The sequence below is a fragment of the Pezoporus occidentalis genome, unplaced genomic scaffold (genome assembly GCF_034315485.1).
Source record: "Pezoporus occidentalis ecotype Australia unplaced genomic scaffold, CSIRO_AGI_Poc_V1 ctg83, whole genome shotgun sequence".
Classification (NCBI taxonomy): Eukaryota; Metazoa; Chordata; class Aves; order Psittaciformes; family Psittacidae; genus Pezoporus; species Pezoporus occidentalis.
The window spans coordinates 2,327,040-2,399,128 of record NW_026916192.1 but is presented as its reverse complement, the minus strand read 5'-3'; the positions used below and the strand labels follow the sequence as shown (position 1 = coordinate 2,399,128).

Sequence of the window (72,089 nt, the reverse complement as noted above, 5' to 3'; positions counted from 1 at the left end):
TCCTGGTACTCAAAAGAAAGTACCCCCAGCATGAGAGGAAAACCAGGAAGTTAGGTGCATCAGTGGGTTGATTGCTGATCAGCAACTCTGAAAATCACGAGATTCCTCTGTGATTCTGGGTAGGTCATTTGCAGCCAGATTTTAACAAAGTATATCAGCACCTACCTCCACTGGAATTAATGAAAATTAGAGGTCATAAATGTGTCTGCTACTTCTCTCCATCTGTGAAATGGGGAAAGTCCTTCCTGTCTTAAAAAAATACTTCCAGAGATGATGAAGTGCTTTGACAGGACCATAATGGCAAATGTGTAAGTATCCTAAACAGAAATATGATTTTTTTCCTTAAACGATGATATGCAGATGTGCTGAACAAATATTGTCTTTAGCTTTTTCACAATATTCAGGTTTATGAGCCAAATGAAAGCCAGGCATGGATGATATTTTTAATGTGCTGAATAAATATTCATCAGGACATGCATTTTTTAAGCTAAAGATCCAATATTGCTTAGAGTCTGTGCTTTCATGTAGAGGAGCTAGTTAGATCAGGAATAAGGAGGAAAACACACCACTATGATGTTGCTGGATATTTGGTAACAATACCATGACCAGGGTGAAAAAAACATGTCCTTGACTTGAATTGAGTGTGGGGGAGTTCAACACCTCTGAAAAATTGAGATTTATTTCAGTATTTTGTTGAATGTCAATGGTTAACTTCAGGCATTCAAATAGTTCATGTAAGATACTTGGCAAACATCACAGTGATACGTTGACAGAAACAGGCAAACCCCAGACACGTCTACTGATTTAAAATCCCAAGATCTTTCAATGTAGGTGGTTTTAACATGGCAAAGAGACATCATTATAGGAAATCTTGTCTAACACTCAAAACGCAGACTACATTCTTCCTGGATTACTGCAGGAGGTGGAAGGTGTGTTTGAACAGGAGTTAGTTTTCTCTGTTTTAACAGAAGGCAATCCCTAAATCAGCAAGTGGCAATTCACAACAAACGGAACAGCAAAGTTCCCAGTTTTCCTTTTTGGCTCTCATTTGGGTCATGGAAAACTTTTAGAACCATATTCTAGGAATTAACTATACAGAATTTAATTTGGATACCTGGAAAGTCCTCAGAAAATGTACTTCCAGGTTTTGATTTCAGTTTATCAGGAAGGCTTATGTAAAGCCAATAGCAACAGTGTTTCTCCTTCCCCCATGACTGTTCAGTCTATGCTAGTGCAAACATTCCATCATTATATGCCTCTAAAAATGAAAAATAGGTCAAGAAATTGCAAGGTGAATGAGTTAATACATAAACCATTATCACATTGAAGTGCTATACAACTGAATATCTTCTATTTAATTATGAGGCGGTAGAGGCAGTACAGCGTGCTGACATTAATCACTACAATACTGAAATTCTGTTACTATGCTGTGGGGTTTTTTAAGAGGTAACTCTTTTAAGATGTAAATTAACTTTGTCTTAGAATTTCCTTCCTCACACCTTCAGTCAAGCAGTAATCACTGTTTATAGGCATCGTGTCAAAAGGATATGTTGAGTTTCTAGAGCAATTCAGAGACCTTATGCATTCCCATAATAGTTACCACTACCCTTATTTTGGCCCTGTTTTAAAGGCATGCAGTTTCCTTGCTGTCTCTTTGCACTTTCCAACAGACATTTTAATAGTCAAGGAATGTTATGCAATGACAGCTATAGAGCTTAATATCCTTTATCTAACACAAAGAATTGCAGAACAGGCATTTGTCCCTGCTGTTGGCCAGCCCAACTATCAGAACAGCAAAATGTGTCTCTAAGCTCTGTTTGCCCCTTTCTCCAGGTCACACGCCAAGTGTAGCTCTGCAGCAGAGGGAGAATCCCTTTTGTGCACATACAGATATTTATCAGAATTTGTTCTCACAAATCTACCTACAAAGACCACAGGACAAACTGGATCTTCACCCAACACTCCAGACATGTCTCCATCACAACTAACTATTGGTTTTATGTCCTAACACTTAGACTCTTAGAGCTGGACAGAGATGCTGGAGTGGGGTGTTTTCTGGAACCAGACCAGTTCCTGAGGAAAGGGAGCTGGGAATGAAGTCTGTGAGGCTTGGATCAGACCCAGGTTAGAGATGCTGAGGAAGCAATTCTGGGCTGGGCTGAAGGACTGCTGGATAAACGTGGTCAGGGAGTAGACAAGAGGGAAAAGCCGGAGCAGGCAATAACATCTTTTAGCTAGGAACTTGTTATTGTAAATTTATAGTAAAGCCAGCATTCCCACATAACACAAAGCTGAATTTCCCACTGAGGTAACCTGTATCAATTATCCTGATTTTGGGCACAAAATAGTCTCTGGGAGACAGACTAGATTATTCTTATGGTTAGAAAACAAATACTCTGTTGTTGTAAAGGTAATAATTTTGTGCTTTCTGACTGAAAGACTATTGTCAGTAAGTTACAGTTTTAACTCATTATAGAGCCTAAGGGAGTCAGACACTGAAATGCCACTGAACTTCATAAACAGCTGAGTGCTTACATCCTTCAGGCTCCTCTTGTAAATCCTTCATTAGATCACAAATCTGGCCTATAAACACAAAAATCTATTAAATTGAAAGAAAGGTTTGCAATAAAGTATGGATCCATCCTAAATCCTTTGTTCATGAGATGCTGATCAATATGTATTAAACATACATAGCACTGTTGTGTTAGCTCACCACTTGTAAAATCTTTTGACCTTGAACTGTTTTCATTGCTTAATTTCATTTTTTTTCATTTTTTATTGCCAACTATCTGAACCAAAGCTCTCTAAAATAAAAAAAAAAACCCCACATTATTAATTCTGTGGTCATTGGCTCAGACTCTAAGCAAGATACATAAATCAGTTTCTTTTTGCTTACAAATCCCTCTTGTAGAACAGTTGCAAAGTTTTCTGTGTAGTCATTTGAAGTACATTTTCCGCTTCAAATCTCCCACTGCAGTGAAATTCAAAGGACAAGGGGCTGCCTAGGATTCCTTTCTTGAATCTTGATTTTAGTCAAATTTCAGCATTTCTGCCTTTTGATTGGAATCACTTTGTCCTGACCTCATCAGAGAAGCCATGCCTACCTCCTTTTGGCACAGAGATACCATTTTGCCGTGAAAAAATGGGACTGCATGCAAAACACTATGAATTTGCATAACCTCTTTGGTAGCACTTTGTCAAGAAACCTTCCCAGTATTATTTTCTGTGGCAACAGAGCTTTTGCTAATGATAGCTCTGTCTGGTATACTACAATATCTTAAATACATTATTAAATCCAGCCTCTCCTAACAGTATTCTTCTAGTATTTGTCTTCACACAGTCACTTAAGGGCTTGTTGAACCCCCACAAAGCACATTTTCTGAGAATTACCCATGAAGTTTCTCTTGGTAAAGAATTTTTGACAGATGCCTTATCATCTCTTGTTCTTGCTTAGGTTCACTGAGATGACCATCAGAAAAATAGCTATGTTTTATTAAATATCAATACTGCCAACTGCTTCAGTACTCTCACTTTCTGATCTTAACCAAGGTTTGACCAGCGCATAACTATGGAGACTTTAGTGAAAAAATCCACCCCAGTGCCTCGGTACTGGGAAGTGTCACGGTCAAAGCTTTTAGATCCCTTGAAGCTCTCCACCTCCCGTTATTAAAACACTTGCATGGCCGTGTAGGATCACTGATGGAAGAACCATTACTTACCAAATTTCCATACCTCGCATGGAGATTTCAGTCTATTTTCTATCTATTCTATGAGATGATTTACATACTGTAGGTCAGAATTAAGACATTGGCTCTGATGAAGAAGTACTTTTTTGTATTACTGCATGGTATTCTCTTTGTTCGGATGTATTCACGTTACGAGTTCCTGGAGTTCCAAGGCAGTAAGTGTACAGTAGGTGGCACTCACTGTCTAGAGGAGGTAGACAGGATCAGCACCTCTTTAATTAGAAAAAAGAAGGCAGCTTATCTTCTCACTTGCAAAATTAACAGCTCAGAATAGGTAATCACTAACTGTGGATCAATTTAATTAGTGTCCTGTCAACATCTGCAGCCACCCTTCTGATCTATATCCATATGCATATACCTGACGCATCTCTCTTACGGTTTACAAACTGGGCATTAAGAAAAATCAGATTATCTGACAGAAGCCCTGACTGTGCTCGGAATAGGGGTCATCATTCATGTTAAGCTTATTAAACACATATATATGCTATCGATGTTGTATTATTGCTCAGACATTAAAGTCATTCTCTATTATGTCTCCTCTGTCTGAGATACTTGCAATAAATATAGACAACACTGGAATATAAAAGGATAAAAGCCCCTTGTTCAATATAAAGTGGGTGCCATTAGGCAATCATTACTTAACAACACACTGTTGGAAACCTGTAGACAACATTTAGCAGTGCATAAGTCACTTCCCAGTTTGAGCTGCTTTTGATTTAAGATACAACTGCTTCCGTATCTCAGTGATCTTTGCCTGACAACTCATAGAACTGTTGGCAAAACATATTAGAGACCAGTAATGAACTCCATTTGCTCACACTTAACTCGACTTTCCAGGAACCTAATGGAAAAACGAAACTGTATTATGTTTTATAGATTTTGTATTTTATTTGCTAGATTAACTGATAAGCCTGGTATGAAAATGAATGCACGCAGTTGTTCTGTTAAAAGTTGTGACATAAATTGGTTTTATAAATGTTGCATACAGGGTTAGTCAGAATGGGAGTTGACAGTGATATTGAAAAGGTAGTATCACTAAAGATTAAATCAGTAGGCATAGTTTGATTTGAGAGCAATGTACATGAAGATAATATGATCCCTCACACCCCGGAATTATTTAATGAAAATCTGGATTTTCAGAAGGGTTCAATCACTTTGTGTATCAAACTTAGTAAGAGCTGAATTCTATCCGCTCTAGCTGTGTTTAAGAATGCCACTAGAGCAGCTGGACATGCAGCATACTTGTCGTTGATGAGAATGTCTTTCGTGCACTGCAAACACCAAGCCTGGTAACAGTGCAACAAGCATTCTTTAAAATCCATACTAAAACCAGGAAACAATTACTTGCCATATTATTTGTCCACAGAACTTAATTCAACTTCCGTCTACTGAGGAGTAAACCAGCAGTGCAAAACGAGTTCTCAACAAACTCTTAAGGAATTTACCCTTGGGCTTCTGGGTACGCATGTGCAACCTATGACAGCTGAAGAAGAAGGAATATGGGTTCTCTAAGCTCTCTCTTCTCCTAAAGAAAGGCTTCTGTAGTATTGGAAGACCCATTCCTCTCGTTATTTATGATGTGGTTTTTGAAATGGAAAGGTGCACCAAAGGTACAGTATGGAAGATGGGATGAGATGAAGGAGCTGCAACCTGGCTATCATACAGCACATACATCTTCTCCACAGGCATTTGGGAGCATCTTTTTCTGACTGAACGAAGCACCCAGCTGAATTGTTAGGTGGGAGAGTAATCCCCTCTGGAGACTATCCAAGTTCTGATGTTTTACACAAACCTGATTATACTGTCTGACATTATTGATGTTGACACCAACTGTAAAGTGAATTTGGAGAGATTAAGTGTACAGAAGTATTGTCTGTAATTTTTAATAATCCTCTTCTCTTAGTTCTGAAGAAAAGGAACATGATTGTTGTGGATGTATTACTGGAATCTGCCTGTCAAAATAATGAAATTGATAAAGCTTTTATTGGGTATGTATATCATAGAAATGTTAGCATCATATATGTCCCTTGAGTGAAATGTTTTACCACAGCAATAAGTGGAGAAACATCAACAGGAATACAGTATATAACAATGCTTAAAAATCCCACATATATTGACACTGATATAAAAGTAACCAGGTGAATGAGCCACATTCCACCAAATAAATTTCAACGCTTTCTATTAGCATTTAACTTTTTTTTTCTTCATTTCAGTACTATTCTAATAGGAAATTATTAAGAAGTCTGGAATACAAATAAGTCTTTTATGTCAGGTGCAGCATTACAGAACCCATTTCCTCCCCTTAGCAAACTTGCTCATGTGAGATATTATATATCATACAGCTCTTCAGCCTGAGGCTGAAATTTTCCATGAATGAATGGCCAGTCAAAGACAAATATAAGATGAAATCTAATCAAATAATTTCAAAGTATTGTAGTCACAAAAGTATGTAACAGGCATCATAACGCAGAAGGTTTGTGTGAGTTAAAGTGGAGGTCAATAAGGCCATGTTACTACAAAAAAAATCAACAAATCCTGGTAGTAATAATTTATTTCCAACAAGCACTAATGCTTCAGGTCAAGTATATTACTTCTGGATCTGGAATCCATACTTTGGGAAAGCTGTTTATAAAATGCAGAGAAGCCAGAGGAGAGGGACAAAAATGGCAGTAGATGTGAACAAAACACCTGGACTGGTTTGCTGAAGCAAAGAGAAGACTGAAGGGTATGTTGCAGCGGAACTGCTCTCCCTGTCTATGGAGACTAGAACAAGAAGTGTATTATTTCACTTTCAGTAAGGGAAAATGAAAAGGGTCAGTTTTCCGGATTGCTCAAGGAAACAGTGGAATCATCATCTTCGAATAATTTAAAACACATCAGTAAGAACTGTCAAAATGCACCTGATTATCAGAAGAGAAGGATGGACTAGATAACAGGTACCCGAACTGCCAGTTGCCTGCAGTTTGCAAGGCTTAAAGGAAATCTGGAATCCCAGAGCAAAGATGACTTTTTCATGTCCTTTAGTGCAAAGATATTTTTCATTAATATGGACACAGATTAAATAGATGCTAGAAATCAGGAATTGTTGCTAGGACAGGGAACTGACAAGGGCATTCCTCTTTTTTTCATTAACTTCTTAAATGAATTTTTGTGAGCAGTGACTCAACTATTTTCTGTGGTTTTGGTGTGCATGCACATAAACCAGATCGTATATCTGCAGGAAATTTGCATGCCTGAAGATGAAGGATTTAATACCAGTGTTACACAGCATGCAATGTATGACATCGCCGCCCTACCTGCAGAACTTATGTTCCAGTTAAGGAGTCTATGATCAGGAAATTCTAAACAATGTAGGAAGAAATGAATGGGTCAGCCCTTAAATATTGGGTTAGTGACTCAAAGTCAGCCTTGGGGAGGTAGGAGACACTTTTTTCTTATCAGACACTCCTACGAAAATAAAATCAAAAGTTTGTGCTGCAGCTGTAAATTGACAAGTTAAACAGTGCAGTAGGGCTGCAGAAACGCAGGAATGGAGAGGTAACATCTCCTTCACGGCATATCATGTAGCTCAGAGGCCGCTTGGAAGAAGAATGGTGTGAAACACTTCATAGTGTTTGCAGGTGGGTTTGCTTAGAGGTTCATTTTTCTTTCCTTCCAAAAATGATTAATTTCTGTCTCTTAAATGTACAACATCTGTTGCTCTTCTTGTTTCATGATCTGGGCCTGCGGTCTCTGTGGGCCAGGCTGGCACTGTGATGACTCCTGGTACACACACCTCTTCTTCATGCTGAACCTGAAGAGCTGGGAAAATCAGTGCAATGCAATTGTGCTTGGCTGGCTTTGGCTACCAAGGAGGAGAGGATGCACAGGCAAATTCTGAAGCTTTCCATTCAATTAGTGAACATCCCTGCCACTGGCAACAGGAATGAACTACAGCTAGTACCAAAGAAATGCCTAAAATACTTGAAACAGTTATTCTGCCTCCGCCTCACTTCAGCAGCTGGCAACCATTAGACTGTTTGTCTCTTCTTTGTTGAACTGGCATTGCTGGGAGCAACACCAGTGGCATGACAGTGATTGACAGGAAATGCTGCTTTGGGAGGCACAAATTGGGTGAAATAGGAGCAGCTGACCACAGCTCACAGGGCACTCTTCACAAAAAGCGAAGGGACTTGTAAAGAGACCTGGACTCGCTGCTGATGGGAAAAGGGCAAGGCACGAAGGCTGAACAAGAGAGGAAGAAAATGCCTATGTGAATTTGTAACAAGCTCGCATGATCAAGTCAGCTCTTTGCCATGGCAGGAAATGATGTGACTGACTATTATGTTTGGATTAAAAAATGAGAATTACTGTGGTGCCTAAAAGTATGAGAGACTTATTTGCATGCCCTGTCATCTGGAACATGTTACCTTCCTTCCCATCCTGGGTGCTGTCACATTTTTTAAACCATGGCTCAGTTCTTTCTACCTTCTGATGGACCACTTATTTCATTATTTATCCCTGCATGGACTACATTTTCTCTTCCTCTTGGGAAAACACTATTCAGACCCCTCTGGCAATTAGAACAGCTTATTAAAAGCAGCCAAGAAAATACCTCTTAAAATCCAGTTGTTTCGATTAAAAAAGTGGACTCTCCATTGCCATGACAAATATGAATGCACAGAAACAATGTAAAATGATACCTTCATCAAGAACAAGGCTTTGAGAACACCTGTACCCCCTCATTTTGAACACAAATCTAAATGCTAGGCTTGTTATTCTTTCTCAGTTCATTGCAAAAACATGAGCAAGCAGTTCACCCTCACTGTGGGAAGAGAGATGTATGACACAGGAGAAACCCTGCTGTTCTCCAGTACTCAAACCCCATTTTCCTCCTGTGTGGACAAGCTTTCCTTCCACAGTACCACCATCATTTCTTTATTCACTTCAGATGGTAAATGTTTTTGCAGCACATAGTGCATCTTTGTATCTGCTAACAAGGTAGCAGGACAGATGGCACACCTAAAGCGCGCCGTGAGACATATGCTTTTATGCAAGTGCTTAAAGATTTCCAGTACACAGGAACGTATATTTAGTTTTTTTAGTGAGAACTTTGTATGAACGTTGGTCAGCTGGTGATCTGGCACAGCAGCTATAACAACTCACAAGACAAAATTTCTAAGGTGCACATTGATACCTAACTTTTTAAAGGCTTAAATTGAAACCAGCTATGCTGCTCAGTAACAGGAGGTTGACGAGATATTTGTGGTCTCGTGTTAATATTCAGAGCCCTGTGGTATGACTTGAAGAATGAAAGAATCCTGTAGATAACTGATGTACAGACAATGAAAGATGATATTTAGCCTTGCCAGATTTCAAGTACATCTTGGTAGCTGAAAAACATGAAGGGCAGAAATGCTGTAAAATGGATTTGTGGCTGAGGATGAGATAGAAAGAGAAGGGGGAAAAAAGGACAAAACAAAATAAAACCACAACAGGCTTTTGGTTGAGGAAAACATCAAAGGTAAAGGCAGTGCTATTGCTTTTGGAAATCTCTTCAGGAGCAGCATTTCATGCAGACACCTGCTGGGTGCCGTCTGCCGCTCTCTGCGTTTCTGTGGTCTCTGCCAAGGAGATTTTTGGGGAATGCTTACAGAAATGTGCAACTTGTTGATATACCACAAAGTGAAAAGTTTTGTTGCTTCATTTACATCAACCTTTTCTTTGCCTGGGTCATGTTTTCCTATGGATTCACAGCACCTCTGACATTGGATTCTGAGCACTAGCAGAACCTCAGAGTGTTGCTGCAGCACAAGGAATGACCAACTACAGGTTTTCTTCACTGATTGTTAAAACAAAACTAATGCCTTTCAAAATATCCTCAATGATCTCCAGACTCTTAATGGTTTACAAGTGGGAGATACTACAAACATCAGCTAGAGCTGTTGGGTTTTCACACAGCATGAATCTAGGCTGGGTTTAGGTACCTCTCTTCCAAGCAGAAAACAGAAGCTTCTGCAGAAAATGTTGAGAACTTCTGACATCATGTGAAATATTTGACCTGGATTGTGTACAATCAAAGTGGCAAAACTAATTTGTCTTAGATTTTCCATATGCCTAGTTTATCCTATTACTAAAACACCCCATTTCAAACTACAAATGGTTAATAAGAAATAACATATTTATAAATAAGTTCTTTATCAGTGTCTTGCTTGTGATTATTATGCAGTATTTTAAAGACAATGTGAGATCTGGGAGCCATAAATTTTTTCAGCTCCTGGATGAAATGGAGACCCTGTGCAACAGGGATGCAATCCATGAATACAAAAACTCTTTTAAATTATAAAACAAAAGCTGGCCAAGCAACCAAGCCTCCTTTTCACCTTCTTGTCAGTCCAGCTCAAGATGTAAATACCCTGAGTGAGTAATACATCCTCAGAGTGACAGCACTGGGCCATCACTCACTTGTAAAAGCCACACAAACTGTAGCTCTGATGGGCTGCAAGAGGAGAATGAAGCACTGCAGTTCTGCTGAAGGGACTGCAGCAAAATGTCATCTGAACTACAGAGGAATGGATTGTCAAAGCAGTGTAGGAGTTTTGAATTTTCATGCAGAATGGCAGCAGAATTTGTGAGAGATGTTCAAATGCTCCAAAAGGACAAGAGATGCTAATGGTCTCTTTGGCTGCTAGGCTGAGTAACAGCAGGAATACACTACTGCAAAATGGTACACAGAGGAAAAAAAAGGCCTTAAATATGAATGGCCTTCAGTGGAATGTATTAAGGTTCAGGAGGAGAAATTAAATTTATTTTCTTTTTTAATACAACTCATTGTAAAATTGCACTGAAAGGCCCAACGAACCTATCCACAGCCATAGAACCTATCTGATCACAGAACAGAACATTGGGCACCTCCCTGTCACTGAAGGAACCTCTCACAGCAGTGATGAAAGTTTCTTTAAGCTGGCTTCTGCTAGAAGGATGCATCTCAGCACAACTGGTATATCACGGTCCACTGTGTAGTTTATGCTAGCCCTTTCAAAGCAGCAGAATAGACTCATAATGTCAGAGAAGATTGTCCATTAATGACTTAGATGAGCAAAAGTTAGTCAGGGGCTAAAGGATCTTCAAAACAGATCAGAGCTGAGATTGTTCTTCTGCAGGATTTGGCTGCAGTTGCCCAACTACAAACAGTGATCAGGTTCAGATTAACCAGTTGATGCAGACATCAGAGATTGAAAGATATTTGCAGCTAGGCAGATTTCTTGTATACAGTTTTGGCATTTTAGATATCTTGCTATTTTTTTTCCTCTCTGAAAAGAGCATTATAGCTCTTCCAACAATCACAGAGCATTATCTAAACTGCCACTTACAAACCTGCTAGGCCTCTGACATTCCTTTGCACAGAACCAGCACGGCCCCTATGTCTCTTACATTTTTAGGCTCCTTTCTGCTTCACTGAATGCTCTCACCATGCTCCTTTGCCAGCCTTGTGCTCCCATTTGTCTTGCAGAGTTCGGACTTCTTACTAGAGCAGACAGCAGAACAGCTGCCTCTACAGAAATCAGATTGATGCACATGATTACATGGACTGTTAACTTTGGTTTAAAAAAATTATTTAGCTGCCAATACTCAGACACCTTCACAAACCACTTGGTGATGACACTTCTGTTCACCTTGGAAAGGACATGAAAGGAAGAACACAGTGTGACATTCTTAATAAATTGCCTAGACTTTGCTGCAGCGCTCATGCTGTATGACGAATGTCATGTCCAAGAAATACAATATTTCTACGAAACGGAAAAGATTTACTAAGGAAATAGTCTGTATGTCTGTATTATTAAAGAAATTCCACCACAAAACACAAAAATTTAACAGAAGGTGGCAAATCAGCTACTCTGCAGTGCAACACAGCTTATGATTCAAGTTTTCCACGCTTTGTACAATAGTTTTAAAGGGACAATTTTGGCAACTAGTAGGAAACGGTACATTATTATTTTATTAGGATCTGTCAGTGCACACTTGTGTAATTGGACAACAACTCTCAGAAAATTCATCAGAGAAAAGAGCCTAGCGGAAAGCAGAAAACTATGCTTTTGCACTGGGGAAAACATCCAGAAGTCTCCAAATCTGATGAATTACTCTTAATCAAATAGCATCCACTGGAAATTCTACCTGGCTTTGGTAGCGTTTCCTGACTGAGACCACATATCTGACAGCTTCCCTATGCTCTCAAACCTCCTGTCTAGTGTTAGGGGATTTCTGTGGGCTTCATTACTATTGCCTATCACACGTGGTAAAAATTCCACGAGGAAACAAAAAATAGTGAGCTTTAAGAAATGAACTTCAGCTTCTAATGTTTTGAGCATAGGGACCATAGGCTCAAGATTCTGAAACTTTGAAGACTAGAATTCTTTTCTTTTGGTGAAAGCTGATACCCCCCCATTGACTCACAGGATGAGGGAGAAACACCCTCCCCCCCAAAAAAGAAGAGATGAGTCTCAGTCATAGTGAGTGTTGATAACCCTGGCTATTCTTTTGAAGTGGAAGAATAATTACTCACATGGAACTAATTTTGCATAAAGAAATAAATGCATGTAAGTGAATAGATATTCTGTCAGCCAACAGAGGGGAACACATCAATGACAACCTCATAAACTTTGTTCTAGTAAGTGACTTAACAGAAGCTCGGGGATATTGCACCACAAACTCGGAGCGTCTGCAAAGAATAGCTTCTACAACGCTGGAGTCAAGCATCCTAAAAAGGTGGAATTGATGCTTTCCAAATGTGCTCCATTTTTAGCACTATCTTATTTCAAACTTGTAAGAAACAGTTCTATTTATGGAAACTTACTGATCTTCTGAAAATGGGATGCATTCATTCTCTAGCTCAGACAAAACATGCCATGTTGGAAGATAAACGTCTAGAATCTAAGAGAAAACAAACAATTGTTTTGCTGTTTGAGAACACTGTTTCTTTGTCACAGAGAGATTGAGCTCTGTGGATCTTCTTAATCCCCATGAAGAATTTTGCAAATATTTGCAAGATGTCAAAAATAATTAGGCAAAAGCAGTTTCCCCATCTCTGGTATAAATAGTACGTACATTGCAGAGATCAAAGGAATTCAGTTTCTCTCTTGTAAATCTAAAAAAAAGTTTCTTTGAGGAAAAAATAGGAATCAATAATGAAGAAAAAAGAATGCAATACATTCATCTATTAGAGTAACTGATTCTATTAAAACTGTGTCAGAAATATGTCTGCATTAAAGGCAGTTGATCTCATATATGAACATAATGAAATCCTGAGCTCCTGAGGTGTTATCGTGTGCAGTGAGGTTTGCTGATTCTTAGCAAATACCTAGAATCACTCAAGATTTGCCCACTGATTCATTTGTTCAGGGTTAATATCAGAAATGATATTTGAATGATCTTTGAAATGATGCTTGCTGCTGTGAAATATTTCAACACAAACAGAAATGATTAAAATTGCACTTCTTTCAAAACTATTTCTGTTATGGTTACAAACAGTATCTACCCAAAATGAAACTGAAAAGGGGGAATCTATCTATTGTGTCTGTCAGCTGACTCTGTACCTTTGGCAACACCCTGTGTCTAGCGTCATGTTTGTGCTGTACAGCCAGTCAGATCCCCTCTGTTTGTGTGGGAGCACTGCATACCCTCACATGATATGACCCCATTTTAACCAAATAGCATCCTACTGTTTATCATTGCTCAACTGGATACATACCAGTAAAAAAGACAAAAAAAGTCCAAGGGTCGGTAGAGCATCTAAAGTCCCTTTTACACTCTTGCTTTTACTCCTTCAGCTCACTGTCTCCTCCCTGGTCCGTCAGTTTGCCAAAACATGGTTTCTCCCCACCAAGACACGGCTGTTACAAAAGCTGACAGTACATCTGCAGTCCTCTTTTAATAAATCAAGAAACTGAGACCACACAAAGAAATGATTAAAAAATACATGCTTCACACAAATAAATACAAAGATAATTAATACGAGAGGGGAAAAAAATTAACATACTATCTGCCTGTTAGGGCATAGTGCCTACTCACAAGTGGTGTATTCAGGGCACATATGCAGGAAAAACATTTCTTTCTTTCCCTGATCCATGTTCATATTTGTGGAAATCAAACTAAAGTAGTCCTCTGCTTAAAGTTAAGCTGGGTACATACCTAAATGTTTGCAGGAACTAGTCCTCAAACTAGAAAGAATAAGCAGCTCTTCCTACAATACATTCAAGATCTCAGCCAGGCACCTCTAGTGTAACAACACTCACCATCAAAAAGATCTCGTTATAAAATATTGAATTGCAGTGTATTTCTAGCAACACTGCTACTAACACTCTGATGTTCATGGTCAGCATCATTGAGTATTTTCTTTGTCTCCCATGTATAGACAATCTATCAGTTTTTAATGGAACATAATCTCTCATGTTCAGAGCACTTAGATGATGCAGGGTGCCATTTAATTTCTAAGTATTCTTACAAAACATAGAAGCTTCCAAGTGCCTGCAGCACAGTATGCTAATTCAGATACTACCCATTTAAGCAACGTTAATCATACACACAATTCTCAACTCATCTTCAGTACAGGGGTGGAGATACGTCAAATCTGTCAGCATAGTAATTTATTACTACATCTGTTCTACTTATTTTCTATTAACTCACCTATCACAGCAACCTTATCAAGACAGAACAGAATCAAAATATCCACGAATTCACTTTTTCTTGTCAATATCAAGTGAAAGACCCTTCAAAAGCTGTAGTTATTTGAGTAACATGGGTCTAATGTTTCTGCTTTTAAAGTACAAGAAAAGATAGCAGAAGTGAAGGGCAGAAGAGCAATAGCAAACAAAATTTGCATAGAACTCTAAAGCTTTAATAAAAGACGACACTTCATTTTATAGAAGAAATAACAAGGTGGTCTGTTGGTGGAGCTACATGACAAACTAGTAGGTTCTCAAGGCTCTAACTCTTCTAAATGTTCACTTACCTGAAACCTTCAAATACATTTTATTGCACTTTGATCATCATGCTTGCATGCACAACTGGGATATGAGGCTGTGTTTTAACTCAAGCTAGAAAATACTCAGTTCATAGAATAAATCATAGAATGGATTGGTTGGAAGGGACCTTAAAGCTCATCCAGTTCCAACCCATCTGCCATGGGAAGAGATACCTTCCATTAGACCAGATTGTTCAAAGCCCCATCCATCCTGGCCTTGAACACTGCAGGGATGGGGCAGCCACAGCTTCTCTGGGCAACTTAATAATCCCTCATTCACAATGAAGAGATGGGCAAAAGTGGGTGAGTAAAAATTGCTGTAAGTATTCCAAAGCTCTGCAAACAACTGCTCCGCAGTCTGACAAGTCCAATTGCAAATGATTCTTCAGTACACTCTACCAGTCCAACCCAAAGCCTAGTTAGCTCTTCATTCTGTTTCTCACAGGGAACAAGAACAGGCAAATGAGGAAGAGGGTAAGACCAAGGCAAGACAAAGATGCTCCCCCAGTGCATTATCTCCACTTCCAACAAGTGATACTGTCAACTTTTATTCCTCTGTTGCAACCTGCTGAAATTGGACAGCACACGTAAATGTTACTAGGGGTCATCAATTGATACTACAGAGGTACAATGTACTTGCATGAGCTGCATTTCCTTCGGAATGCCCCACTGAACATGCAGCTTTAGTTAATGTGGAGAAATAATCACTACTTTGTGCTTGCTCTGTAAGAAGGGGAGAAAAAAGGGATGTTTGGGCAGAAACGGTTACAAAGTATCTGCCCAGATCTGCTGTAATCATACAAATCGAGTTCTACCTTTAATTCAAAGAAAAGAAATGTCAACTTAATGACATAACAGTAACTTAAGAACACATTGGGATTAAACAAAAGCTGGCATACTTGGCAACTCCATGCAACTACTTAGCAACATTTACAAACATTTATGGAAAAGTCTCACTAGGTGCAGGTATGCTCATTTCAAGTCTATTTATTTATCCACACCAGGTTGTACCTCATGCTGCTCCACTGATTATGAGCTTGGCTCAGGCACGACAGAGAAGTAGCACAATAATAGTAATAAGCATGATGCTCACTACTACCCTTAGCTCTGGCATCTTAATTTATCCTTACTTGGTGAATTTTTAAATAGTCTTGTAGACAACCTGGCGCACAATTAAAGCTATTATAGTTGGTATTCCCCGTCTCCATTTTCCTCTTGTTTTTCACTACTACTTCCCTTCTCCTCACATCCTACTCCCATTTAAGTGAAACCCCTTTTCCATTTATGAATGACATTTAAATTTGAACAGAAGATGCAACCCTGCACTTATGAAGTCACTGTCTACCTCCTGTGGCATAAATACAGAAAAGTCTGAAGCGCAGGTCAGCAACTAGCAGGTACTATCCAGAAGAACAGGGAGAATATTGTGATTGTGTCATAATTTGCCATGGCTTTTCTTCCTCCTGGGGAAAAGGTGAGCCCTCAGTTCTTCAGCTCATAAAGACTCCTGGTGTGTTCTACCCTTTGGACACAAAGCAGGATCAGAGAAGGTTTATTTACAGCCAGCCTCGCACTAATGGTGAGGAAAAGCTTCTGGAATTTCTTTCCCCTGTAATTTTCTTTAAACAATTACTAATTTGTTTTATTTGAAACTTTATATTTAAAAATGATATTAAAATTACCCATTTTCTCAGCGGAAAGTGAACAAGGGCAAGTGACATTTCCACTTCTGACCAAAAAAAAAGTAAAATATTTCTGCAAAATATATTTTTGTTACAAGCAGCATTTTTTCCCCTGAAATAAACTGACCAACTCTGTTTATGCTTCTTGTATTAATGAGACGTGTTTCTAGGTGCTCATCCTGCTGGCACTATTTTGCATATTAGGCAGAGACAGCCTGAGACTTGTGTCTCGCAGTGGAAGACCTAGATCCATTATTCCTTTTGCTTATTCACAGTACCCCAGGCCTATAACAATGAATCACTTATTAAAACAATCCAGTTGAAAACTATGCACATTTTCCCACTAGTTTCTGTGCAGTCAGGCATGGCTGTACAGAGCCATATGGCAGGACATTTGTCGTGGTTTAACCCAGCAGGCAGCTAAACACCACACAACACTTTCCTCACTCCCTGCCACAGTGGGGTGGAGGAAAGACAGTTTAATAGGATAGAAAGGGAAGGGATAATAATAATAATAATGATAAAAGAATTAGACTAAAGAATTAGACTATACAAAGCAAGTGATGCACAATGCAATTGCTCACCACCCACTGACCGATGCCTAGCCAGTCTTCGAGCAGTGGCCCCAGCCATCTTTCCCCCTAGTTTATATACTGGACATGACACTCTATGGTCTGCAATATCCTTCTGGACAGTTGGAATCAGCTATCCCGACTGTGACTCCTGCCAGCTTCTTATGCCCACCGGCCTCCTCACTGTTAGGGCACTATGAGAAGCTGAAGAGCTGACCCGCAACAATTAAAACATCAGTGTGTGATCAGCATTATTCTCATCCTAAATCCAAACCACAGCACTATACCAGCTACTGGAAAGAAAATTAACTCTGCCCCAGCTGAAACCAGGACAACATCTGAAAAAAATAAGTTGCTGGTTTTAAACTTTTGCAGTACATTTCTTTTAATTAAAACCATGAGAACATGAGTAGATGAACAGATGCTTTATCAAGCACTTACCAACTACCCATATCCTGGGTAGATATCAGCAAAAACCACTAGAGGTTTAGCAAGTGCTTTCTGGAGTCACTTTAAATTCATAAGTAACAGCTTGCTTTTTTTCCTTTTCTCTGCTTCACTGATTTCTAATCACTTGTCACCAAATTGTACATCTTTATTTTTTTCTGAATAGCTGAACTCCCTACTTCAACCAAAATATTTACAGGTACTTTGTGTGAGAATTCAGGGCAACAGCATAACCTTATCTGCTCTGAGTACTGGTGATGCGCAGTTGCGTTCCTGGGAACACATAAGATAAAAAGAGGTGCAGTTACACCATAAAGAAAACTGCTTGCTATTCATACAGATCAGTCTCAAATAACTTTCCTGTCTAAATGAATTTGCTATTGCTGGTCTAATTATACAGGTGTCCTGTCTAGAGTTTACCTCCAACGGTAAGTTAAATGAAATGATAACTCAGTTCTAGCTCCTTATTTGGTTCCCCTCAAAACAGAACATGCCTCAGCCTAAGTGTTTTCAACTTGCATTGGTTTACCTAAGACAGGTTACGAACTAAAGGGTCATTCAGAACAACTTCTCAATCTCTTACATAAGCATTGAGGAATCAAGCAGACTAGACTTGGCCTTGCTGCATTTCAGTGCGACTCATCTTCAGTACCTTTTATACAAACCTTATTTGAGGAAGAACAGGCACACTGCATCATGCAAGCAGACTAGAGAAATAAAAGAGCACAGCAGAAGTAACAGCCTTACCTATCCCTAACATATCTAAATAGAAGTAGAAATCAGAAATCTCTGAGCTTTATATTCCATAATATTTTATTGTACATTATCATTGTTTTATAAATTCAAAGATAATAATTTTTAAAAGTGGCTACATTTTAGTACGCTTTTTCACTGATGTTTTATTTCTGGAGCTTGTCCTGCTCTGTGTGGTTGTGAGTCCTGAATCCTGTATTTTTCACTGACACTGCAGAGAATTTCCAGCCAAGACTTGTAAATCCTGACTTCATGAGGCAAGATTGTGCTCTGTCAAAGTAGCAGTCTCTAGTCTCTAAAAGATTCTGTTTCCATAGTGACATTTCTGATGTACTCTTAAACCTTTTAAAGGTGTCCTTTGGCTACTTGGGTAAGCAAAGAGAAAACTGGAAGTGTGTCATGGTCACAATCTGTTCTGACTGGGGATATTCAGCTCTGCTGAATTATCTGTGATATGAGAGCTTTAATCAGAACTCCTAAAGAGGTGGCTATGTAAATATTATGCAGCGTCAAAACTAATCACAGAATCAGATACGAACTTACACCATGGTGTTTGATCCTCCAGGGCACACTGCCCTTGCAGTATGATTTCATAGACTATAAATGATCTTTGGTGTGAAAACAAGCTCCCTGGATTCTTTCCAGTCCTCCCTTACATATTACACTTGCTGTAGAACAACTGTAATTTAGCCAAGTCTTCATAGACTTTAAATGTCTTCAGAAACCATCTTGATTTTTGATAATGAAAGAAAAAAAAAGACCCCAACACCCTGAAATTGCTTAACCATCTACTGATTGCAGCATTTGGAGCTTGCTTTAGTTCTCACCCTTTATTCAGTCGATATCTTAGCTAAGGCAAACACAAAATATAATTGTGCTGTGTTAGAATTGCTAGCACAGGACTTGTCGCTGTGCAATGGTCTTTAGCAGCATGTGATTAACTCAGAACAGTTGTAAAGTTAATCTGTCACCATGGCACATTTAAACTGTACATCAACGCAAAGTGGGATGGTACAGAACTCGTCTGCATAAGAACACGGTGCCATGAAGTTTGCACTATAATTAATACAGTTCATTTAATTGTTAGGGCTTATCACTAAATTTCTAAGAGGGACAGCAATGACACAAATAATTCAGCTATGCTATCTGCAGTATCTTCTACCTACAAGTATCATTCACTGTAGAGTTAATTCATTAATTAAACCTCACATGAACATCAATGAGAGTGGGGAAATGTGTTCAAGACCATTACTGAAACCAGGGGAGCTTAAATGGTTGACGTGATTATCTGAGATCTTTGTGGCAGAAGTGAGAGCAGAAGGCAAAAGCCATAGTTCCCAGTCCAGGTTAGCACTCCAATGAGCAAAGGCCATTTTATTCTAAATAGAGCATTCAGTTTTCAAGAATCATCAGTATAACACTGCTGAATATCATCTAAGAGATGACATACCAAATCAGGTACATCTGTTTGCACTGTAGTTTAGTCCTGAGGTTGAAAGATCATTCTGTTAAGTAAGCCTTGCAGGTCTTCAGGGAAACGGAGGTCTTCCCATTTCCATCACAGATCATGGGAAAATATTCTAAGTAACCCCATGGCTCTGCAGCAGTAATCAAAATTTTACCACAGTTTATATAAACAATGTCCTCTGAATACTTCTAATGATACATAAAGTCTCAGGAGTAACTAATACACAGAAGTTTATATTAAAAAAATCACCAGCTTCCTAATTTGATTGTTTTAAAGGAACATTTAGTGATATCTCTATTTGCTGTTCTCCCATGAATAGTTACCATATGTTGGAGTTAATAGGAACATTGCATCATCTTTTATGAGTACATCAACTTATCTGCAATTAACTTTAGACTGTCTAATAAAATTCTGTGACATTGTAGCCTATAATTTATTTTCCAGTGAAAGGCTCCTCTGAATGTTATTGCCTTAAGAATTCCTGTAATGACTAAAGATAAACCATTTTATTTCAGGCTGGACAGACGAACATGTCAGCAGAAAACAAAACAGGTAATAAATGAATACACAGTCAGTGAGGCAACTGAGACAGGAAACTCTGAAGTTCAGCCAAAACTGCATGATCTAAGAAACTCCAGAAGAGTTTAACAATAAAGAAAAGAAATTGATGGAGTTAGCAGTTTTAGCTGTGTGTTCCTTCCAGTCTCTGTAGAAGAGCTTACTGTATATGAGAAAGACAATGAAGGGCAAAGAATTTGGTGAAGAAAGATTCAGATTCTCCTGGCAATTTAATTGTGCCCACACCTTTAGTTGCAAGAGAGGACAGACTGAGACACTTAATTTAGAGCTCAATTTGAATTCCTATGCATTTGGAAGTTTGTTGTTACCCAGTTGAGTTTCTCAGAAAGCCTTACCACAACCTATCAGGTTCAACCTACTTTGAATTGGAGATTCAGTGAGGACTGTAATATTTTTTGGTTCCTCCCCAGCTCAGTAGAAAGTATGCACATAGTGTTTTATTTCCCCAAACAGAACACTTATTGGGTATGGATAAATTCAGTGTTCCAGTCAGACCTTGGCCCTGCTGAAAGCATACCCGAAATCACTAATTAATGCTTGTGCAGACAAAACTGTATTTCTGGATATGGATATCAAACATGGCAAGACTCCTAATTTCCCTAAGGATATTTAGACTCTGAAAGCACAGACTGTTCTAACAGACCATTCCTCAGCACTGTTCACTGTCCAATTTAAAAATTCTCCCTTTTGCTGTAAAATTCACATTAGCCTGCCTTTTCCTGAATGTTACACATTATTTATTTAATTTAAAACTCTTGTCTTCAAAAAGAAAAGGATGAGAGAGGAGGAAAATGGAGTTCTGGAAAGGTTGATAGACAAGGATGGATTGCAGCCAAAACCTAACTGAAGAAAATCTGTCAATTCTCCATTTAAAACTAAAAGCAACTTTCCAGCTGAGGATTCATCTTCAAACAGGAGCCTAGTTCTTTAATGAAAAAGAGAGCAAAACACACTTTAAAGAACAGTCCTGAGAGACTTTTCAAACACTTTGAATTTGTCACACCAACTTGGATTAACAAATGTCATGGATGAACCTTTTGTTATAAGACAGAACATGTGCAAACTCCTCCATGATTTGGGGTTTTTGAAAATCATCTCTGCCACTGTTTATGAAGCAAGTTCATACATAAAATACCCTCCTGATCCTCACCCAGTAGCACTTTTATTTTTACTTTAGACACCAATGTCTAATTTGGAGGCAACAGAAAGAAAGGACAAAGAGAGATGAACGATGAATTCATCTAGCTCTCAAAGTGAAAACAAAATGTCAACATTATGCTGAAAGTCTGCATGTAAAAAACCCCTAAAGCAGATACATGTGTGAACCTTCCAACCATATCACTGCATGGCCATTACTACTTTGGTTCTAGAAATTGAAAAGGGATGATTCAGGCAAAAATGGCTGGCACTAAACTTTCCAAATCCCCTCTTTCTGCTTTGCCAGAGCATGACATGAAGAAAACTTCACTGGAAACTGCTCACTGATACCTTCATGGGTCTTCAAGAATGAAATTATCACCAAAATTTTGAGGAAAGTTACATCCCAAGCAGTCTTTAAATGGAAAGTAAATGTAATCTTAAAATAGCTATTACCAGAATGAAATGATGTATTATTATGTATCCTTGTAGGTAATTTAATATATTTACTTTAATAAGGCATAATAGGTTTTTGAATCAGATATATGCTTTAATAATATTTGTTAACAAAAATGTTTACAAAGTGTAGCTATTTAGAGGGAAGATATATTGGCCATAAAATTAATAGACAGTCCCTTTCCTTTGCTTTATTCAATGTAAAATGACAAAAAGAATCTTCGTTTAGTTCTTTATCTGAAATACTCTGCTATTCAACTTGGAATAATGTATCCAAATGATTTTTATACAACAATGAGCCGCATAAGCCTAGCACTAATATTTAAAAGTGATGGATGTAAACAACCTGTCCATATTTCATCCTCTTGCAATATTTATTCAGCAGAAAAAAGATGCAGGGTGGGAAGTGAACTTTACAAAGTAATTACTTTTGATCTTGACGAAATCTATTCAAAGGCCTTCAGGTAAATATCAGCTTGATGGGTGCACTGTGGTTTGCAACAGTGATGTGCCGTGCTTAATGGAACTGTGATGTATGTTGAAACTAACAGCTGGGCCAGGCAACTACAGAAAATATTTACAAAAAAACAATGCGAGCCACTTGTAAGCTGTCCACTGGCAAAGCTGCGGGAGCTGCTTTCTATTTGCCTTCGTTTCTGTGAAAGTAAAGAGAATGACTTAAAGCAACAGGGAAAAAAAAAAACCAAACCCAAACCCCAGCAATTCTGCTTCTAAATGCAACTTATAATAGATGAAGAATATATGAATTAAAAAGACAATGATAGGGCTAGGTTCCACAATAAAGCAGTTACCACATCTAACACATGCCTGTATCTAACCCCATCGTTTTCAAAAGGACTACTTATATGCCTGTATATGACATATGTTCAAATATTTTGAAAGATGACTTGAAGAAGTCCTCTAAAGTTACAATCATTTTATAAACAGTAAAGACACATTATTGGTTTTCATACCTCCTGAGCCCCTTCCCAATACAGAAAAATAAATGCTGTTGATGTTCAGAATATGATCAGATCTCAGCCTTTTGGGGCTGAGAAAAGTCTTTTTTACCACTAGTCCTATTAATATTTCCATTAATTTTCATGGCTGTCTGCTTATGTGAGTATCTGATCTTGTATTAGGAAGAGTTTGCAAAACTTGTCAACTAGATATGGCTATTAGAAAATCATTAACTTTATACAATAGCTTCAGAATAACTAAATTTTTACAAAGATAAATGATAAATCTACATCAGAGTAACAGTTTTCTCCCTCAAAATAACTGTCTTCATTTTACAAGAGAAACCAAAATAGGATAAATATTACTTTTTCATAAAGTCACAATGCATATTCTTTTTCATCTGCTGGTCCCTAGCCACGCTGGTACTGGAATGCTGCACTAGCATTCTTGGAGTGGGATATCTGGATTGTTGTAGTTATGACTAGTGGACTGAAACCCCCATGTTGTGCGGTTCCATTGCAGCTGTGGCTCAGTATTCATTGTGCACTTAGAGATCTTGCTGCCAAAGGAGAGCAAAATCGATCTGTCTACCTGAGGCTCATGAGAAAAAGACAAGTGTGCTGTAGGAAGCAGTTCTGATGATTTTCAGATAGGAATGGGACTGTCCAAATTTTGAAGCAGGTGCTAAAAAGCAGGCCATGCTGCAGTTACTGTTCCAGAAAGACTGACAGAAAAAACAGGACAATCTAGCAGTTCTCTGCTCCTGACATGTAGAAAGTGCTGCTTCCCTCCCCTGGCTCCCCGCAACACAATCAGGCTCATGTTGACCTCTCTCTGGTCCTTCAGTGACCTTTAACAAGTTAACTCAGTTCGCTTAACCACCAGAAAATTATACTACTGTTTTTTTTTCCTTTTGGATTGGTTTGCTGGCTTAACTCAGTGAACATGGTCGGCTCACCAAAGTGTTAGATGGGCATCCAAGCCAATATAAAGGAAGCACTGCTAAAGTCTGCGATTAGGAACAAAGACTATGATTAGTGAGGTTTGTGCTTTTCTTGGCAGTGAGCTGTGGGAGTTCAGTCCTTGCTGTGAAGTCACACCTTCAGTGCCATTGCCACTACAGACTTAGCAGTACTTCCATTAGAAAGGCATTACCTTGGAAACTATGAGCTGCCATATCCATCCAACAAACATATGATGACATTGCTACTGGATACTCCCAGTTTGAAATCACATGTGTAACACTGCTGAATGCTATCAAATAGTACAACAATCCACATAAAGTTGGCTGCATTCTACATTTCTTTATCTAAAAGTCTGAAAAGCACATCTGGATCAGAATGAAAGGCATTCTGTAAATGTGAGTGATTACAAATTGAGGCTGTTGAGTCTGAATAAAATTTACCATGAACAACAACAGACTTTACATCTCTCTCACACATGCAAGCACATATACATGCAAAGAAAACCGAGCATAATGGAGCATTCTAAGGGGAATAATTACTGTCAAATAGGACCACAAGAAATTGAAAGCTCCATATTACAGTAAGCAACACTGGAGAAGCTAGTAGGAAATGTTTTATATGCATATTTTTCTTATTATAGTTTAAGCACACAAAAAAAGTAAATTTTGTTGCAGCAGTGTACTTTGTATGGTAGCTGTTTTACTACTGTAATGATTTTATCTCCTCATTTCTTCATAGATAAACAGCAATAAAGAAAAACTGGTCAATAAAACATTACTCCTTCATTTTTTGCGTATGTTGCCTACTCTAGGCTACATTTTCAGTGTTCCTAAATAAAAACCTTCTGATTTAATGATCTCTGTTATTTGTTGTTATGTGAGGAAACAGAGCTGAGAATTCAAGAATGAAGAGTCTTCCAGATGGAGCTTGCACATTAACATTTAATATTTATGATACGGAAAGGCCACCATACAAAAATTTATACCAGCTGAATGAAAAATAAATCCAGAAATTAGGAGTAGCTGATGCTCAGTTCCTGCTGTGGATGTTGGAGGCTGGGAAGTGAAAAGGAAAATTTGGACTTCAAGGGAACACAAATAGATTCACACCTGGGGTAAGAATGTTGATGAAAATATTGTTTAACAACCTGCGCTGTGCCATGGTAAGGACATTTTAATGAACTAGAACATTATCACACTGACTGCTGTACAACTGTAGAAAAAACACCCATGTCCAGTAGAACAGTGGATCTAAACAGTGGATAAAGTCAATAGAAACAGACAAATGACAAAGTTTAAGGAAACAGTAAAACTGCTGTTCAATAAGAAAAGTAGAAGTCTATGTTTATTAGCTATCTGCATGCTATCTCGTATTTTGAATTCTTATTATATGTACAGATGAGATATCAAGCATTTCACTATGATTGTACTGAGTTCCAAGCAAGGCAGACTTGTCCTGGGCCAATACTTTATGACTTGCAAGAGATGACAGATGGGAGTATAGACCTTACATGCCGTGTCACTGAGATACACTCATACAGAACTGAGACCTGGAGTGGATGTCTGTGGAGAAAGAGCATGGACTTTGGAAAGAATAGTCAAAAAATCCTGAAGGCATTGCAGATTTATTTATTCTAAAATCTGATTGTTTTAAACCACAATATATTATCAATCAATTCTACTAAAAACACAAACCCAAAGTTATTAGAAGAATCTTACTTCAGGTTACTGTGGAAATGAAAGTAGGTTAAAAGTAATGGTTCCCAAGCAGTGCTCTGTGGTGGTACAAATGCAACCTGGGAGAGGGTCCTGTGGCAGAAGTCCCTGAAAGCCTTTTTTTGCCTTTGTCTCTCTCTTTCCTCCACTCTCACTTGACATTTACTTTTCTTTGGCAGCCATGTGAATGCTATAACATTTACTTCAAGCTAGCTGGAAAAAAAAGAATGGCAGTTTACAGGATTAGACTCTGGTCTAAATTTTCTGTTTCTATTTCCATTTTCTCCAGTTTATTTGCTTTTCTATCTTACATATAATTCCAGTTTGCTCAAGTTAAGCCTTATAAAAGAAGAAAAAGTGATGGTTTTATATACAACTTCTAAGAAGTTCTTTCCTTTGTGCAAGGGATCTGGAATAAGCCAACAAGTACAATGATGTGTCTCAGTCGTTTCTCTATACAAAAGAGAAAGGTGAAAGTGAGCGGGGAAGTGAGGAAGAACATCAGAAAATAGCAGTGTTTTGCCTGGAGAGTCTTTAAGTAATACTCAGAGTTAATGAAAAGCAACGATACGCAATACTCATGTAAGTGATCACTGTGACTTACTACCTGGACAAGTGAAAATTCCCCTTTAACACCACAGATGAGTCCTCAGGAAAGCTTTATCTGCTATGTAAAACAGCAGACTGCAAATACGCCTAAAAGGAATTTTAGAGTGGATATAGACATATCTGTAATGAGACAATTGCTGATCTTGTGGTCTGTTTTGCTCTTACAGCTTGAGAAATCTCTCCGTGCCAAAATAAATAAGTATTGGTAGGATTTTTCATCTTCTCTGTATCAAACCCGCAAATATTGAGCACCGTGCATGAAACTGCCCGCCTTCATGCTTTCTGCCCACAGCAGAAACAGAGAGGGGCAGTGCCTGCAAACCACTACAGGTGAAGCAGTGACAAGCCCCACAGGACACACTGCGCAGAGAGGTGTGAGAATGAATGTCACAGCATGAAAAGAGCCTTTCAGTCGTGATAAGAGCATTCTGGCTTCACATGTTTTGGGGATGCTGTTAAAAGGTGAAAAACACTGTGGTAGTTAGTGTTTCCCAGCATGCAATAAATATGCATATTATCAAGGGCATAAAAACATGCAGAGGATGTATACTAACTATGGATAGGAATCACCTAGGCACACAATAGCAAACCTCTGTGAGGTTTGGGAAGAATACTGGGGATCCTCTTTTGATCTAGAGGAAGAATGAGTGTCACAGAAGTTATAGGGATTGCAAGAGAGCCAGCAGTGGGAGGTATGAAGAGTGGGAGGGAGAGACGGAGTGAGAGAAGAAGAAAGGGAGATGGAAAGACTGTACTGTAAAATCACATAATAAGATTGATATTAATTCATAATTCCAAAAATACGCCAATATCCTTAGGTAAACACTGCAAGACAATGATCAGGAAGTCATTCTCAGCTGTCATTTTTACGACTCTGATCAAACCAGGCCAGGTTGATAATCTGGCTTTCTCTGCTGGCTCACAAGTTTGCCTTTTTCCATTTAGTATTCTCTTAAACCTTGTGTTAAAAAGGAGGGACATACATGTTTCGCCTTTAAGCTAGATTCTGAGCTCCTCAAACAAGAAGGTAGAGTTTTCCCTACAGAGTCACTTTTTCAGAAGGGTAACACTTTGAAGGATAAAAAGGTTTTCTCTCTACTGGGGATGTAAGAGCTTGCGGGTAGGAGCTGCAATGTGTATGTGATCAATCAAAGCATCCCATGCTGGCCCCCAAACCAATGCTACCTTAACCTCCCTCTGGTGGACTTTCTGTCTTGAATGCTGCTTTGTTCCAGTACCATCAAAATGAGAATATGGCCTTGTGGACATGTAATCCTCTGAAAGAGGTGATTACAGTTATTGCCATTTTCACAATCTACAGCAAAGGCCACAAATTTCTGATCATCTGGTTAAAAGAGACAGATCAAATTTTTTGTCAAGAAGCAAATGCAGTAAGTGAAGATACCCTGCTAATGCCATCCTTTCTGCTATTTAGGCACCCTTAGAAAACAACTTGCCATTACGATGGGTTACCTGGGATGACTGTAGAGGATCTGGGGAAAATCAACCACATCTGAACCTATTCGATACCCCTTCTCCTAGGGTGTACCTAAGATAACAAACTGAGTAAACTCTATTCAGAATTGGCTTCAAAATTATATAGCAAATCAATCCATAATGTAATTGCAGTCCTCTTTTCCACTCCAGTGTTGCAGTGACATTTCCAGGTTACACTGAAGTGTGTATAGGTCTGTGTACACAAAGAACATCACTTCTGGCAACTACAATAGCCTAGTGGCTGGTATGTTAGAGCACAGTGTTAGCTCAGGTCCAGGATCAATACAGAAGCATTAGTAAGTTAATACAGATAACAAACTGCTATGATGTCCAAATATAAAGCGACCTCATTTTAAGATAACTGACACTTTTCAAGAGATGAAAATAATCAATTACAGAAGATAATAGTAAAGCATTAAGCTGCAGTGCTGCTCCTCTGTGCAGCTCACTCTAAATCTATAGGTTATCTCGCAGGTCACGTCCTCCCATTTACCTGCCTAGACTCACCACCATTTCAACACTCTATTGACATGGTGCTTATCAGCTTTTTTGCCCACTTGTCAGTACCTTGCACATGGTCAACTCTGGAGTCAGAGTGGAGACTAAAGCACTGAAAACCTGAACCCAAGTACTGTTAAACATATACTCATGGGTGGAAACAAAACTTTTTTATTTCAATATTCAAAAAAAGTTTTATTTAGGGTCAATCCAAGCAGAATCTCTCGTTCCCTCTGTTTGGCAGCTGAACCAAAGAAAAAAATCAATTATTCACAGAGCCCTAAGAGTCTTGCTTAGCCCCCAGGGAACAGTGCTCCACTAATGATTTTTTTGAGTTATTTTGGTTTTATAGCAAAAAGGCTGCATCTGGGTTGAGCCAAGAGCATTTTGTAAGGTTTGTGTGTCAGCATTACACTGCTTTTATTTTCTCTTCTCTAAAGTAAGATTGTTTGAAGCCTAATACTGTGATCATTTATTTACACATAGCCCAGAAGGAGGCAGTTCTGGTTGTTTAATATGCAATAGAGATTTCTGCAAGTGATTGTCTGTGGGTTGCGTTTTCCACATTAGACATATGCTCTAAGTTTATTGTGCAGAAAGGGATGTTGTTTTCACCATGACATTATAATTTTGTAATGAACTAATTTTCATCTTAACCTACTCATGGATGATCTATTGGTAGTGAACAGAACTGTCAGGCCCTTCTGGGTTTTGCTAGAGCTATCACTTTACAAGAACTGAGACTTGTTTTCATGCAAGCCGTGCTAGCAGAAGAATGAATATTGGAAGAGGAATAATTCACATGTTACTTCCCAAGGAAAGAAAAGCCTTTTTAAGAAACAGAATAATTTGAAGATAAGAAACTATAATGAAAAACTTTTAAAGGGTATATGGCCAATATTTCATCCACTATATACTGAAACTAAAGGAGATGTCTTGGTTAATTTTACATGCAGAACTCAATCCCAAAGCTGCTAGTTTGGATAAGTAACACAGGCCATGAGATGCTTCTGCCACTGACAAATCCTACCATTGTACAAACTACTGAACACAATTAAGTTTAGCTGCAGAAGTTTAGCTGCAGAAGATACCCCATTGATAACACAGAAGAACTCTTTGCAAGGACACATTCACCTATATTTAATGTTTGGATTAATTAAGAGAAACAAAATCAGTGAAATCTTCAATAGCTTGTTAGCTGCTAAGTCACTGACTATTATGCAGCAGCACGATTTCTAATGGATTTCATGGTTGATGAATTTGGGGATTTTTGTTCTTTTCTGCAAATGGAAAAATCAAGTTTCTAGCCCTGGTGAGAGTCACAGTTCTAGAGGAAGAGCACAGGGATGGGTTATCAGGCAAGAAATAAAAAGCTGAGTTCAGAACATTAGCTCTTTGCCTGCACACTGCTCTGGGCAGGAGAACAACTACGGGTGATACATGGATTATGTATCTCTGAGAATGCACACCCATCTCTCCCCTCCAATTTGCAAGGATAACAAAAATAATCTGCAGCAAAGTGAGAATTCAAACTATGTTACCTTCTTTGCTCTATATATGTCAACTCTAGAAAACAAGAAGTTGGCCAGTAACTTAAGAGTCTAACTTGAGAGTAGCTGAAAAAGTGGCTTTACATTTTTGTACTGCATGCAGGTTAGTGACATAATGCAGGTTTCACTGCTGTATCATTGGTAAGATGTTCTAATTTATCTTGAATCTTTTATTCAGCGTACTTGTCTTGTGGTATTTCCAAATGCAAAAATTGTCATAGCTGATGTTGGCTAAATGCAAATTATATGCAAGCTGTTAAAACAGAGCCTTAAGGCACGCATCAGGCTGTTGAGGGTTGTACATGTTTCGTTTGATTTGAAAGAAGGGAGCAATTATGTATGGGATTGATTCAATTCATATACTACACTTAATACAGCATAACTGATATTTTATTAGCTATTTCAAGAGTGCATCTCACTAGTGAAAACAATGTGAATTCTAATCCCAAGTCTTTTCTGGTTTCAATAGAGTTCTGAGTAAATCCTTTGAAGATTATTGTAAACTCTTTTTTTTGGTGGAGTTCAGCAGCCTTGTGCAAACTGGCACGCAGATAATGTGTCTAAATATCCTCCCACCATTGAGTTCACTGAGAGAGACTGGAATATTATACATTAAGAAAAAGAGCAGCTTTGTTGTTTGCAGGAAGACAGTGGAATTAACTAGCTGTTAAAGGAGTGTCTTCCTCTTGTGTCTGTAAGCACACTGGTCATGGACATGTAAGCCTATATGAGCATGCACACATATTTACTTTACATAATTATTTCTTGGTAAAATTATAACCGTCACATGCCATGAGAATTATGGTTTAATCCAGGAATAAGTCAACTCCTTGCCAGACATAACCAACTACTGTGCTTCCTGGAACTGCAATGCTGGACGAATTCAAAACACACAGTGTCACCAGGGATCTAACAAGAAGAGAGGATCAAGGTCACGAAACAGAAATCAAGTATTGGGGCCATATATTAAAATGCTTGCAGAAGCATTTTTGGACAATGTTATAATTCTGAGGTGAAGATTTAGGTTAGTTTATGATCATTCTGATGTTATGAAAGGCCATCTCTTGAGTAATCTTTTGCTTGTTCTGGTACACATTTATTATTTAGCTTCTGTTTAACCTTTTAAATTCCATTTCACTTCATCAAAAATACTGTTTTCCTTAATTTATAACCCAATTCATATCATCCCCTCCATCTCTTTCCCACTCATGTCATGCCAGACAATTATTCTGACATATATCTGTCGAGGATCTGGTTCATTATCTCCTGAAGAACATCTTTTTCTCAAATGTCAAAACAAAAGTTAGTATGCTCAGCTGTTCTGCAGAAATTTGCAAACTAATGGACCTTTCATTCTAGAAATAAAGGCCTGTAATTGACTATTGCAATGTAGTTGGGAGGATGTGGAAGATGGATGAATGAAAGTGTCTTTTACCAACAAAAAGTAACGTTGAAAGAATGTGGGGGAAGTGCATAATTAGTTTCTGTTTTCATCAGACAAGATACTTTGCTTCCAGAAGGTCTGAACTAAAATGATTTGGGTATGTAACATTTTCAGAAGAAATTTTTAATGTTCATCTACGGCACAAGTGTGGTGAAAGATGGTTTCCACAACGCATATCAAAAGTACAACAACTGGATGTATTTTTGACAGACTTTTCTTTACCTAAAATATTTCTGCTTTCTTGTAAGGGTAAATTATTTTAAATTATATTCAAGTGCATTCTTATGGCTTTCAGGAACAGCATCTTTCTAATTTCCTGCTCTGGTAAGCCTTTGTCATAGGATCTCCTGCCCATGAAATGAATTGTGTTGTATGCTGCTACCAGCAGGCTTGATGTATCATAGCAACAACCACTAATGTGGAAAATTCAAACAGAAAAAAGACACTTGACAAACACTGAGGTGATATTCCAGAGACCTTAGACTATTTAAGTTACCGGGACCTTCTCCTCAGTACAGAACAAGGATGTGAGCAAAAGAGGCTTCCCATAGTTGGAGAGCAGCCTAAGTGTTGGAACCTGTATATGCATGCACCAAATATCTCAATGTTCAAAGTAATTTTGGGGAATAGATAGCTAGTTAAAATTGTCTCTGTCCTTTTCTCTGTTCTGAAACTGCCCAAGCTCTATGAAGTTCAGTTTTTGAGTTTTAAAAACTTAATCCATGTTTTTCTCTTACTGTTTTGTACATTTTTGTACTTCATTCTGAAATAAATTTGAGCACAGGTGTGCTGATGTACAGCCAAAAGGAGGAGTTTTCTAAGTTGCTTCTTATCTGTGAGGCTGAATGTACAGCTGATGTACAGCCAAAAGGAGGAGTTTTCTAAGTTGCTTCTTATCTGTGAGGCTGAAAGAATTTCCTTTAAAATTAAAATGTCATTTCTCCTGCAGATTTCAGAAGCTCCACCCGCCTCCCCCCCCCCAAAAAAAAACAACCAAAACTAAAACCCACCCCTAGCACACAAATGACTTAACTAGTGGTAGAAAACTGGCAGAGGCAGAAATGGGAATCTTGTCTCCTGTAGTGCAAAATTCTAACCACCAAACCGAATTCCTATCTATTTGTTTTTCTCACTAATTCTGTAGATTTTATGTTCCTGATAACTTTGCAGAAATTCAGAATCCATCCACCCATAAGAATGGTAGAAATGATGGGAATTTGTGACTGATGCTATCAACTAAGACAGCAAATACAGAGAGAAAAACAGCCTTTCTTCCAAAATCCTTGCAGCCATGTCCCTTGTCATAAATGCTTCCATGCCTGATTCACAGCAGCCCAGCAATAACTAGACAGACTATAGACCACTGCTGCAAAATCCAAGAAAACGCAATGAGAGACCCTTCTCACCAGTACACCATCTGTTCTTTCTGTGCAAGGGTATAAAATTGCTTTGTTATTTACATTTTAAAAAAAGAAAACCCAGCAAGGATGCAAATAATGGTGATTTGTGTCTATTAAGAGCTGATGTATCGTCAAGGGGATTTTCAACATAGCTAGAATACAGATGTTCAAAATGCACTCTAGAAAAAGAGAGCCCTATATGGGTCAAGAACACTACACAGAGCAGAAAGAGTCATTAATACATTTGGCTTGTATTTCATTACAACATGCTGGTTAAATAAGCTTGCTTATGCTTCATGCCTTTTTAATTTAGTGCGGCTTCTTTCCCCATCTTACAAATGCCTTTCAGTGGATCTACTAGAGGTCAAGACTGTCAAGTGGCCTAAGGTATAATATGAGTATACTGCGACTCCTGTATTCCTTGAACTGTTTTATCTGATTTTCACTCTAAGATCTCAAGTCCTAAAAATGCCCTGAACACTGATGAAAAGAGATGCAGTTCTATTTTTGGCTTACGAATTCTTCATCAAAGAGCCGAATGAGTTGGTCCCTTATCCTGTAGCAAATTAATTTCTCATGCTACCATCATTTTAATAAAGGAAAACAAATGTAGAATTTGACCGTTTAAATGTGAAGTCTCAGGAACATCGTGGTAAAATGAAAGCGAACACAATTTGCTCGTCAACACCTAATGTTTTGAAATAATTTATCATATAAACATTTCCTGGGAAACAAAAGCAACTTATGTGCAGGCAACTTATAAAGTGTTGCTTGTTTATCTAATAAACTACCCTGGGGCCAACAACTACATTAGCATTGCATAAACTTTCTGACTTATTCATCATCACTATTTATTATTAAAACTTTATCTGTTTCAACTTAGTGAATAGCTGCCTTGGGATACGCTGCTCAGAGCAGAAGCAACAAAATAAAGTTTATGTGATTTGCATAATATTGTACAACGGATATTAGCTTAGAACAATATGAATTCCCTGGATCATTTGCACAGCCCCTTTGGTGTTTAATGTTGGTAAATATTTAAATAACAGCAAGCCTATATAATTATGGAGATCCCTCTTCCTAATCTGCACAGATTGTACAAAATGTTGTAAATCGTGTCTATTACACAGTTTTAGCTAGACTAAGAATAGGCAGATGACTGGGATGTGTTTGTTACCTTTTCTGGGAATTATATGACCCTTCATTCAACAACATGTTGGCTTACAAGCAGAACAGACGCACAACAGAGCACTGTGTAGTATGTACACCACACATGACTTCAGAGGGATGATTACAGAAGGCTTTAAAAGATGAGGACCATTTTTTCATTGTTCTGTTATGGTTTTTCGTTACTACAAATTGTATGTAAATCCGTACTATTCAGGTGTATGAAAATTGTACATTTCCTCTGTATTCATTTTGTACTGTTGTCAAAAGTGCTAGACAGAATGGGCTAGGATGAGGTGTTTTTTTTTTTCACAGAATTGGGATCTTTCTTGGAAGTGAGTGTCCCTTGGTCCAACCACTGCGAATGTTCCAGGGAAAAAAATACACCAATACATCCACCAAATACTTATAAAGATCCATATACCCAGAGAAGCCAGGAAATTCATTCAGCTATGGTGCAGTCTATGGTTTCACACAGTGTCATACAGGCAAACTTCACACTTCAGCGGGCCTCCAGGCAAGGAGAAGGGGCAGCCTGTGCAGAGCTCACTGCCTGAATCCCTCTGCATAGCCACAGACCCTGTTATTTCATTAGCTCCTAACCTGTAATCTTATGTGACTTCATTACCCTGAACAGCTCCACTGATGTCAACTGACAGGCAAAATAAAATCCTCATGGCAATTAAGCATGCATGTAAGTATTTGGAGAGCTGTCCAAGGAACATTTTGCTCTCAGTAACACATACAAATGTTTTCTTCAGATACAACTTTACTGCTCATGCTCTTGTATGCATCACTAATCATTGTGATGCATATGAAAATACAGTATGTAACCAAGTGACAAATGAGCACTTAGAGTGGAGTAAAAGATGGAGGAAAAATAAGGGGGCAGATGTTGTGCAGAAACATTTTAAATGAATAGACAAAGTATCACAATAGAAACAGGACTGTCAGCTTAGAAAGATACTAGAGGGTAGGCAGAGATCAACCATGAGACTACCAAAGACATACACGAGTCAGCATCACAAAAAGCCATAAATGAGTGGTGAAGTCTGAGGAAATCAGCATTGTCCTTCTCTAATGCCCGTAAGCCCTCCAAGTTCTCTATGTCCACAATAAACTATAGGAGATGCATTAAGGTTTGGCTAAAGGTGTAAGACAGAATGTGTCTGGGTAGTCTCACACTGTTGCACACAGTTGTGGTCAGCATATCAGAAACCAGGAAATCTGTACAACAAAATAATACTAAATTAAAAGGAGAATCAAGGGGAAGGAAGAAAAGTCGAGAACCTTCATTGGATTCTACCAGTGTTATTCAGAAAGGGAAGAAGGCTGCATAAGCTCTTTCCCCACCTCCTTCAGATCAGGCAGAAGAAAAAAGATTGAATATTGTGTTCTTCTGCCTTTTCTTTCATGTATGGCATTTTTAAACAAGAGGTGAGTCAATGAAGGGCATCACTTGGTGGTGAGATAGGGGCAGAACTAGATGGACCATGAGTGATGGCAGAGAGATGAATTAACTCTATGATCCAATAACCTGACATGGGTATTGACCAGGAGCAAATTGTATTTCTTTTGTATTGAATGGCAAAGAAAGAAATTATAAAGTAAGGAGAAGGGACTGTGACATAAAGGATAGTAAATGAAGACTAAAGTGGTCTTCTTTGGTCCTACTTGATGGGGTAAAATCAAAGGTTTTTTTCTCTGACGAGAATGATAACAAAAGGAAGAAGAAGAAACGGAGGATTTGCTGAGAAAACAATATGATTTAGTTTTCTGAGGGCTGGAGAAAGTTAGATGAAGCAGAACCAAACCCTTCTTTTCTTATTTCCAACAAAAGAAAGGCCCCAAGAATATGCCACAGTCCTTGCAGAGTGCTCTGTTTAACTGGGAAATGACTATGATGGCCTGATGAGCTGAGAAGATCGAGATCCTTTTTTTTTTTTTTTAAGTAAAAAGTGTTTAAAAAGAAGGCAGGCAGACTACGGTAGCATTTGCTTTTAACTAGGAAGGCTTTTGGCTCTCAAATTTTCCAGATTTTGTGGGAAAGCTCAACATACCATGTATTATATAGGAAATTTATTTAACTTTTTGGAATATTTACTCCTCAAACAAATTAGCAGAGTTTTCTGTAAACAGGAAAAGCAGCAAATGTTGCTTTGGCAAGATTTGAAAGGAAAATGGTAGTGATCCAGAAGCATCTTTTTGTATATATGAAGACTATGGCAAGAGCTGCATGCAACACTTCTAGTCCACTGTCTCTTAAGACATTATGCAGCTTAAGAGAATCTATGAGATAGTTGTTTGGTCTCATCTTCTGACTCTTATTCTATTGACTTACTGTATACTCTTTTTATACAATCACCAAAACAACACTCATTTCATTAACCTTCCTTTCATGAACTTCCTTGAAATAAAACCAACAGTATTATGTCCTGTAAGGAATACATATTATTCATGGATGTAGATTAGAGCAGGTAAAAGAATTGGAATTCCAGAAGAGGAGTTCATTTGGCACAACATTCTTTCTGCAAACCTGCCAGGAGCAACTTCTTCAGACACAGAGACAAGTAAGAAATTACCTTCCTCAAATATTATTTGCTCAAAGTTTGTTTCTTCCCAAATACATTAAATAGAGGTTAAACGTATTATTTACCTTCTCTTGGGGAAAAGCTCCTAGATGCAAATTCTTCTCATTTTGGCACGCACATAACATTTGTATTCTCAAGTGAGTGAGTCTTTTTAATGTGCAATGCAGGTGATACTGCATCATACAGGATGGATAGATGAGGGATAACCATCCTTCATTCTTGTAGCATCCACAGCAAATGTGCTCTTTAGTACCATGATAATTGAATTTAAAGAGAGTGGCCACCTAGAACCAGAAGCCTATACCATTTCTAAATGAAGCATATTGTGGGCATTTCAAGAGTGTACTTGAGAACATAAATGGATAACTAGCAACAGAATGTTATAAATCCGTGTCAGAAGTTCTGAAATAAAGTGCACACTGTAGAAAACAAAAAATGTGAACCTAACAGAGAATTAGTGCAGATATTTCCATCCACAGAATGCTAAAGAAATGTAGAGTTATGGGTTCTTTTTTCTGTAATAAATTTTGTTTCATATACTAATTTCCAAATTATATATGTTTTGCAACACACTTAATAAAAATTATCGTAACTGAATTTTGTTTTGGAAAATTCAGTTTATGTTTGATGACAGTTTCTCAAATACCAAGGAAAATTAAAAACATATTAGAAGAAAATGAGCTGAAAGATTTCAAGCAGAATTGATCAAGTGCTTTGGTTTTGTAATTCAAACATTTTGATTTGCTAATTAAACAAACAAAAATGCTGGTGTGCGAAATTTAAAGAAACCATTGAAGAATAGAGCTGGGATGTGAAGGATGTATAATAATGTCAATCCAACAATATTGGCAGTGGTTTAGCTGTATCTGAATGTGAAAAAACAAGCCTGGGCTTCCAGTTCACTGTCATCCATGGCTGCATTCTGAAACACTTGGAAGGATTTGCTCTGAAAGCTGCAGGTCTGTTCTTACTGATTGGAAACACCCAGGGAATGCAGAGGGCTTACAAAGACTAGGAGGTCTGGGAAGCTAAGCTCAGATGAAACTTTGAACACTTTCATCAGACTTCAGAACAAGTGGAGAAAAAAAACCTCAAACTCATGAGCCTTTTTTTTGCAATCATCTTACTTTCTGTAAAAGTCTCAGGGTGAATTCACATGCATCCCCTGTCATCTTTTACTGAACTTTCTAGACATATCCTTTAATGAAGGGGATATGGAGTCTGTCCTAGAGATGGCACTGTTGCATTTCTGTGATTACTGGTAGTTTGGTAATGGAAAAGTCCTAACCTGGGGAGGGGAAGAGGGGAGGGAGGAAGAGAAAATTCAACATGCATCAACTGTCATGTTATAGGAGTTTTACTGTTAAGTTGATTCCATGGATCAAAATCCCCTCACCTTTTTTCCTGTCACACTCAGATAACTTTACTGGTGTATCTAAACTAAGAAAAAAGGAAATTATTATATTTGATATGATAACAAATAACGGTATTTTGCTCTTTGAAAAAAGAATTTCTTGAAGTAAGTACCTTAAGTTTTATTTTTATATCAAAAAAGTAACTTTAAAAAGATTGATTTAAATACCAAAACTCTAGTAACGTTTGTTCTACTTCTTAGATATTACATTTTATTTTTATGCATGTGTGGGAGTGGGCATGTAGCTATTAGATTCTGGGAGCAATACTGACTGAGCACAGTAAACATGAGACACTGCAGAACACCAGGAGCTAAGCTTCTCACCTTGGTGGTGTCATTGTGCGGCTGACAGAACAAGCAATGCAGCATCAAAACTTAACTTCAGCTCTTAAAACCCTTAAATCCCAAATGTAACAGTTTACATTCTTGTTCCATGAGCTGCCCAGTTTTCCAAGGTGGGAAACTCTCCTTTCAGAAGTAGATACGTACTTAGATGGCTACAAAGAAAGTCCTCTCTCTGAAAGAAGTGATATCAAAGTATTCCCATAAAACTGTCCCAGCTCACACTCTGAAGTGTTTCATAGGTAGGAATAGGCTGAATGATAAATAAGGATAACAAAACACGCCAGAGTTAGAAACTAGTAGCTAATAGAAACAGTGGGGGAAGTCCCCAATTCCAAGCTGTTTTCTCAGAAAGAGGAAAGATCAAAACCAGATCTCTGCCTCCTGGCTTGCATGAATAAATGTGACATAGCAGACAATCAGAGCAGATTATGTGAGATCTTGCTTTTGCCTGCTTGCCTGAAATGCAACATCTGACCTTGTGGCTTGTCTATTAGTTACTTTGATAAAACTGAGTTCAATTGCCAGCTGGAAGAGATGCACTGTGAGCATGAATTGATCAGCTCAACTGTCTCAACTCAGTCAAGGTATCTGCACAGGTATAGTTATCTCAGTAAGTTTCTTTAAATAAAATGTACTATTGTAGGTTTATATTTAAAAAGGAATTCAGTGGTGAGGTGACCTTGTACAACCAAGTCAAGAATATGAATCAGTTAAGAGTATTTAAATCCTTGGAGGACACACTTTTTCTTGCTTACATATGCTTACTTTTTTTTGCTAAATATGATTTAATGGGGCACGTACAGACTGATAACAGCTCTCTGTCACAACTCAGTGTACAAAAATGAAATAGTTGATTAACTGCTCTGCAGGACCAGATCCTCAGTTTTATACTATTTAAAAGAAATAGCTCCTGTGGAGCAAAGAGATTAATTCAAAGATTTATCAAAATAAAGTTATGAAAAATTTGTTTACAAAATTACTATGCTAGAATCATACATTGTTGGATTGTAGATTTTTTAACATATACCTAGCACGTTACACCCATACAGTGCTTTAAAAAGTGATGGCTTTTTCAACCAAGCAATAGGGGGTTTTGCCAAAAGAACTTAGAAAAATGACTGCACAAAAACTTACAATTTTTTTTTAATATGACAATAGGGTACTGTCATTAAAGCCAAAATGTATCATGGAGTAGGCAAGTATAGAAAAGCAATCTGTGTTGTCTGGCAGACAGAAATTACTCTTCTGTGTCCTTTATCTTGCGCTCATGTTGGAAAGCAGTTGCATTGCTGTATCAAGTGTGGACTCCTGAAGCCTCTGAAACAGACTGTTGGGCTCTAAAATGTAACATTATTAAATACGTTCTGAATATCAAGAAGATACACTGCAATTATAACAAAGTTTGTAATAATGTTTCCAAGATCTTGAACAGTGTGTCCTCTCAGAAGTACATAGAAGGTCATGGTCCTGTATGAACAGCTATTCTACACGCCATGAAAGGTGGTGCCTACATACTCTCCTTGTAGGTGTAAGAGGGAATACATGCAAACATATATTAGAGAGCTCTGTGCTCTTTCCTTCCTACGTACAGATCAACGAGTGCAACGCTTGCATTTCAGGAGAGCCTGTAGCTGAAGTTTCATACCGAATTGTGCAAGACATTGCAGCTGAAAAGACATTGTCTTTAAAGAAAAAGCAGATGAATAGCTTCAAGGCACTCTGACCCCTCTAACCTGTATGTCCCCTATTCCCCTTAATTCTGTAGGCTATTTTGTCCATAACAGATAAATGCAACCAACTTGTTAGTCCCAGGAAGCAAGGCCAATTCAATATAGCGCCTGTAAAGTTATGCATTTCTATAGCAACTAATGTTTGCTGGTGTGACCAAAGAATTCCCTTTATTATAAAAACCCTGACCAGTAGGAGGGAAATACATTACTGAAGAAATAGCCAGTTCCAGGTAGAAAGGTCAAAATTGCTCCTGGGTTCTCAACACTGGATGCGCATGCCTTTGGGTGCTTCTGCAATCCACTTAAGAACTCACACTGCATTTTTTTTGTACCACCACAGGCTGCTACTTCAAGAACATGATTTTTCATAGTCTTACAAAGAATGAGATCAGAGTAAAACCCAATGGTCATGACCGTGTGTTTTTTCTCCACTTCTTAATGTTTCAGGGATTTTTGAAAGTGGTAAATACAAAACCTTCATTATAATGGGATAAGGCATCCTGTGATTGTAAAGTTTGGGGAGCCCCTCATGGTCAAAACCCTCATTGCTTTGTTTGGACACAGTACAAACCATCCTAGTTTAGTAACATAGGTTACAAATGATGAGCCCCAGTACTTTAGCTGTTATCAATAAGGTTTCCATGGAGTTTAACACAGTGCATAGTAAAGTCCACAGAGAATACTAGGGGTGTTTTGTGGAAGCAGTGCAGAAGAAAAATAATAGGGAAGGTGTTCTAGTTGAGTTCAGAATTGGTACAAGTCCAGTAAGAAAATCATGATGCCATAACAGGTTACTCAGTATCTCCTTGCCTCACCTGTAGCCAGGAAAATATTGCAAAGCACAGGTCCTGCCAGTTCACGCAAATGAACTGTACTGCTGCTTCTTGTAGGTTAGGAAACAGCCATTCCATTATAATTAATAATTATGCCTTACCTATTTCCTGTTCCTGCTTTACTTGGAAATAGTTTTAATTAATCTGGTTTCCTTCTTGCACTGTACCTTTTAGCAGAATTGCTAGGCAGAGTAAAAATCACGTTACAAGTGTCTCTCTAGAGACTGCTTATTTAGAAGGCACTGCATATAATGGATGTGAATAATTTTCAGCACTTTTTGGATTCAGGATTCAGGTGAAAACGGTATTTGTTAGGAAAAAGAAAAACGGACTAAAGTGTCTGCATTGTCACAATCTGACAAAGAACTGTTGATAAATTAGCTGGGCAGCACTCATCAGAATAGGCTGACCCTTGCAGATTTGGTCACAGCTTGTGTTATTCAGTCCCAGCGATCTTGGAAAATGGAGGCAGAGGTCAGGACTGGTGCTGTACATTTGAACTGACAGTAGATCCATTGCTGAACTAATGGTGGTTTGTTATAGCATGCAGTATGCAGTTAAAAACACTATTTTGTGCAAGACCCCGGGAAGTCTTACCTCATTTCAACAGGACTATGAACATACCTATGCCTTGCAGAAGATCCTGATGTAGGTGCAAAAGCAGCAGTTAAGTCAGCATGGTGTCGCTAGTGGCTAATCTGTCTTATCAAAGCTGCCATCAAGCCCCATGATTTTGATATTTGAGCTAATTTGGAGAACTGTAAGATAGAAATGCTATGCACAGCACAGATAAATACTACACAGTTCCAAGTAGTTTTGGAGCTAGGAATCCAGAGAATACAAGCCTTTGCTTCAGTTTTCATGTCAGAAATTAGTTCAGCAACCTAAATACTGTCAAGTATTTAGTTCTGCCACACTACAGTGGCAGAACACCCCTACAGTCATGCTGAACCCTCAGTGAAAGCAGGTAAAATGTGGACTAGGAATTTCTGTGGTAACTAACTGTAGAATAGGAATGCAAATCCAATGTACTTCATGCACTCAGCTCTCTTCGAATCTAAAAACTGGTGATAAAGACAAAATTCTCCACGTGGCCAAAGATGTACAAAGTATTCTTGGTGAGCTAAGGTGAAGGATGAAACATTGGACAACAGACTGGAAACAGGTTATAGTGGGATGTATCATAAACACAATTTGCAAGTGTTTCAGTAGCAAATACTTTGGCCCAAATTTTCAACAGTGCTCATCTCGTTAAAAATCCAGTGATACTGAGTATACTTTGCTAAAATTGATATTTTTACCAATTTGGTTTATGATATTTCCTTCGCTAATAAATTAGGTTTTAAATCTAGAAACCTAAAATGATTCCAATCTAAGTTCAAGATTCCCTAACCTTATGATAAGAAACCACATTACAAATAGGGAACGGACAGAAGAAACCCAAACCAAACCCTTCAGTGAAACAATATAGAAGTCATATGCTTACAAGGTATTCCTACAAAGAACTACTTTGTCCCTTATAAACTGCCACGAAGATTCATCATGCTCTCCTGAAATGCCCCCGTAAGAAAATGCAGTTGTAAGAGTTGCCTGGTGTGAAATACTGCTACAAATAAATTTGACATGCAAACAACTACAGCAAAATGGATTGCATCTGATAGAGAGTCAGCCTGGTCTGTAATCTGACATCTTTTATGGCTGAGAAGAACAAAAGAACAATTTTTTGTGAAAGAGTAAGATAGCTCACACAGTCAGTACTTAGGTACAGCTATTTTAAAACACCCCCAGGTACTCAGTATTTCCTTAACTGCCTGGTCACAAAGTATGGTCAGTGAACCCTAGATACCGAGGTCTAAGTCTTAAGAGCAGATCTGATAGATCTCGGTCTTAGTCTGTGTATCCTGACCTCTACTTGAGAGAATGCTCTAGAGATACCAGAGCAGTCCATTTCATTATGCAAAGTGATACCTAAGGCCTTATTTGCAATAACTTCCCAGGAATTTTAACAAGTACTTTAAAATATTTATTAAAGTGACAAATGACCTCTGACACTTGGATAGTCTTTGTTTTGGAGAGATGAACCATTATTAGATGTATAACTGTATGTGTATGGTGAGAACTGTCTTCTTTCCCTTTTTCCAGTAAAAAAAAATAAAAAGACTACTGGTTGATTGGTTTCTTCAATGAAACATGCCAAGCCAGAAGAGATGTTGCTATACTGGATTGAGCACATCCACTCTGAAGTGTCCGGTCAGTTTAGTCTGACTGCTGTAAAACCACATCTCACATTCTTCTGGAATAACCTTCCTGTATGCGCCAGGAATCTTCACAGTTATCTTGTGATATTAAAACAGATCGCAAACCCCTATTAAAGCATAGAATATCAACTTTAAAGAGTAACCTTAAAGATACTTTTTAGACTGAATATGGTAATTGCTTCATTTTCTGTCTCGCTACCGTTCCTTATTTTGCAGGCACAATGGGGAAATCTCTTCTGGTTTGGAGCTATTGCCCTGTTCACATGAGTAGCAAAATGCTGAGCTGCATTTCAGAAATGATCAACGCTTCCGGAACTGCTCTGCTCAAGGAGCCAGGCAACAATGCCCTGTGAAGCTGCCTCCTCCTGACATTTCCAGTACTGGTTACAGGTGGGCAGAAAGGAGCAATGTTGTGACTTCGAGGCTTTCATTTGTAGTTAAGAGAGGTAACACAGACGTTAAAAAAGAGAAAATTAAGAGGCAGCATGAAACATTAAAGAAAGCTCCAGCCTTAGCTTCAGGAGAGCTCAAATTTGCTGTGGGCTCAGCTATTACTGGCCTTCACCCATGGCTGAAGACAGCTGCCTTCTATGTCTTTTGACTATTTAGATCTACACTCTGTGATCCTGATGTGTTTCTCATTATACCTTGACTTTAGCGCAGCAAGGCAATAATCTTGGATTAATGATACAACACTATAAATAAATAATAATTAAATATTGACTCTAATTAATGAATTTAAATTAACTAATTTGGGCTCGAAAGTCCATTCCAATATTAGAGAAATGAGCAAATATTCAAACTGGTGATTTTCAAAGCTGTCTTAAGTATAAGTTCAAGGTCTAACACCAAGGAAAACACTGTATATTAAAATGTCTTACAACACATTAGATAACAGATGTTGCACACGGTCATTTATGTAAAGAAAATTTATTCAAAAAATAAGTAATGTTTTAATAAGTAATATATGTTATTCCAAAAAGTAAGTAATAATCAGGCTGTTGGAATATATTGGATGTTTGTGCAACACTTCTTACATCATGACTGTGCATTTGTTCCTGTGATTACAGGAAATTATTGAAATATGTTAGATCAATATAAAATGTTTAAAGAAAGATCAAGGAAATTCAAACCAGCACCATTCTTAAAAAAAAGAACCCTGGAAAACCATGTATCCTCACAGAAGATTAAGCATCTAAAAGTATAGTATATAAACCCGATATAAGTTCTTGGCATAACTTTAGAGATTTGAATTTACCTAATTCAAGCTAGACCATACTTTAAATATTTTTTCATTGTGTTCTAGCATCCAAAAATTAATTCAATGTGTGCACATCTGCAAGACTATTTAACAAGAAGCAGCAGAGAAATAATTCAGATGACAGTGTGTTTTACTGGTTATTGTGTGCACAACATAACTGTGTGCAAAATGAACAAGCATTTCTGCCTTTGGGAAAACAGAGGTCCAGATTTCTAGTCTCTGAAATTAAATCTACATACACAATAATCTGGCCTTTTTTGGCTTTGCTTCATAAGCAGAAGATCATCCAGTTCCAACTCCCCTGCCATAGGCAGGGGTGCATCAAACTAGACAGTGTTGCCAGCCTGGCCTTGAACACTGCCAGGGATGGGGCAGCCACAGCTTCTCTGGGCACCCTGTGCCAGCGCTTCACCATCCTCACAGTTAAGAACTTCTTCCTTATATCTAACCTGATATATAAAGAATATGCAAGATGAAAGTAATGTCTTCATGATAAAATTCTCATTCCTCTGGCAATAAATAGAAGATACTTGGTGTTTGAACAGTATTATGCTGTGCGCTCAAGATAAACATCTGGAAGCAGGTGAGGAGAAATACTTCAAAATAACATGAAGAACATCTGGGAAAGCATTCCTGAAAGATGTTACTTATAAATATTATAGTACAATACTCCCCAGAAGCATGTTCAGCTTTTATGTAAGAAATTACATCTGTGAATAGCTTTTTCTGTCTTTTTAAATTATTATTAATAATTTCTGTTTGCTGGATTCCATAGGCATACCACACATTTGACAGTATTAGGGTTAACTTTTTGTCTTTGGTCCTTATGCAACAGGTTTTCCATTTACAAGGTTAAATTTCCCTCTGTACAAAAGAGCAGGAATATAAAAATCTCTGGAAACATTATGATTGCACTGAACTCTGACAGCTGTTCTTGCTAACTTTGCTGCTTACCAGTGCTGAGGCTTTCTACTGAGCAGAGAATTAACATTTGCTGTCACAAGCTGATTCCAGAAGTGACAGTAAGTTGCAAACTGAAAAATGTTGGCACGATTTCTCTGTATCCCTTGCACTGAAGACAGTTTATGGAATTCACTATGTGCAAAGGAGGCAGTGTTCAGTAATTAATGGCATATTTAAAGTCTGTGGCCCACATTTGCATTTGTTTCTAGAGAAGATGACAGCATCTAGGTAAAAACTAAGCAGAATTTCACACAGAATTCTTCTGTCTCAGTTACCGCTAAGCTTGCTGTAACCAACTGAGGAATGTATTTGCCCCACTGGATTACTGAATTCCTAGAAATTAAGGTTTTCTGACTTTTGTGCTATCCTATTTATTTTTTTTCCCTTTAATCAATTTTCAATTCAGAAAAAGAATATAAAAAAGATTAGAACTTCAACTTCCAGAGGTTGGCATAAGGTGGAGAAGTGGGTAGCTCATCCTCTGCCACTTTCACTTCCTATTTTGAAATCTGCTGGTGGTGAATGAATACTATTAGTTCCCTGTGAAATTGTCAGGTTTTCAGCAGCCAATAAAGCCTTCACTTCTTTCCATCTGAATAACTGATACAGAATGAGAAGTGAAGAAGTGACTTAAGTGATCAATGCCTAGAAGTAGAGCCAAATTTGAACACTGACATGTTTGTCTTATTGTGTTTGGCTCATTGACGCAACATGATTGGATCTCTAGGTAACATTAATAACTGATGAGAGCCATCTGTTCTGCCTATAGGAAAAGGATCAGTAGTTTTGAGCCTAGCTATAACTGCTCAAAATAGCTACACAAAGCTTCTATTAAAGAAATGAGGCAGTTGTAACCCAAAAGGCTTCATGACTGTCAGAAATGCACAGGTATCTTATACCAGTTATTCAGCCAACTTGGACCACACTGGAAGCAACATCAGTGAAAAACCTGACAAAGACTAAATCACATCTCCTCTGCCAGTGCAGCATTTCTCTTTGCTGCAGTTATTTTAAGAATATGGAGAAACATCCTAATCATTCCCATGGAAAAAGAGGGAAGTCCAGCTTCATCTGTTTGCTCTCAGAAGACATGGCAAAGCTGTCATTTCAAATCGTATTTTAGCTAAGTGTGTGGGAGTATGTGTGAGACAGGGGAAAGATAAGAGAACTCATACTTAGGTAAGACAAAGACAAGCTTTTCTTATGCAAAACCTATTCTTTTGTTGTTCCTACTAGTTCTGCCTCCTTCCTTCTGAAGTTTCCACTTCCTTTCACTTGTTAACACTTCTTACATCCTCAGGTAATGCACTCTGGCAAAATGCTATGCTAACCGAGATCTAAACTTTAGGACACACAGAACACACCAGTAATTTCATACAGGAAAAACATATTCAACAGGCATCCTTCAACAATAAGTAGCATTAAGTAACAGCTTCAGAAACCTTCCTGGTAGAAGGAAATAAAAACCTAACCCTAACTGACAATTCATTCCTCATAACATGTCAAGATTGATTGCTGTAGCCTATGAAATCACATTCACAGTGATATTATTTAAAGGCTCTGTGTAATTAATTCATCGACCACCCTGTCACGCATTGTGCATGTGATGTTATATTTTGGACACACTGAAAAGTATTAGACATAAAAATTACATTGCATTATGCAGCCCAAATGTAAAAAAGTGCATTGCTTGGGACTACATGATCCAGTGAGAAAATATAAATGGGGAATTACTGGATTTTAGTTTTTGCAAAGTTTTTAATTTTATTGCAGAGTTATTTGTCTTCATGATTACTTTCTGAATCCTTTTGTGTTTATTGGTCGCTACAGCAGATGAAGCAACTCTTACCTATGCTTTAAGATGAGGATTACGAAGGCTGAAGTAGTCACTGCATACCAAAAAAGGAGATTAACATGTGGTCCAAGCTGGTGTTTATTCTCCTAGTTCCTGAAATTGATTTTTTCACGTGGATGTATATATATGCTTATACATACGCACACGCACACTCTCACACACATAAATATCCATTCAGCCTGACAAAATGGTTCCAGAATTACACTGAACATCAATAGTGATATATTATTTTAAGAGATAAAGATGTGAGAAATACCTGATTTTAAACAAAAGAAAGGATAAGAAAAACATTATACACACATATAGATGCCCCGGCCCCCATAGATTTCTTACACATAGAGAGAGCTTCTAGTTCTGTAAAACACAGAGCAGGCTTTCAGTTTCTATCATTGTAACAGAAGCCTGTCTTAGGAGTTCAGTCAAGGTGCTTCCCATGTACAGTTCAGTCTATCCAGCTAATTTCATATTCATGTCTATAATTAGAGCACTGATCATCAAAAATTTCAAGAATGGGCTTTTATTTGCATTCTGAATGTGACCACTGAGTCATGACTCTACTTGTAAATCAGTCCTGCCATGGCACTACACGACCAGGTGTAGTAGATTTTAACTTTGGCCTGTGCCAACTTTAGTGCTGGATCATTTAAACTTCCGAAATGTCTTTTCATAAGACTGACAAATTACACACAACAAGCTTGAGGAGCGCAAGTCATGAGAGAAACACACACAAAGTTTGCAGTAAGAAAACAATGAGGCATCAGCAGACTGCAGTATGCTCCCATAAAACATCTTTGCATCACTAATTCCTTATTTCTCTTTTATAAAGGTTCCCAGCATGTGATCCATCCCTCTGGAAGAAGCCAGAAAAGAAAAGGACATTCACATTTAAATATCATAATCTCCAACTGGATTTCACTATTGCTATGTGTAAAGGGAATTAGAGACTTACTAAGGAGGCTTCAGCACGATATAAATCTCCAAAGTCTTGCCCTTTGCTCCAGCTACTTCCCTGGTTGAAGCTGAGCAGACTATAACTAATGCTGGTTTAAAAGCATCTTCAACAAATATGAGAAAATGAATTAAAAACAGGACACAGATTCCCTTGTGGTGTAGACAGATGAGCTCTTTGCATTATTTCTTATTCTTTCTAGTCTGAAAGGATTACAATAATGCTAATTTTTGTGAATCCTCATCATGGCAAGGTGAGAAGGAAGCCTATACCACAGTGGTTTATGTGGCTATAACAAAACTTTCTGCAGCTCATAAAAACAACCTAAAGATCCCATGAACAGCACAGTTGTTCATATACAGGAAACCAGCAGAAGTCCTAAAATACATAGGGAACCAGATTTACCAGGAAGTGGTAAATATCCTGGGCAACACAGGATCTGGTAAGCACATAAAACATGAATAAAATGAAACAAGAAATCATAGCTCTATGTTTTAAACAAGATACTTGCAAAACTGTGCATGCTTACAGTTTCACAAATCAGAAACTTCCAGCTGGCAACTTTACTCTGTATTAACCTTTGCTCAATATATTGCTCTTAACTGTGGCAATATGACAATAATGTTAATTAAGTGATCATGTAATTTATCTCACAGAGGTATTTCTATGGATCTACATACTAGCATGGAAGTGAAATTGCATTCCTGATAGGGATGGCTTGGAAATAAATCTAAAAGCGGTATTAAATCCTTACAGAGGAATATCTCTGTTTTAGGGAGAAGAAATCTGAGATGCTCAGAAATATGAAGTTTGGGTTTGTTTTTTTTTCCAGTAAAAAGGTCCAATATGCTGACTCAGAGTGGTTAATGAACAACTAAACAGATTCAGCTTGTAATTAGGGAATACATATTTGGTGTGAGAGGGTATTTTGAAGGTAAAGTGTAGAGGAGAGAACTTTTGATTTGAAGAAGGTAATATCATGTACTGCTTAGTAAAAAAAAAAAAAAATAGAAGGTTTTTCTAGCTTTTCTCTTTCCTCTCATTTTCTTGTGCATGTCAAGTTGTGTGCAAGCCTACATGTATCAGCTATAATAAAATCCAGCTCTCAGAAATAGTATCAAGCTATTTAAGCATGCCTAGAAAGAAGATACAGGAATGACAAATACTGCTTTTAACGAGGTAACATATTCATATTGGCCATTAATTGGTGCAAGTAATTCTATTTTTATTAAAAAAGACATACTTACATCTGCATTTCCATTGTCTCAAATTCAAGTGGCATATAAAAAGACAGAGAAATGCCTGTGTTTGGTTAAGATACATAGTTTGCTCAGCTCTTTAACCAAGTATTAAACCAGAATTTCTTACAGTTCATTGCCATACTCCTTTTTGCTCAAAAACTCATCTCAAAAGTTTTACTCCCCATATATCTTCTGGAAAAAATGCATTAGTTTAATAAAAGGAAACTACTTGAACCTTTTGTAAAGTTAAACCCATTTTCCAAAGGTTAATATTTAACATGGAATGAGTACTGAACAAACTAAGATTTTACCCCAGCCACTGATAGCCATGTGTTTAAAATCCACCTTTTCTGCATGAAGGGATGATTCTGAGTGACTGGACCCCAGGTATTCACTAGTTATTTAAGTAAATTCTTCCATCTATCTTTACTGAGCAAAGAACTGAAACACACACATGAGGTCATTTTAATAGCAGACTGTTCGCAGTGGTGAATTGCTGAATTGGAGGTTTTCCCACTCATCCCAAACGATACCTTTATGCTCATGCTGATACAATTTTTATTTGAACTGAAAGAAAATACATCTCCAGGACAACTTAACTATTTATTTTGTTACAGCAAACTACGCTTCAGTGTCCACAGGAAACAAAAGCTGGACCCTACATGGAATTTCCAATACTGTAAATATTCATTGCTATGTAAGATTAATTTCTTTTCTTTGCCCATGCACACAGAGCCTTTCAAAGTACATTCAAGCACCATGTAGCTAAAAAAATTAATTTCTCCTTACCTTTCCTCTTTAGACTTGGATTTATTCCGCACCCACCCCCCAAAAATGACAATTTTAATTGGACTATCTCAGCATGGATTTTTTTCTCTATTGCTGCGGCCATGCAAGTGTTTGCCTTGTGAAAAATTGTCCTACATTAATCCAACCTGAGTTTGTGCTGACTTCTTTTGTATCATGAGCTAGATTGGCATCTTAACCTGAAGAGACATGTCCTCTAAATGTGTTCTTGCTGTTGATTGTATTAAACACTACCCTGTACCAAGAACTGAGTAACATGCTCTCAAATCCCATCGAGCTCAGCCAGCCACCCTCATAAACTTTGACAGCTTTATGAAAGAGCCTTAACTTTTCATTATCTATCTACATCATCTGTCTTCATAAACAGGAAACTTTATCTGTAATTCCTGTATTGTACAAAATGTTTCTGGGTCCATACCAACTTGTAACATTATTTTAAAGTAAGCAGTATTTGGAAAACACAACTAAAATCCATGTTAAAAAATGCCTCTTTGCAGCATTAGAGAGTTTCTGAAGTTTGTGATTGCCTGTAACTGAAGGATCAAGAAATTGGGCTGTAATCTGTATTCCTGGAGTTCACAGCCCTGTCTGTGCCTGTGTACCTGATTTAGCAGCTGACCAGTAAAACAGTTTCCTTTGTCTAGAACTGTACTTTCCCATTTCTGAAAGCACATGCTAGCAAAAAGCCCTAATTAAAGCTTCAGGAAAACTACCTGCACATCTCACACTAGACAGCCTGTGACTCACGTTTGAGATGTTATGATTTTGTGCAATGAAAAGCAATGGTTGCTCTAATTATGCTCTAATTGGTTCATTATTGACTGCAAAGGAAAGTGCATATGTCTGTGCATGTGCTCCTCTGACAGGTATAGGAAACACAAAAAGAAGAATAGAAGCACAATATTTTCAGATATTCCCAGACATACTAACCAATATATCATTCCAATAAATTTCAGTTTTGAGATGAATATAAAAGCTGAACACATTCTATAGAACAGCTCCAGACAAACTGTCAGAAATAAAAGGATCTTGAATTCATAGTGCTTAATATACGATCACATCTCCAAGTACAGTAACTCAGAAGTGGGAGGGTACTAAGGGAATGTTAAATGTAGAGCATTATATATTACTATAATTTCTTTCTTTCCCCAAGAAAAGAAATATTTTTCCTCACACAGCCTTAATTTAGCTGGCCTGTCAAGGCCTGCTTTCTGCAGTGTCACGATGAAAGACACTGATGGGGGCCAGCAAAGGCAGTTTCAACTATTACTGTATAAATGCTAATGAATCTCCTCCAATAAAAGACCCCAGCAAGCTCCCTCGTCTAGACCCTCCTTTATAACATCCATAAATTATCTGTTTGCTTGTGCTGAATCTCAGAACATTTTGGGATCCGCTGAAGCCACTGTAAGGACTGACACTGATTGAACATGGTGCTGTAGCAGTCCTTAATGACCAGATCCTGCTATGAATCCATGCTTGTAAACTGGATCTGCATTAAGCTCCATGGACTCCATATGAGCTCAGCAGTTTGTTTGTGCAGAGCCCAGGTAATGATAGTGGATCTATGGTGAAATGGAGGTGTGAGTTCAGCTTGGACTGTGCATACCCACCCTAGCTAACACACTTAAAAGTCACCCCTAGGCCAAGGGCGGGAGCCAGATGTTGGGAGGCAACAAAATTCCCTTGACGCTGCTACGTGTTTATCTGTGTCAGAGCACCAAGAAGCAAGGCAAACCCAAACAGCTTTAGGCATAATCCATTTGGGTCTGTGCTGTGGTGGCAACCACTGTCACTGTGCGGGGACTAAGCATCATCAGTGAATGCCACCAACAGTCTTTCCATTTCCACAGAAACCAATAATCTAGCTCTCCATGGTCTCTGTCTCACTTTCCATGTTACTCCTACTGGGTGAAAGTCCATGTCTCAACCTGCCACATGATAGGCATGCTAGGGCCTTAGCTCCTCTGGGGTTCTTAATCCAATTTTGCCTATGCTGCTGAGAAAACCTGAGCCTGCTTGGTGCAGTTTGCAGTTCTAATACACTGAAAACTCTGCCTTTGTCTTCAGTTGTCATTACACAAATGTATTATCAGATTATGCTACAATCACACCTTTCTTTTTCAGAGGAGACACATCTCGATGTTTTTTCCTGTCATATTGCAGGAGACATTTTGACCATCCTAATTAAGCAGCTCCCTTATAGTAGTCACACATTGCCACAGTGCAAAGCAGTTTTAAGCTCTTCTACAAATAAAACAGTTTATCATAATTAACTGCACAATGGGATAGAGCTCCCTAAAGACAGCTATAAATATTGCTTCCCTGCTACTGACAGGCTGGCAATGAGGATTTGCCACTAGGCAAATGAAGCATCTATTTTTTACTACCTCAAGTAGAGAAGTGGGCTAACCAGAGTAGTAATTGCAATGATCCTACTCTTCACCTATTGATTCAATTGTGCAGAGAAATATGCAGTGACATCACTTGAGAGTGGTCTCTGCTGAGCGGGATCAGTGGTGATGCAGGAAGGACTGGAATGTTAATAACTTGCAGTAAAAACAGCCTATTTATGCCTCATCAATCACCATCTCCACAGATACCAGAAATGTGCTGAAACAATTTCCATTGAAAGACCAGGTTTAATTAACTATTGCCCTCACTCAACACAGTAAAAAAACGTGCCTGATTCAAACTGCTCTAAATGTGCTTTCTTATGCCTGCAAAGTGGTTCAATTTAGCAGTGCGCACATCTCAGGTGGCTCATGCAGACCGGTGTTTCTCAGCTGAGAGCACCACAAGAAGGAATCAGAAGGGTCAGGAAGCTTTGAAAATTTTACTGTAATCTAAATCAAAGGAAATCATGTTCATCCACTCCCTTTACATCTTTACACTTCAAGGTCAAGGATTTTCTGTAAACTTTTTCAGACGCACGTAGAAAATAAGATGCAGGATTATGCTTGCCACAGAACCACTTTAGGTCTCCCATGGTAAATGTAAAGAGTGCAATGAAAAATGCAATGAGGAAAATGGACAGACCATGGGATCAGGGGTGCTCCATCAATGTGTAGCATAACTGCTATTTTCAGCCGGAACTATTTCAAACTAGATCTCTCTGACCTTTGACACCTTCCTTTTCAGATGAAACTCTAAACTCCTACAGGATCTGGATGTAATGAGTACCTCTGAAAATAAGGTCCAGTGTGCTCAGACCTAGAGTGAACTTCCCTAAAAGGTAACTTTGAAAGAATAAGAAATTTTGTGATGCAGAATAGTAAACTGAGACAACCAGGAAAATGGACTGACAGACAGTGAAAGAGGCAGGAGACTGAGCCTGGTCACAAACCATAGTGATGTTTTACCTCCAAGAAGGAAAGCACTAAAAACCAAATAAAATCTTAAGAATAGGAAAGCCATCGGCTCAACATAAATCATGTGTTCACTGATTCAGATCCTTTTCTTATTTTCATGCCACAACCCGTAATCCCTGGTGTCAAGAATCTCATCTAATTCTTTCATTTACATCCTGATGCTCCTTGAATATATTCTCTGACATTGTTACGCAGGGGTGCAGGCTCATTACTTGCTACATGAACCTGCTCTATATAGTTTGCATTTGACTCCTGATTTTGTAAGCCTTCAGATTAAGCCCTCTTATTGTTAGGCTCTTTTGGATCACCTTTATCAAGATTTTTATTTCTTCCTTGAGTTATTACTTTATTAAATTTGTATCTTTAATAAAGTCTTCTTTCCCCATGACAATAAACTTATCATGAATAAACTTTTCTCACAACTTTTGCAATTTTCCAAGCCCTTATTTTCTTGCTGAAATCTGACAGATTTCTACTTCAGATGCGTTATTTCTTTAGTGTACAAAGGAAACTAAAAATTCCAAACTGAAAGTATGAATTGTGGGTGAAAATGTTACCGTTAGCATATTGTGTTCTAGGATTTACACATGATATCTGGCCTGTTACTGAAATGCCTGCGCTAGATTAGGGGCAACTACGTCTATGACAATGCGATTCCAATTCTCATTGATTATAACACTTGCATAAGCAAAAGCCAGCTCCTCGGTTATGATTTGCTTATGTATGCTTAGTGCAGAGTCCTTGTAACAGACTAGTATTTGTGCTGACAATGGCTTCATTTAGGTTGTGATAGAATAGAACAAAGCAACATCCTGAAATCTTCCTTACCTCCCCTACTAAATAATGAACTAGGGCTTTGTTTTGATTTATTCCTACTCTTTAGCAGCATCTAGTCGCACAATACAGCTTGGCTGCTGTGTTGGGAGGGGTGGTTCCTGATCAACCCAGGGGAGCAGGCAAAGATAGCCTTCTTTAAATTGCAAGCTTTAGTTCTTCAGAGCATAAAATCCATCTAAGGTCATAGAAGCAACACTTGCAGTGCTGGAGACTCCATTATCTTTTGGCTAGTTTCCCATCAGACTTGCAAGTTAACCTCTCAAGTATAAGCTAACTGGAAATCGCCCATGAAGTCATCCAGACTAGTACCTCACATCTCTGTATTACTCCTTCAAGTACTCTTGAGAGTGTGTTGTCCAGACCTAGACCTAGTGTCTTTAATTAGGTCTGTGCCAAAGTATCTGTGTTCAATGGAGATGCCTAGCAGACAGCACTCCCTCCATTCCACTTCTATTTTAATGGTTTCATTACAGATGGATGTCCACAGTGATAGCCTGGTTACACATTACAGAACAGCTGATCTACTGAAGCGCTGCTGGGTTTGATTTGTGTCCCTGTTGCACTGTACCACGTTACAACACTTAAAAATCCCTGTTATGCTGGGCCACACAGCAAGTTGATTTGATATAATGTGGCATGACACTGTATAAGCAAATTAATAGCTTAATAACATGACACCTGGTGTCCGCAATTACAATGGCCACTGCTCATGAGTTTGGCTCCTGGAAAAGGCAGGGATAATGAATTATTCATCAACTGCTCTGATCATCAGATAATTCAGAACTCACACCTCCTTTGGCCTTCAATAAGCCTTTTCACTGTTATTTTTAATCATCCTTCTGCTTTGTAAAATAGATGCTAAGTAATTGATAAATATCTCTGCCATTTCCTGAATAAACTGAAGATACTGAAAAATACCTACTAATATATTTGCAATGTATTCATTTTTTCATGTTTGAATTAAGCTACAAGAAAGAAAAGGAGTGAATATTACTAAACAAGAAACCAAAAGGCCCTGATCAGTGTAAAAGTAATGCCTTGACAAAGCAAAATACTGATTTGTTGACATCGGTATTTCTTATATGTCAGTAATGGTATTATTGCATTGTAAATATTAATAAAAATTGCAGTGGCTCTTAGTCACAAATGGGATGAAATGTTAATGCCATCTGCTTTAAATTTCTGTAGCTCTTACTTGGTTGTTTAAACTAATACATAAGATTGAGATAAGGCCACTACCTGCTAGATATCCAGTTCCCACAGTGAATGGGGGATATGTGCTATGCATATTAGACCAAAATACACTAATAAAAAAACCTGAGTCAAGGAATACTGCATGGGGAGTCTCCTAAAAGTTAGAGACAATTTTTTTCCAGCTCACTGTAGCTGTTTCTATGCTAATCTTTGATGCTATTGTGCCTCCTACTGTATATCGTAAGCACATGTGCAGCTCAATGGAGATCTTGGGTAACAACAGGGATTGAAACACTACCTGCTGTGCTGAAAACACGTCTTTGCCTTTTGAAAATCATATTCCTTCTGCCTTTAGTCTACACAGAATACATATAAGCCATCTACAATGCATTAAAAATGCAGTTTTTCAGCTTTCTTTCCTTCTTTAAATTCCAAATTTAAGCAGCTATTTGAGTCGTACTGTTTTCAAAGTCACTGACCATCTAGAGCCCCCTCCATTTTGCTGTGAATATTTAATTCTTTAACATTTTGACTGAAGAGTCAAATTTTTAGCACTCAAGTTTCTAAATATTTGTCCAATTCTACTGGTCATGACCTGTCCTGAGTCTAATTTGCAATATAAACCTTCATTCAAAATCCATGGAAGCATAATATAACATTTTCATTGAGTTCTGTAAGCTCTGGATTAAGGCTATTGTGTAACATGATTTAAGTCATTTAACAATTCATAAGTTTCAGCCCATAAGAACTTTGATCAATGCAGGTCTGACTATAAGAAGTTCTGAGCAATTCTTGCTTGCTTCAAAAATCAATAGGTGGCACAGCAGTTTTCAATCTCTGCTAATTTGATCCACAAGCAAGAGCTTAAGAATTTGACCCTATAGGCAGAACTTTTCCTACATAATCAATATGCAAGACAACAGTCATATCCAATACAGCTCTGCTGCCCTAAACCTGCTTAAAAATTGTATCAGTGTCTGTGCTGTAGATAACCTCAGGGTTTGTGGAAGTTCAGGAAAACAGGTGGAATTATTAAGTATAAGAAATGGTTTTCAGAAATGATACAATGGAGCCTTACATGAATAGGAAATTTCTGCAGTAGTGACCTATAAATTACTGTATAATCATATCTTCCTAAAGAAAATACCACTCATTACTGTGTGTCTGTGGCTTGTTTATTCTGGTACCAGAATCAATAATGTCTTATCAAGCCTAGTAGAAAAAGGAAGGAATTTCCAAGACCCATAGCTGAGCTCTTTTCAGGGTGACAGCACTTGCTCTTTGATATGACAAAGTAATAAGGTTCTCTGCATTGATGCAAATGCATTCCTAAAGGTCACCTTAAGTTTAAAGAAAGCGTCATGAGGAAAATCTGATTTCTGAGTGCTGATTCAATAGCACAATGTGTTAGCACTTTCACAATGTGCTAGCACTTTTTGGGAGACTTTGCCACTGGCACTTGCTATTTTTATCTACCCACCAGGCAGCTCAGCAAACCCAAGAAACAATTTAACTTTGCTCATTCTTCTCCCTTGTGTATATAATAATATAGGAAGAAGAAATCAGGGGAAAACATAAAATGATCATTAAAAATGTATGAAAAGAGTAGGAATAGAAGAATTATGGGTAAATGGACTATATCCTCATTGGCACATGACATGTTTCTTTTACTTTGCTGTAGAATAAACAGAATATTAACTATTTGCTCTGATTAAAGTGCATTATGTTGTTGCACTGGAGGAACAACAGAGGAATAAATTCTGAATAGAAGCTGCTGCTTCTCCCTTGCTCCAGGGGGAAGGGAATTCTATATCTTTTGTTCTGCAACCTACCTTCATTCTGTGCTCAGTTGTTACCTAGCACATTAGGGGGAGCTATGACTCTCAACTGCCTGCCTGCTCTTTACTTGCCAATGAAAGGTACAAAGAGGAATACAGAATGGTGTTTGGGATCTTCTTCCACGTATGCAAGTGCTTGGTAGTTTACTGAGCTGATCTTGAAAAGATCACCATGTTTTGCCACTGACTTCTATGTTATTTTACAGAAAATTACTATTCTAATTCTAATATTACCACTGAAGTTTTTTTGCTGGAAAAGTACATAGGTACAAAGCATGCAGCTTCAACTGCACAACAGTTCTGCTGTCATCTATATGATTACCAGTGTCTTTTAAATGGTTTGTTGCATTACATGCTAAGGTTATAATCACCGATCAAAAAAGGATTTGAAATAGCCATCCCAAACTACACTACTCAATCCTTCTGGAATTGGACATCCACATCAAGCCTTAGTGTGCAATATTTTGTTCAAGTTCACATCTGAGCTCATTTCACGACTGTTTTCTCATATAGATAAGCGGAATTCACAAAGGAATTGAGGCAATGCTCTAATAGAATTAGGATATATGTAACTTAACAGCCTTTACACACCTTTATGGGAAAGAGGAAATTAAGGATGCCTTTAATACGATACCATTGAAAATTCAGGTACCTACATCTATCTTAGCATAGGAAACTTGACAAAATTTAGAAAGATCAATTTGCATCTCAAGTATCTCTCTGAAAGACATGATCACCAAATGGCAACTATTTTGCTTTCTTTGCTTGTTTGCTGTGGAGCTCTTGAATACAACTACTACCGTTCTCCTAATCTGATGTATAGCAGTTCAGGCACAAACTCTAAGCCTAGTTCAATCTGTGCTACAACCGCATGAACATATTTAACACTTACCCAGCATTTAGTTCTACAAAGTGACCTTGCCAATGCCGTTTCAGTGGTGTTCAGACAACACCAATATTACAAAGTAAAATCATAGTTCATGGAATACACTGGTAGCTTCTGAAGGCATTCACAGGAGCACTGAAACAATAGAGCATCGCCATAGAGAACAACCACAAAAAAACCCAAACAACCCCATTTAAGGCTTCTGAACTGCAGAGCTGTAATTCCAGAATGATACTGAAACAACAGATGGTTTGACAAACATTTTCCAGAAGTGCAGTTAGCTGACAAAGCACATTTCTTCCCTCTCCCCTCCCACTACAACTTTACTGTCTTCTGGTCAATGTGAAAATAGCTAATAGCAGTACTCCACAGGAGAGCCCCTAAACAATACACCACATGCCAACACATTTATAAGGTGTGTTCATAATAAAGCTGCCATAAGCCTCCTTTTCTGCAAGTGAAGTAAGGGTCCACCTTCCTGTACTTCAGACCACACAGTATTAGGGTACCGCAAAGCCTTCCAGCCAGTACATGGCCACCAGTACACACAGACTGCAAAAATGTTCTGTGTGGAGGAACTTATGCCCAAGCCGAGATCTCAGGAAAAGCTTCCAGGCATGCAGCAGTAGGATACCGAGCATTTCTGCTTTAGGTAGTAACCAGATGCCAGCAGTAGTTTGTCTCAGAAATAACTGACCAGAAAGGCTCAGTGCTAACCCTCTCTGGAGTATTCTACAAAGAGGAAATCACCCCACTCTTTACACATTTGTTATACTTATTTTTCAAGGAACAGCAAGAAGACACATAGGAGGGAAGAAGAGATGTTGCTTAGCAATGAGATGCTCATAGCATGGTTGATTTTTAATAGCTTTTGCTAAATATACACATACAAAACTAAGATAAAACCACCTCAAGTACAATGGAAAAGTAAAATTGTGTTCCTAAGAATGGAATTACTTAGGCCAAAAATGCCATTTCTGTCCATATGCAGTATCCAACAAAGTAAATACTAATGGAAAGAGTGTAAGAAAAGCAGCAAGTATGAAGAAGGGTCATTTCCATGGTATTCTCTCCTACTTGTGACAGCAATTTCAGGACTTGCTGAGCCACGAAGCATATTCATACCATTACTGTATCCTCATGCAAGTATCCTTCATTAATTCACAGTGCAGTTATAGTAAGTGCTACAGATGATGCTTCCTTTTTTTTTGGTGTGTTAAAAGTGCTTTCTGATGATCTTGTCCCCTGGCTCCTTCATTGTTGCTTATTCATCTTTTCCTAACTGGTAGTCCAGATACTGTCCTCTGACGAACTATTTCATCTGAATCCTTTTGGGGCTCAGGATTTGGGAATAGCCACACACTGGGCATGCAGAGAGGAAGGAAGCATGCCAGAGCATCTCCAGGGCAGATGCTTGGCTGTGATCTCCAGCTGCAAGACTGCTGTGCGGCAGCACCACTGGTAAATGGGAATTCCAAAGCTAAGATCCATCCACCAGATCTCCCAGCAGAATAACATGCAAAGATTTCCTGTCCAGCCCTTCACTTGCAAGTATATATTCAAATACTTAAGAAATACATAGATTTGACACCTAGAATTTGCTAAAAGACTGGAAGATCCTACCAGAAGATCCTGTCAGTTGCAAAGTATTTAAGAATGTCAGGTTTGGCAATCTGACAAAAGCATCTATATACCTGCAAAATGTTCTCTTTTCTGTAAAATTAAACAAAGTACTTATTTTTTACTTAAATGCATGAAAAATTAATTTATATTGAAATATCAGTGAAGATTTGGTTCTAGGTTGTAAACTTATTTTCTGAAACAAGGTGGTTTTTTTTGTTTTGACTTCTTTTTTTTATCTTAAAGTCAATAGAACTTACAAAACCCTAAGTTCATTACTTGTAATATGTTCCATAATATTCTTTTCTGCTAAGATGCACTAATATTCACGCTGATGAAAGAAAATTTTATCTACTTTTTCTGCCTAATTAAAATGTGCAGAATGCACAAAAAAAATGAAGAAATAATCAAGCATATTTTTCTGGTTCTTTTTTTGCTGGAATAACATTTTCAGAAGAGGTCCTTCTTGTTTTTATGCTATTAATAATCCTCCATTTTCAAAATCATCAATGTCTGCACAATTATAAGACTGTAATTTCAATTACTGGAGTATGAACAAGTGGGATGAAAGCATGAGTTATGAGGGAGAAACACTGCTTTTTCTTCAACATTTCACTATTAAATCACGAAACTAACAATCTGTGAGCGGTAAATGGACTTATTTCTAAACAGAACATTGGGTAAAATTAGATTACACAGGCAAGTAATTTCTGAAGGTAAGCAGATTTGAAGTGCTATCAGGTGGATGGTCAAGTTGCACAGCTGGTGTTCTTATCAGAGATTCTAAGCACTAGCAAAGAAGAGATGCTCACGTGAACACACAGTACTTCAGTATTTTGGCTACTACTCTACTGTGATTTTCACCACATCTTTTGGCCTCTATAATGGAAAGGTGGGAGGTGAAATCTCTTCTTAGATTAGCAAAAGGCACTGTTACAAGTTAAGTCTGATTGAAAATAGCCTTCTAGACACTTAAACATCTTTTCTGCAAACAACAAATAGTTGCCACCACGTAAAGCACAACTGTACACCAGCCATTGTAGCTGACTTGCCATGCAAGTTGAGGATTTTCCAAAAGCTTGAAGTAGGAAACACAAAGGGCCTGTGCACAGATTAATGATGACAAAAGTGTCTGCCTAATGGGAGAAAGAGGAGAAAAGCGAAAGAAACAGTTAAAACACACCACCCAGATCCACCTTGGTTAGAGTTATTTATGGACTGGAAAGAGTGGGACTATGAGAAACTGACTCTAAGTCAGTCCTGAACTGCTGAGGGAAAATGGGTTTTCATTGCATTTTGGAAGGACAAAGCACAGCATCTGTGAGACTCCTGTTCCACTGCTCTCTTTCTCTCAGCCGACAGAAAATGTTTTGTCTGAGATCTCTTAAGGAAGAGAATCACAGATCTCCAGAACTGTAGGAGCCCAGGACAATATAAGAAGTGATAAAAATATTTTATTTTCTTTATGTAACCCAATTTAGTTTCATAAAGATCTAAAATACAGCCAAGCTACAGCACACGGTTTGCTAGTACTGGTTTACCTGCATTTGCTGCAGCAGCTTCTGAAAAAGAGACCAGTTTTATTTTGGAGTGCAATGAGCTATACACTCTCATAATCAAGCTCTTTCAAAGGCAAACAACTTCTGTGGGCAATTTATGAACAGATAATTTGAATAGCAGCTACATCTCAGACTTAGGTTCTGTAACTATTACAGATCTTAAAAAAAAACCCAACCTAAAAGGTAATGACAACCACTCCTGGCTGTAAGAGTCTGCCATCAGCAACTAGAAATATTTACTGGAACACATGCGATTTATAGTATCAAATCTTAAAGACTGAGCTATACTGGAGTAGTGTGAGTATTCCAGGAATGGGAAAAGATTTGACTGTTTCTGGAACTGCTGCTTTTGACATCAGAGGAGTACTAATTTCAGCAGGAAAAATGCTCTGAATATGATTCTTTCAAAACAGGTAAGTCACCGGTAAAACTATATTTCAGTCAGGCACAAAATGACAACATACAGTGCACAGAAACTGATGACACCAATTATCTCACAGCTTATTTTACTGAAGCAAGCATGACAAAACACATCAGCCATGAAGTGGTAATGCAAAAAGTTTTAACAGGTCTTTCAAAGACCTCTGAGACAAGTTTCCCAGCATAGCAGTTAGATTGATTATGGCATCAGTACTAACAACCTGCTCAAAAAAGAGGGTCTCTCTTCTTAGAAATAGGGCAAAAAGGTAAAAAATATATTAGGTACTTTCTATAGATGGATGTCATGGTTTAATCCCAGCTGGCAGCAAAGTACCACACAGCCACTTGCTCACTCATTTGCCCTGGACATACATTACAATAAATATTGTCTTGCACCCAAAAGACAGTATGCATCTGGTATTTGACACTGAATTAAGTGGATGATATTCCTGGTTTTGAAGGTATGTATTGTCTTCTATTCCTAGTGTGGTTAAAAAAAAATCTAGTTCTAAATAGTGTGAGTTATTTTAGTGCCAGCTTCCATTTTAACAATATCAAGAACCCGATAAGAAAAGTTACAAGGGGGAAGCTACTGTGAATTTGGTTTAAGAGGAAACATCACTATTTTTAATCCCTCGTCCTAACAACAAAACTTTGCATGTATTAAAATGAAAACTGCAGCTTTGCAAAACTGAGCTTACAACTTCCAGCCTTCTAAATTCTGCTTCTTCTTGTGCAGTGTTAATTATCATATAGGAGACAGATAATTAAGACATAGAAATCAGTGCGTTTCCACCTCCCATCTCCTTTTGGTTAAAAATGTAAGAAAAACACAGCAAATGAGATTTTGTCTCAAGTGTTTTCCCCCTGCTATTAAAGATACTTCTCTAAAAGCAGCACTTGCTGGCTTTTTGCTATTAATAATCCTCTATTTGTGACATCAGCCCATCCCCACAGCAACACACAGTGTTTCAGCTACTGGCTTAGATCCTCTGGCTGGTTTTAATGAGAAGATGGAATAAAATCATGGAAAGCTGCATCCCTCTTATACTTGAGGATGGAAATTTGGCTAGTCTGTGTTTTTCATGAGTAGGTTAGTGTTTCTTTAGTAAGAGGAGTGTTCACCTATTTAATGGAGCAAATCTACATAAAAGTTTACTGATATTGTAGCCGTTTGCACTCACATAGAATCATAAAATCATAGAATAGTTAAGGTTGGAAAGGACCTTAAGATCATCCAGTTCCAACCCCCCTAAACACTAAACCATATCACTCAAGGCCTCGTCCAACCTGGCCTTGAACGCTGCCAGGGATGGAGCATTCACAACCTCCCTGGGCAACCCATTCCAGTGCCTCACCACCAAAACAGGAAAGAATTTCCTCCTTATATCCAGTCTAAACTTCCCCTGTTTAAGTTTTAACCCGTTACCCCTTGTCCTGTCACTACAGTCCCTAATGAAGAGTCCCTCCCCAGCATCCCTATAGGCCCCCATGAGTAGACATTAGTTGGATCAGCCCTATCATTTGCTAGTTCGTGCTAAATATAGTCTGGTAGTAGCAATGGGGAGAGGATTGATGTGCCTAAGTGGAAATTCAGACAGCCTGTCATGTGCAAACCTATTATGTTCTGGACAAACCTATCTCTCAGACAAAAAAGAAAAAGGAGGAATAAAAAAGAACAAACCCCTGTGTGATATTTAGACTATTTTCATGCTGCCACTGTTAAAATCTCTGAAATACTGTGTTCAGGAGTTCTCATTAACATGGATTTTAATGGAAGATATTTGTCTGAGCAACTAAGTCATTTACGCTTACATAAGGCTGCCATTTACAACAAGTATAATGGCATCTTTGAGCTTTTTAATTAAAAATTAATTAGGAGATTTAAGAACAAACTCATTGGGGGTTACTGTACAATAACATGTTTACAAAATTAGGTCTGGGCTTTTTGTTAAGTGTTTCAATCAATTCTGTGTCTATTAAATATAATTACGTATGACGCTTCCTCAAAATTATAATGTAGCATTTAAAGAGCAGCTGGGAAAAGTCTGTAATTTTAACTCCAGAGCTAGGGTAACCATTAAAATGCAAATAGGTGGAAACAGCAGTTTGTTGACGAAGAGAACCCTCAGCATAACCATTTTATCCATTAATCCTGAGATTACAAAGATTCCTTCTGTTTTATTACTACTTATTACTTTTGCCAGTTAGGTTTCCTAGAAGATGTCAGATCGCCTCACGAATAATTCACTGTTTAGAATAGAAGCTTGTTCTCACTACACATGATACCACAGATATAAACATTCACCTCTGTACACATACATATTCTAAGAACATATTATACAGAAATGACTGTAGTGAATTGAACAGGAAAAAAAATTGTTCAATTTTCATAATAGATTTGCCACTTTGAAAAAGAATCCAGGTATTCGACTTCTACAGTAGCTTAAGTAAGTAGCTTAAATGGATCAGACTTCAGTCTTCTGCCCTGATTTAGGAAGGTATTCAACCGTTTGCTTAATTTTATTTTAAACAAGGAAAAGAAAGAATGAGCTCAGGTTTCAGAGATGTATTTCTGGCCTGGGGATTTATTTATGCTAAATCTATTTATTCCAAAGCATTAAATGGAGTTATTCTAACTCGCTACTGCTTCTGTGGGAAGTGAATTTTATCCACTGCATTCTTTGATGGAACTACATGTATGAGCAAATAAGTAAAGTATACTTGTTTCAAATAACTTATTTCACAAATTTAGGTAAATTGAGTTTAACATCAGTTTATCCAACAGAACTAAATTAGCATAGAAGATTGACTAAGATTACAGTTTTGAATGCCAACACTCTATTGCTATCTACAGAGAGAGATTTTTCTCAAAGGTGAAGGGTAGGAGTTGTGCATAGGTAAACAAGAAGCCTGGCCCTGCAGCAACGCAGCTGAAGGTACAAGCAGAAAGCAAGAAGTAACTTCAACATGCCACTTCTGTGAATGATACCAACGCAAGTGAAGTATCATTCACTGTCATACTAGCATGGGCAAGCAGAGCTTCACCCACATTGTGGCTTCAAAGCTTTCCCTCCCAGGATACAGCAGGAGGATATGTTATTCTGTGGTTCTAGTCAGCCAGTTCCTACATTGGGATTCCACTGCCAGGTACAGAAACAACCAACCAGTCCCTCTGCACATACACCCCCTTGCCATTTGATAAGAGAGGACCACATACTTAGTGTTTAGAGTGTCTGCCAAGGCTGTCTGGTCTCTGTTTTCATTGTCAGCACCACACTTTTACACCATTCAGCCCATTTCTGGGAATTCTTCTCTTAAAGCCAAGACAAAGTATTCTACCTTCATTGTAACCTAAAAGAAAACAAAACCCACTATTCTTACAGTTGATAAAAAAAAAAAAAAAAGGCCCTAAACAAGCCACTGAAAATCAGATGATATCATAACTTCAGATTGCTCAAGGCTGCCTATAGCGTGTACCACACAGTGTCTTAAAGCAGTGGATTAATAGGTTACTCTGTTCATCCACATATGCTCTGCTTCAAGTTAACTAATTCATCCTAACAGTAACCTTTCTGCTTTCTTTTTATGTAACTGTTTTGTGTAACTACTTGGTTTTTTTTTTTTAATGTAGGTATTAGACATGGTTTGTCAACTACTCCATCCCACTGCCATACCTTGGCAGGATACTCATTCTTTGAGAAGTTGCCTCCTTGAAGGCATTGCTCAGATTTCTGATGTGCACAAGCTAAGTGAGAGCTGTGCAGCGAACAAAGAACTTAATTACTCAACTAAACCACAAAAGGATTCATATCTCGTCTGATAAGTTTGCAACCCAGCCAAACAATTCATTAACAGACAGATGTTTCTATTAGAGGTTTCTGGGGGACCATGAATCATTATTACGCTTATAATGACAATCTTGGCTTAAGGCAACCAGCCTTAAAACTTTAGGAGTTCTAGATTCAGAAATATGTCACCCAAAAGGAAGAAAACAGATTTTGCTGATAGAAATCTAAATTTAGACTGACACTATGGCAGACAAACTTGTTCAGGGAGAAAACAGAACCATAAAGAAAAAGACTTCATTTCACTGAAGTCAGTTGGAGTTTTTCCAGATTTGGCAGCATGAAACTAGAAGAGTAATATTCTGGGATTGATTCCTCCACCCCTTTTTGCTCCCAAAACCATGAATTTTCCTGAAATTCATGATTTCAAAGTGAAGATCAAGAGGCAGCATGATGGACTGGGTAGTCAGTGGATGTTAATCTATAAGGAGAAATTCTCACAAGCAGAAGTTGGCTGCTGAATTTAAAGAGAAAACACAGGGGACTGTGGAGGTCAGGGGAGATACCTGAGGACTGGAAAAAAGCAAGAAGGACAAAGAGGAGGAGGTAAGTAACTGCAGACCAGTCAGCCTCACCTGAAGGACAAGAGCACAAACTGAAATGCACGGAATTCTGTTGTTAAGCTGTGAGTTTAGTCAAACATCAGAATAGTTGCTTAGGGAGGTTATGGAGTCCCCACCCTTGGAAATATTCACCTCCTGCATGCACACAGTCCTGAACACTCTGCTCTTGTTGACCTTGCTTTGAGCAGGGTGGTTGGACTAGGTGCATTCTAGAGAGAGATAAAATTTGAGATGTAAGGTATTCTGCAGCTGTCTTTTAGACTCCCTTATTTATGAGCTCTGTTACATACTTATGAAGAGATGACTTTATCCTCTCTGAATTTAGCACAAGATAGTTCCATATAATCAGCATTTTCAATAAAGTAACAATACTGAATAACATAGTGTTGTCCAAGTATGAGCCTCTGCTTGTCTTCAGATGAAGAATCAAATTACTTCAACAGTTTCATTGAACTTTAAATGGGGCAGAAATAACAGAACCACTTAAAAAAAAATTGTCCTTTAAAACAGAGCACTTTCTTCATTCTTCCTTCAGTTTAAACTCTTATTGCAGACACTTGGAGAACAGAAATAAAATGAGAGCATTTACTCAAGCCAAGAAAAATCCTCTAAAAAAGGTAAAGAAAACTCAACCAATTTTATTGATGGAGAACGGAGTCAAAGAGATTCAAAGCCATACTTGGAACCTCAAAGGACAACAGAACTGGAACACAAAATTGAATTTTTGGAAGAGTCTTGGTCCAGTGCCTTTCCAGAAGTGACTCGAGAGTCGAGGTTGAATGTACCACAAAGAATGTGGTAAAACTAAGGTGATAAATGCCAATTGGCAGAAGAAGTGGAGTGTGGGCTCCTAGCAAGCAGCCTTTTAAACATTCTCCTTACTTTAAAATTCTGTGGAGTTTGTTTATCAGGCTTGGGACACATTAAGTAACACAAGATTTGCAGGAAATATCTTTACTGCAAAATAAATTATTTGTCTGGCAATACTGAAGCTATAAACTCCTTTAAAGGTACAAAAAAACCTACACCATAATTTCTACTGGCAGTGAAATTGTACATTACTAAAAAAATATCTGTTTCTATTTTTGGTAACAACTGTATTTTTTTGTTGTCATTTTAAAAGTAAAGCCATTGTCTCCTTAACATTCAAAGAAAACAAAAACTAATTAGAAAAATAAAGACAAAATTTTATTTTTAAAATTTTCATTCCTTTAAAAGCAAATATTTTTAAATTTGCCATTTTTACCAATTTCACTATTTTTACACAGAAAAGGCTTGTCTAAATTTTTGGAAAGTTGGTAAAGAAAACAAATATGAAAATCTGGAATTGCCCATGTGTGAAAATGACTTCTTTTTCTTCTAGTTTGTTTCCGTGCAATAGTGTTGATTTTCATCTGGCTGTCACTTCCCTGTATACTGACCTTCACATTAGGATTCTTAGTTATGCCTTTTAAATAGTTGTAAGATGACATTAGTGTGAATGGTTTACAAAACCTTGATCAAGACACAAAACAGGGTAGGTGAGAAGAATAAAGAGAAGGAAGAGGTTATGTATAGGCCCTGCGCTGTGTGAAGCAAGTACTTTTTAACTGCAGTTTCACCAGGGGATGGAGCTTGTTGTTAAACATTCCATTTTCAGTGCAGTATCTTTAAACCAAGGCTGCACTTCTCAAGGGTACTGAGTGACTTTGCCATATAGTCAACGTAATTTGTCACACTGAAATAGCTACCATAATTAATAGTTTAATTATAATTTGTAGAACCAGGGAACAAGAAGGAAAAAAGCAAAGTTTAATAGTTTTGCTACCAAAAGGTGATGAGCTTTGGTAAGTATTCAGCTGGTACAACCTGTCATGGGAAAGTAGTCTTCTAGAACAAATCACTGCACACAGAAAATTCTATACTCTTCTTTGCTGCAATCCTGATAGTATGTGAGAGTAAGCGAAATAAATCACAAGACATCACTAATGAGAGTCAAGACTGATAATGCAACATTTACTGAACTGAATCAGGCTGCAGTGATTAAGTGGCAGACAGTAGTTATCACAAGTGTTATCATGCCCTGGGCAGGAAGCAGATGTGGCCTCCAAGTCTAATTAGACATATATTAGACTGTAAGGCAAGATTCTATCAGATGATCCAAAAATACATGCACCTACCCAGATTTGGAAATTCTAAACCACAAGGGGCACAATATATATGAAATACTAAAAAAAAAATAAAATAATATCCTCCACAAAATAAAATAAACCTTGTATTTTATTTCCCATAAGAGTTTCTGGGTCCCACCATATCTTTAGCACTATAGCAGCTCCAATAAACTATTTGGAGTCAGCTGCGAAAAAGATCTTTTATGCCTTGCATTTACATTTTGGGGGCACAAAAAGAGAGAATGAATATTAGTCAGCCTAGTTAATGTTCTGAAGAAAGTGTCAGTCCCAATGAAACTTAAGACTGCCACCTAATTTTCAGCAAAGAATCTGTGCAAGAAGAATCTTATCTTTTTCTTTTCAATAGTCTGCCATAATTAAGAAGAGTTATATCCTCTTATCAAAAGCTCAGTTTTCAGAAGTAGAAGATGGATCCACAGAAATGTTTGCAGCAGCCAAAAGCTATTCATTTACTGTTATTCACAGAAGTCAAAGGCATGCTTTTATTTAATAGCGTGAAGATAAAGCTGGTTGAGAGAAAGTTATTCTTCACCTTGAATTACCAAAAAACTTCTGTGAGGGGAAAAAAAAAAAAAAAAAGCCTACCTAGAACAAACTTCTATCATTTGTTGAAAAAAAAACAAACCAAAACAACCAAACCCAAAGTTTTGCTATAAAAGTCTACAGCAAGTTTCCCTCTCCCCCTGCAAATAATTTTGGTTTAAAATGTATACTTTATTTAGTGAGGAAATACTTTCCGCAAAATACAGTTATTCCATATTGCAGATTTTCCACAGGAGCAGTGGAGGTGAAGCAGCCTTCAGTAAGACCTAGCTTTATACAGAGCCAAGCACTTGCAGTCTTTTGAAATGAATATAAATAGCAGCAGAAGGCATTGACCACCTTTGAATAGCAGACTTATAGAAAAATTGATATACCTGCTGAGTTGTTAACACCCATCGCATTTACCTATTTGATTCCCCAAACATGACTTCTAGGTATGTCATCATTAACAGTTTTAACAAGGCTACTGATGCAACATGACCTAAGTACTAAAAATGCATTCTACTTGCACATTATTTGATAGACATTTCACTTCATAGAGTTCTGCTATGCACAAAAACATTGTGAGGTTAGAGGAAGATAAGACTGAAGATTGCAGCTTCATACACATAATTCATATTTTTGTGAGTGCTTAGTAAATGGTGGTGCCACAGATGTCAATATGAGGTCAGAGCACTCGAGGCTTGTAGAACTGAACTGCCGAAACACCATCTAGCAAAGTGTATTTCCTTGAGGTTCAGATCTGAAGCGTTCAGAATTTGTTATCGGTTCTATTCCTCTGCTAAATTCCCATTGGAAGCATTTATAAGAATACAGCAGAAAACCCAACCAACAAAGCTTTAAAACCTTAATAAGCAACAAGGTCTCAAGCTACATTCACACCATAATAGCAGTGCAGTTACCAAGTCATTCCATTTAGCAAATATACTGCTCAGTTCTTTCCCCTACCATTTTGAGACTGTCATCTCCTCGTTCTCATTTCTGCATACATTAGGTGAAAAATTTCAGGATGCTGTGTGAATTTCTGCCTTCTGTACTTCAAAGTAGCAGAATTAATATCTGCCTCTAGACACTGACACTCACATTGCTGACCTGCTAATATAGCCTTATAACCACTATCTTAGTAAGAGTGACTAGGACAGGTAGTTTCAAGACAGACATACCTGGTGCTGAATATATCTGTATTGCAGCAAAACAATGAAGGATGAAGTTGGTCACCCAAAGTTCAAAGCAAGCATCCTGCGATTTGAGCTTAAAGGACTTGCTGTGTACAGATGTCAGGAATGATTTATGCTTCATCTGGATTCAATTTCTCAACTCCTGCAAAGAAGAACAATAAGGATGTATGCTAGTTATACAAATATGAGTTATACAGAAACATCTACTTCTCTGATTTAGACCCATTGAAATTGTTAACAAGTAACTGCAAGGGAATGGCGTATCTTGTAACAAATGGTAGTCCTTGGTATGAAATTTGCAATGAAAAGGATTATGATGAAGCCATACGCTGCAACCCAGTAAACTATTCAAAATCATGGTAAGTTATCAGGAGGAAGAACCACACAGGGCAGGCACATTTACTTGTCTTGTAGCACTTTGTTTCTGCTAGATGATGTAACATAGTTTAATCAGTGGTCTTAATATACATTTGTACCCTTTGTTAAACAAACAATTTTAATAATATTGGAGTTTTACCTCTCGTAATCATTCCAATATTCCACTTTCAGACCTGATGCAGCCTAAGTGTCTGGAAAATCTATTTTTTAGGAACCAAAATATTGCTTATGCTGAATATTTAATTTCATTTTTTTATTTCCCCCTCATAATAAAAAAAGATACACACAGCATTGAAATGCACAATTTATGGGAGCACATAAAAAGAAAACATTTTCCTAGCAAGCCACTGAACTTTAATTTAGTGATGGAGGACTAGATGAAGGAATACATTTTAAAGCCATATTTCTCTTTCTCAAGATTTACATGTTTTCTTTCTGGAAGCAGCTATGGTCAGTGCAAAGCTGTTTTTTAGCTTACTCCACAGAGCTGGACAGAATTCACACGACTGCTTATATTGTAATCAGGATAACTTTATGTATGAACTTGAGTTATGGATGCAGAGTTTCTATAACGTTCAGTGCTTAGAAGTCACCTATTAAGACTTCTTTTCAGCCAGAAATATTAGACTAATGGCATTTAACTGAACTAAAGAAGACTTAAAAGAGTCTGGATGAACCTTCTTTATACCCTCCCACTGGGCAGCTGCAGAGAGCAATAAAATCTAATTCTCCCTATTTTACGATTTTTATTTAATACTTTTTTAGAGCCACTCCATATATATGTATGAGATGAATACATGCATAATATGTAACCATTTAGGAGCCTCATTAGAGACTGGAATAAAGATGTAAACAGAACTGAAACCTCAAACTTGGGCTGAAACTAACTTCCGAAACTCTGTAGAAAAAACTTCTGGAAACTAAAACTAGTGAAGAGAAAAACAGGAACTTCACTCAGGAACAGTAAACAGACAAAAGCTTTCAATGACTATTCAGAGACTGATTCTACAATCAGTGTGCTATGTGTGCGCAGAGCATTTACTCCAGCAAATGGCTGTAAGAATGCCATGAAGTATGAGCCGTCAGGAAAATGTGATTATGCCCTGAAGATTTTGATTTGTTCTCAAAAATACCACACGAGGCACAGTAGTTTCCAAGTTCAGGTTATCTTTCCTAAAACTTCACTATTTGATTCATTGCCTTTTCTTTGCTACTACATTATCAGAGAAATAATTATATTTTCAGCATGCCCAAAGTGACATGCACTGCCATCTGCCTTAGTGAGGTCAGATGTTATGTCAACAGAACCAAATTAAGACGTGATTTTGGAGTGGCTTACACACCTAGTCAAATTTGCTTAGATGAGTCTTGATTTTTGATTAAACCTATAGAAATGAGGTGAGGGATTAATGGAAGGAAATAATTTGGATGAAGCACAGTTATCATATTAGTGAAATCTGTAGGGGGTTTTAAAACTCCTTTTCCTGTTTGAGCCCTGCAAATATTTTTTTAATATGACTCAGGCTGGAGATGAACATGCAAGGACCTCATGTAAACAAAATTCTCATGATTTCAAAGAATCGAGAATTCCAGATCTGCAATAATACAGAAGTTTTGACCGGTGCTAATACGACTGTTTTACTGAGCTGAGGATAGAACTTTGATGAAAAGTGTAATGAATTAAGGTGGCTAGAGCAATTTGCAAGAAATAGGAAAATAAGAAACAGTTTCATGATTTCCTGGTGCTTGATGGCTTTTATTAATTTCACATCACTTTGCTGCCAACACGTAG

The 72,089-nt window shown here is 37.9% G+C and overlaps 1 long non-coding RNA gene across 1 annotated transcript; it reads right to left on the bottom strand.

The window, feature by feature from the left end:
* Positions 1-47,219: 47,219 nt before the first annotated feature.
* Positions 47,220-70,050, bottom strand: LOC134156248 (uncharacterized). Its single transcript, XR_009961866.1, has 3 exons — positions 69,905-70,050; positions 47,844-47,949; positions 47,220-47,744 (listed from the first exon to the last, which is right to left on the bottom strand). It is a non-coding gene; the product is annotated as an uncharacterized LOC134156248 (long non-coding RNA).
* Between the last annotated feature and the right edge of the window lie 2,039 nt (positions 70,051-72,089).